This window comes from Pleurodeles waltl, chromosome 10 (assembly GCF_031143425.1).
Source record: "Pleurodeles waltl isolate 20211129_DDA chromosome 10, aPleWal1.hap1.20221129, whole genome shotgun sequence".
Taxonomy (NCBI): domain Eukaryota; kingdom Metazoa; phylum Chordata; class Amphibia; order Caudata; family Salamandridae; genus Pleurodeles; species Pleurodeles waltl.
The window spans coordinates 897,060,759-897,132,847 of NC_090449.1; the positions used below are offsets into that span (position 1 = coordinate 897,060,759).

General features: G+C 41.7%; 1 protein-coding gene across 1 annotated transcript; it reads left to right on the top strand.

Moving 5' to 3' along the window:
* Positions 1-2,749: 2,749 nt before the first annotated feature.
* LOC138260834 (ranaspumin-like) lies at positions 2,750-58,322 on the top strand. The gene is made up of 11 exons (XM_069209259.1): positions 2,750-2,909; positions 5,899-5,960; positions 6,694-6,759; positions 22,928-22,987; positions 23,284-23,337; positions 25,070-25,135; positions 37,290-37,340; positions 45,567-45,599; positions 45,875-45,904; positions 47,406-47,477; positions 58,134-58,322. Exons 1-10 carry the CDS (start codon positions 2,861-2,863, stop codon positions 47,469-47,471), a joined length of 537 nt encoding a protein of 178 aa, XP_069065360.1. The 5' UTR covers positions 2,750-2,860; the 3' UTR covers positions 47,472-47,477; positions 58,134-58,322.
* The last annotated feature ends 13,767 nt before the right edge of the window (positions 58,323-72,089 follow it).

Genomic DNA, 72,089 nt, shown 5'->3' on the forward strand with positions numbered 1-72,089 from the left:
TTTGTCTGAGCTGTAGTTCCTCACTGTGTAGCAGATGCAGTCAAGCAGAGTGAAGTGTTTTGTGGTTTAGACCAGGGCTCCTGCAGGGCAGTCCTTCTTCCCTTTGTAGTTGCAGACAGTGATCTGAGTTACTGGGCTACTCTCCCATACTTATTCAGTGTTATTGGGCTGACAAGCAGGGGGCACCCCTGGCCAATGGGGTGCCGGCTGTCACACTCTGGGGTAACGACTTCCTGTGAAGTGTGGCAAAAATCAATCCCGAAAGCACTATTCTTTCAAAATCCAAAATGGAGAAAGTCTTGCCTTGGCGTTAACCTATGGCTAAGCCAATCCACTGGTGTGGCCTAATTTCCGTAACGTTCCCCTTCCAGCCCCTCTGCTAATCTATTTACTGGGATCCCGTCCAGCTGGGGTGGCAGGACTTGAAAGTGATTCTGGGTCTTGTCCTAACTATGATCTCTACCCACCAGATGTATCTTTGTCTCAATGCAGGCCTCTTCACACCTCATTAAGGGACTGATTTAGGTCTTGTGAGAGAGAAATACTCAATCACAACCAGGACGGATATTCCGGCTGCCGTATTACAATCCCATTATCTCCTTTGAAGATCGTAATATGGTGGATGGCATATCTGTCATGTTTGTGACAGAGTATCACCTCTGCCAAGACCTAAACGAGACCTTAAGGCAGCTTGGCCCAGCCTGGCAGAGGATGGACAATCAAAGAAGAACTGCTGGAAGGCTGGATGTTGGTTCATCAGAAAAGCGAGTTCTATTGCTTCTTTTCTGTGGTAGTTGTAAGAAATTTAACAGTTACAAGTTGTTGGATGTATTCTATCATTTTAAGTCTAATAATGACAGTTATAGCTCTTTCCTAGCACTAATTATACTTTAATAATGTATTCCCATTTTAAACTATGGAGCTCATGTACTACAATGGGAAAACTAAATTGGTGTTTTTTCGTTCACCAAGGCATATAAAACACATTTCATAATGTTCCTGCTTATTGTTACAAGGCACCCTGCCCATGGGGCACCTAGAGGAGACCTTAGGGGTGACATATATGCTGAATGAAATAAGGTAGTTTGAAACTTTGGAAGTACTTTAATTCCAAAGTCGAATTTGTATATAAATTTACTTTAAAAGCAGCCTGCTAAGCAAGACTGGCTTTTAAAGTGACAGCAGGGCACACAGCAGTGCACACTAAGTGCATTAAATCTGCTGGGCCTCTAAACCTACACACTCTACTATATACTAGGAATGTACAGGTAGGTTGTCATGCCAGTTATAATTATGACTACTTTCCATACACCTTTAATCAGAGACCAGGCCCTGGGTCTGGTTAGCAGAGCCCAGTGCACCCTCAGAGTCAGGAAACCAGCATATAGTAGTCAAAAGTGGCGGCAAAAAGTGGGGGGACACAGCAAAAAGCTCTGGTTTCTCAAACATAGATTATGAGGTGGCCCTGGAAGAAGAGTCTAAGTGCTACCAAAAATATGTGGTCTCCCAAGTTGATGCTGGTCAGCAATCAAGCTTGTCCTGCATGCTTTAGTAAAATTCAGCAAACAAAGAGAGACGGTTGGAAAGACCCAGTGAAATGTCTCAAAAAAAGCCATGAAATATGACAGGGTGGGAGTGTGTTACTAGGACAGGTAAGAATGGATGGCAAGTATGAGAATGAAGCAGAGGTATCCCGACGTGGATGAAGAGGTTGTGCAAGTAAGTAGCAGTGCAAAATAAAGTTAAAAAACAAATATATTTAATCACTAAAAAGTGAAGGAAACAGGAGCTGCCATGTGAACGTAGTTAAATTGAGGTAAGGGAGTCTCTAAATGCCTGATCTAAGCATAAGTGCACAGGCAAATTACTTTCGTGAAATCTGTGCATTTTATATTGTCAAGTAGTCATGTTTTTCTTTTCTGGTATGATCAGAAATGCAATAATGCTTATTTCAGTTCTTGCCATAAAATCCCACATGGGAATCAATGATTTCTAAGTATGGGATTAAGCAAATGGTCAGAAGATATCCTCTTTTGTATTAATGAATGCAGTTGGTCTTTGAGGGGCACATGGTTTGCTGGTGCAGGAAATAACACTCTCATATCTTGTGACATACTATGATGTATTTAAATATGTATTGAGTAGCAGATCACAGCTATTGGGGCTTCCATTCTAGCCCTAAGGAAGGGGCAGTTTCTAAAGTAAATCCAACAAAACATATGTCACTACATCCGGCATAATTCAGACAGAATGATTGAAATAGTTTATCCAGAGAGAAGTCCTTGCTGCAAGAGACTTTTAGACACTAAGGCTGGTTAAGTGTGGTGGGTTTGGGGCAGCTAGTGAATCCTTTACAATGATTTTGCTGCAGAAAATGTATGCTTAATCACTAACAAATAACAATCCCGGAAAGTAGAAAAACACACACCATCCCACATACATTAGCTGCTAATGCAATTGATTACTTAAGAAAACAGGGGGGTAGAAAGAGAAAAATAATACCATGTCTGTTTGTTTTTAGATTTAATTCCTTCTTTGACGAATAATCTGTTATTCCTTATGCATAAGTGCTTTTTCCACAGGGAACAACAAATATAGACACGAAAGTCACACCTGAGGTTTCCCTAGTTGAAAAGGGAACAAAAGTGAGTGAAACAGGCACCTTTTAAGTTATCCTCACTTGAGCGCATTGGCAAGATTGAATCTGATAAAGTGGTCATTTGATCTATGGTGTGATGTTCTGGGAGGACTCAGAGGCGATGCTTCCAGTATAAATGTAGGTGCCCTGCATTGATGGATTCACCAAGAGTTGGAACAGAGTATTGCTGCCAAATACTCAATATCATCTCATCTCTCAGTCATGAAGATTGCTGTGGTGTTCCTGCTGGTGGGCGTTAGCACTTGCTATGGTAACTAACTTATATTTCACAGAGTGCTTTGTAATGGTAATTAAACGATGGTCTTCATTTAATTGTCTGTTAATGTGTTAACTGGCACCTTCTTTTACCTCCCACGCCTGCAGTTCCTAACAGAGTAGATTTATTGAACTTCCAAGGAAGTGGCATCATGCAAGTTGAATGATGGGAATTCGAAACATAGTAAGCGGGGGATACTGAGATTCACACCACCCATAGCATTACATGTTCACCAGTACAGCTCCCTGTAGTTCAGGCTTGCTGCCAGTGTCTGGTGCACTGGGGGTGAACTGTCAAGGGTTGCGCCCAGAGAGAAAGGGTTCCACATGCTGCAGGTATTTGGAGGAGAAGGTTTGCAGTTTATTTCCCATTTCCAGGAGTTACTTTCTAAATTTCAAACAGGCAGCAGATTTTCTTGAAACCTGTCAGAAAATGACGGCACGGTATAATTGTCATAACTGCATCCAGACCGGAACAGACCGTGTTAGTCCGTACTCTGCAGCGTTCTGTTTAGAGGTGACGCAATGCACCAAGAAACATATATCACAGCCTGGGAGAGTTATTCCAAGGAGACAGTTCTTTGGTGAAGTCTGTCCGAAGGTGGCAGTCAGGATTAGTATACATTTCTAAGCCCGTACAGACATTTTAAGCCTAGCTCCTTGCCCTGACGCCACCAATAGCAAATAAGAGGGAGATCAAGGGCAAAAGGTAGAATGAGAAGTCAAACGTCCGATGTCAGGGATTAGAAGGTGTGTGATGTCACTTTATATCTAGTATTTTGGTGAATTGATATCCACAAAAGGGTTGCATGTGTTCATGAAGAAAGTATGTAGTATTGAAAGGGCTAATGGCAGATTCATAACTAACTTGCATAGAAACCCAATAAACATAAGGCCCCAAAAAGGCACATATACCAATTTCTGAGCCAATAAATTTGAATCTGATTATATGACGAAAGGTCCACATGCTCTATAAAGCCATAACTTCCAATATATTGAATTGATTATTACTAATTCTATAAGGATGCTAAAGTGATCCTAGAACTGATAATGGATAGTATATCCAATGTGAACAGCTGCTTTTATCATTAGGCTTACTTCTTACCCCTCAAGCTTGTTATTAACTCTTGCAGCCCTTGTTACACAGGATTTTACTGAAAGTGGAGTTTCCAACTGAGTTCCATGTTGCCAATTTCAAACAAATTCAATGATATTTTATGGACAATAAACAGGAATAATTCCAAAAATGTTGTTGTACTTTATGGAATCAAAACGAATGATCTGCATGCACAGTGTCTATTCCCCAATAATTATGATATGAACTGTAGTTCAGAAGCAAATCACTCAAATGATCTCCTACAGAATATGTTATCACTACAGGCTCTATAGAAGTATCACTTCTATTCAATCATGCATCCTTTTTACATTTAGAATAGCTTTAGCAGCTAACTGTTACATACATTGTTTTCAAAATAATGTTTGTGTTATAAAGAATGTTTTAAGCCGACCAACTGATGTTATGACTTGACCTCTAATGCTTTTAGAAGGATAATGCTGTTTATATTCTGGACCAATGTGTGTATATAAAGATTGATACATCAATTCTAAAATTAAGTGAGTGAATGTGTGAAAAGAAAAATATATGTTGTTGACTACACAAATCTATTTGCGTTCGAGTATTTGAACAATACCAGTGGCAACACATTGTAGACTGAAGTCTTGTGTTTATATTTTTGTTCTAGGTTTTGTTCGCCAACATGGTGGTCATGATTATGTTAATCAAACCGAGGATAGTACAGTTCATAGCATAAGGGGAGCAGTTCGGCCGTGGTCAGATGCGGAAAACCGGGGGTCTCCCGCCGGTTTTCCGCTGCCCGTGTGAATCCTCCATGGCGGCGGAGTGCGCTCCGCCGCCATGGGGATTCTGACACCCCCTACCGCCATCCTGTTCCTGGCGGGTCTCCCGCCAGGAACAGGATGGCGGTAGGGGGTGCCGCGGGGCCCCGTGCAGTGCCCATGCCAATGGCATGGGCACTGCAGGGGCCCCCGTAAGAGGGCCCCACTATGTATTTCAGTGTCTGCTATGCAGACACTGAAATACGCGACGGGTGCCACTGCACCCGTCGCACATACCCACTCCGCCGTGGGGAGGGGTTTCCCGCTGGGCTGGCGGGCGGCCTTCTGGCAGTCGCCCGCCAGCCCAGCGGGAAAGCCTGAATGGCCTCCGCGGTCTTTTGACCGCGGAGCGGCCATATGGCGGTTCCCGCTACCGCCGCCCGCCTCACTCAGAATCAGGCCCAAAGTGTCTTATAATAATGACTGAGGTCCTCAAAGTAAATGCATGCACTAAAAATCAAAATCTAATCAAAATCATATTAGAGGAAATCACTGAAATGATCTCTTACAAGTTATTGTGTCACTGTTGGTAACACAGAAGTAGCTCTGTGATCCAGTTACACGTGCTTTGTGCACTTAGAACAATGTTTTCAGCTGAATGTTAAGTCTTTAGAATAGTACATTTGGTGTTCTGTCATTCCTAAACCCATAAAGTGGAAATGGAGAGATTGAAGAATAGTGTCAGAATCCCATATTTTTTTATGTAGTGTGGGATAGTTCATAGACTTTATGTCTGGCCAATGGAGATGCTCTGTTGTATAATTTAGGCTCATTCTATTTGGACATAACAATCTTATGGCTAATATGGCAATTACCCACTTGTCCTACTAAGTAATCTTTGGTCATTACTGGTAATGGCCAAAGATTACTTAGAGGTGTGGGACTTTTATAACTTTACTGCTTCAACGTGATCTTGAAATTGAACAATGTATTGTCTGTATTGTTTTAAAGTATATCCAAAGCAGTATCTGAGAGAGTGTAGGTGAAAGGAAAATATATAACGTGCTTACAAAAAATGTAATTGGCTTTATCCGACACTGCAGCATATTTCTGAGAGAGGCACTTACACGCTTTTATTATTGTTTCAGGTCATGTACGCCCACCCAGTGGTGGGAATGTCCCCAACACAAACTGTCTTGAAATAATTCTGGTAAGTTCCACCATTTAAAAGGTGTTGCTGAAAGCAATACTTGAAAAAAGTGAACATTTTAAATTAGTGTATTGTGTGTTAACTAATTTGTAGCTTCTATCGGGATACATTTTTGTGAGATTTTAAGTTCTGAACTGTTCGGGAGATCATTTTATAAGTAGCTCCATGCAAAGAGGGGAGTGTTCAGCGAAGCCTATTAAGTGCTATCACATTTGCTAAGAGTAACTTCAATGAATAACATTCACTGAAAATGAGGATATGTGTCCTAATACAACATTCTCAATAGTGAGATTTTGATGTAGATGTCCATATAAAGTGTAAACCCTTTAAGAGTTTTAGGAAGGATGTATTTTACCTAATGTGTCACATATGCTTGCTTCATATAGGAAATGTCACTGTTTAATTTCGAATTCTGTTGTATATTGAAATTCTAATAAAAAATGTTTATGAAAAAAGGTGTAGTCGGGATATGCTACAAAGATGCACACAGAGACTCTTAAGCATCATATTAACACGCATTGGCACATTAACTCCATCCCCAATAATGTTATTCAGACATTTATAATTTAGACATCAGAATGATGCATTAGTGATGATCCTTGGATTTGACATCAAAGACTACGTTATATAGTATGGCACTATGCATCCCTATGGGACCCAGTAGAGAAATCCAGATAGACTAATGCATGATAAATAAACTACTTTTACATTTTTTTTTTTTATTCTCTTTTAGAAAAAAGATGTGAAAAACCTTCTGGCTGCCCTACAAAACCTTTTCTGCTCATACAAAAACTGCAAGGTAAAGATATTCTCTTCTCACATTTTGATTCATAGTTACTGTTCACTATTTCCATGAACAGCTCCTCTGGAACTGTGCTGTCTCCACTCAGAGGTTTCAGTGTCTCTGTGGACATTTACATATTTTTATATTTATATATATATATATATATATATATATATATATATATATATATATATATATATATATATATATATATATATTTATATATATCACTGTCTCCCTGAGGAAATGCTTCCCACAGAGGAATCCACACTACATGTCATTACCTTTCTCTGTAGTGGTTGTTAGTCTTCTATGATAGCCCTGTCTGGAATACCTAACTAACAATGAAAGAACCACATCAGTGCCCACTTCCTGAGTGCTCCTTCCCACATCCGGTATTCTTTCAATATTGAATAATCAAGTGTTTCTTGGTGCCTAAGTAATTCCTCTGACAATAATAATCATTACCGCAAGCTCATTAATTAGTGATGTGTTACATCACTGAGTTGATTCCTTTTCATAAAAAAATGTTATGTGCATTTTAGTTCAACAGCTTGAATGATATCTTGTCTATTCAAACTTCTGTCATCCCAAGGTAAAAAAATGGAATACCCTTAGCACACTGGATTCTATTACTAATTGTTATTTCAGCCATATAAAATGCTAGACTGGCAGGATTATTAATTAGTAACAACCCTGATTAGTATAATTACCTCTGGCATTCTTTCAGCCAAAATTCCAAAATCACATCACTGCTTTCAGATGAGTTATCCTGATATCTATGCCTTATCACTTTCCACATGAACAAAATTCCACCTAGTATGCTCAAAAATGTCTTCAGTTCTATTCAATTCTACTCAATGGTGAATAATTGTCTTCACATAACTCTCCCTTGTAAAGTCTCCTTTCAAAGCACCAAGTGCTCCAAAACCATGGACTTTCATTTTAGGGGTTGGAGTCCACAAGTTTGACCTACACTGAATTGTGTGTCACTTTGTGTAACCTCTGCCAAATTAGTTTCCATGCTGTGTCCCCTATATCTCACTGTTTACCACCTGGAGTTCCTTTCACCACTCTTCATCCTCTGTTCCTTTTGTGTGCCCTGAAACTCACTGCATAGCTGGGTGTGCCAGACACCTTATCGCTAACCACATTTAGTGCTTTACATCTCAATTCTGGCCATTCTGTGTGTTCTACACTCCATTGCACACAATTCCAGTTTCCCCACAGTAGGGCGTCTCCCACTTTATGTACTCTAAAAACCAGTGCCTCAGAAATGATGTACCCTAGCAGTCAAAAACAATAATTGTTTGGGCCCTACAACTCAGTGGCTGTAACTCTGTGCCCCTCTACCAGAATGTGTTTCTTGCAACTAAACATACTGATCCATTAATCTGTTTACTCTGTTCACAATGTGAACTACATTATTTAACATATGTATAGTTATTCACAAATCTGTAAAACACTGATGTTAGTGTGAATCAGATAGTATACCCTGCATATCCGAGCGAACCAATGGATGCCTGACACTTCACCATTTTAAAATCAATTTATGAATCCAATAGCAAATGTTATTATTTTTAGCTCATTAATGATAACCAACAGTGAACCCTCCTCAGAACCCAGAACTGATTAAAAAACTCTTTAATTGTTTCTGTGGAGGGTTGGCAAGATTTTCCCTATTAATTCATAACAGTAAAACATGTTGATGGTCTTATATAAAATGAAATAATACAAACATATTCACAACTATGATCGCTTTAAAGAATTGATGTTCAGAATTTATTGTGAATAGCCACAAAAGAACCACAGGCGCTTTGCTTTGTAATTAAATTTGCAATACTTTTGCTACAGACAAAATTATTATTCTTTAATGCGAGAAACTGTACTAAGGGACCCCAATTCCCATCATTCTTTGGCAGGCACCTGAGGAGGTGAGCCCTCCAGCGCGATATAATACAATTGACATCTCTGCAACCCATGATGTGAGAAGCTGCACAGTTGGGCTCCAAGCCCCACCACCCTTTGCCAATGACTATAGTGCTACTGTGTAGGAAAGTTGCCTCGTTCTACCTTGGCTACCCCCACTTTTGGCCTGTTTGTCAGTGTGTTTTACTGTGTCTACTGGGATCCTGCTAACCAGGACCTCTGTAGTTATGCTCTCTCCCCTAAATGTAGTTGTTGGTAACTGGTATCACTGTATTTCACCCACAATTGGCACACTGGTGTCCCATTAGAATTCCCTAGTGCATGGTGCCTAGGTACCCAGGGCATTGGTGTTCCAGGGGATCCCAATGGGCTACTGCATATAGTTTGTCACCCATAAAGAGCCCAAGCAAAGGGTTCTGCAAGACTGCCACTGCAGCCTGCGGCCTGCGTGAAAAGGTGCAAACACCCTTTCACTGCCACTTTTCACTACACAAGTTTACTTATAAGTCACCCCTATGGCAGGCCTTCCAGCCCAGAGGGCAGGGTGCAAAGTACCTGTGTGTGAGGGTACCCCTACACTAGCAGAGATGCACCCACGAACTCCAGGTCCATTTTCCAGGACTTCATGAGTTCCAGGACGCCACTTTACACATGTACTGTTGGAATCATACCCCAAGGCTTTTGCAAGCTTTGGTTGTATGACTCCATGCACTCTGGGAGCACCTTAGAGGATCCCCAATATTGCCATTACAGCCTTCTGAGGGATTCCAGGCAGCCCAAGCTACTGCCGCCTCCCAGACAGGTTTCTCCCCTCCTGTTGCTTGAGAAGCTCGAGCCCAGGAAGGAAGAACAAAGGATTTCCTTTGGGAGAGGGGTGTTACACCCTTTCCCTTTGAAAATATGTGTTGCAGGCAGTGGAGGAATATCCTCCCAGGCCACTGGAAATGCTTTGAATGGCACACTTGGTGCCCTCCTTGCATAAACCAGTCTACACCGGTTCAGGGACACCGAGTCCCTGCTCTGGCGCGAAACTGGTCAAAGGAAAGGAGAGTGACCACTCCCCTGTCCATCACATCCCAGGATGGTGCTTAGACCTTCTCCAGAGGGTCCCTGGGTTTTGTCATCTTGGAATCAAGATTGACAGGGAACTCCTGGAGCATCTGATTGGCCAGTGCCAGCAGGTGACGTCAGAGCCCCATCCTGATAGGTGGTCACTCGGCTATGTGACCAATCCTCCTTTCAGGGCTATTTAGGGTCTGTCCTTTGGGTGTCTTCAGATTCGGATTGCAAGACTCCAGCAGGCATCCTTTGCACCCTCTACTTCTGACTGAAGAAACTGCATCTGGACTCTTCAGGACCCTACAAGCTGCAACAAAGAAGCAAGACGCCTTCTGCAACATTGGATCTCTGGGGTCTTCCAGCAACTGCAACATTTCCCTAGTCGTGCATCCTCTGAGGACAGTTTGTCTTCAGCCTGCATCAGAAGGAATCTCCCTTGGAGTGAAGGAGTCATTCCCCTGCTTCTGCAGGCACCAACTGCCATGACAACCGGCTTCCTGGATCCCCTCCCCTGCTGAGCTGCATGGATCCTGCATCACGGGTTGTAGACTGAATTGGTCCAGACCGTCCTCTATTCCAACTGTCCAACTTGGGTGAAGGTAAGCCCTTTCCTGACCACGTAGGACAGTACCCCCATGCACTATGTCATTTGCAGCTGCCAATGCTTCTTGGTATTCTTCCTTCAAGATCTTTGTACAACTTGAAGCTCCAGCCCCAGCAATCCTTCCTGTGACACACAGCTCCCTGAGTGTTTCTCTGGCGGCGTGGGAGCGTTTTTTGTGGTGCTGCATGGGCCTCATCTGTGACTTTCTTGTCCCAGTCCTGTGGGACTTCTGTGGGTGCTGCCTGGTCTTCTGTGGACTCTCTGTGTTGTTGAGGGCCCCCTCTGACTCCCTCTCCTGGGTGGAGTCCAACTGGTCCTTCCTGGTCCACTCACAGCAAGCTTTGAGTGTGCTAAAGCTTGTTTGGGGACTCCGATGACACAAACCTGACGGCAATCCTCCATCAGGCGTTGGACATCACCTGCAGCCTCCAGGAACCCAACTTCTTCTTCTTGGGTGCAGTGCTGACTCTTCTTTTCACCGGTGGTTCACCTTTTGCCACTTCATCCAGGTTGGTACAGTCTCCTGCCCTTCCTGGACTCTCCTGTGGTTCTTGGACTTGGTCCCCCTTTTCCACAGGTCCTTTGGTCCAGGAATCCACTATTGGTGGCTTGCAGTTTCTTCTGGGTTTTGCACTATTCTTCTTTACTTCTCTGTGTGTTCTGGGAAACTGTGATTTACTCCTGTTTTCCTGGTCGCTGGGGTGGGTCGTGGTACTTACCTTTGGCCTTTCCTAGTACTCCCAGCTCCCCTCTACACACTACACTTTCCTAGGTGGGGGACTGACTTGTGCATTCCACTTTCTTAGTATATGGTTTGTGCTACCCCCGGCCCATTTCTAACTATTGTGATTTTCACTATTTGCTTTGTTTTCTGACAGTTTTTTGGCCTATTTCTGCATACTAGTGTATATATTTGTGTATTACTTAGGAGAGTATAGACTCTATGGTATTTTTGGTATTTGTGCCACCAAAATAAAGTACCCCTATTTTTGTAACACTGGGGGGGTCATTCTGACCCTGGCGGTCCATGACCACCAGGGCAAGAATGACGGAAGCACCGCCAACAGGCTGGCGGTGCTTCCTACCCCATACCGCCGCGGTCGCACCGCCGGGGCCGGCGGTTTCCCGCCATTTTTCCCCCGGCGGTGATAATCCACCAGGGCAGCGCTGCAAGCAGTGCTGCCCTGGGGATTATGACCCCCTTACCACCAGCCCGTTTCTGGCGGTTTGCACCGCTAGGAAGAGGCTGGCGGTAAGGGGTGTCCTGGGGCCCCTGGGGGCCCCTGCACTGCCCATGCAACTTGCATGGGCAGTGCAGGGGCCTCCTAACAGGGCCCGGCCTGCTTTTCACTGTCTGCATGGCAGACAGTGAAAAGCGCGACGGGTGCAACTGCACCCGTCGCACGGCCGCAACACCACCGGCTCCATTAGGAGCCGGCTCCTGTGTTGCGGCCTCATTCCCGCTGGGCCGGCGGGCGCAAACTTAGTTAGCTTCCGCCGGCCCAGCGGGAATGTCGGAATGGGGGCCGCGTGAGTGCGGCCGCATGGCGGTTTCCGCCTGGCGGGCGGCTGTAGCCGCCCGCCAAGTTTGGAATGACCCCCTGAGTGTTCTCTTTCATGTGTGTAAGTACTAAGTGTTAAAACAGTGGTATTGCATGAGCTTTGCATGTCTCCTATATAAGGCTTGGCTGCTCATCCACAGCTACCTCTAGAGAGCCTGGTTTCTAGACACTGACTACACTACACCAATAAGGGATTTCTGGACCTGGTATAAGGTGTAAATACCATATGTACCCACTGCACACCGGGCCAGCCTCCTACACATTGATGTCCCTGCAGTGCCATTGCTACACCTGTACAAAAGGCAGGGTCAAGGGCCTGCCTGCCCCTGTCAAAGCCAGGATAAGGGAGCGCATGACTACTAGCTCCCTTGAATGTGTTATTACATCTACTTAACAATGGATGATATTTGCTCCATAAGGTACTGTTTGATTCCCCCACCTCTACTATAACAGGTTTCTTCCCCTAAATATTGTGTTCTTGGTGCAGTTTCTGTGATTGTGACTGTAACTGGTTCTCCAGCTACGGTAAAAAGCAAAACAACCTTCACCCTCAGGATCTTCAGGAGCAGGAAAAAGACAAATAAACACACTGCAGAACAATCTGTAGCGGAGGTTATAGATAATTTACTCAAGGAGGCAGAATGGTTGTTGAATGAGCATTGTGTGATGGCTGACAAAGATATTTGAAAATTAGAGTCCCCAAAGCCCTTCCATCTCAACCTCTAACTAAGCAAACCTTGACAGAACTAGCCAATGACAAATGATTACAACCAGTCTACAGAGGGCCCAAAGACACTTTAATCAGATGTGGAGGCTGCCTATCTCTAATCCCATACATTGTTTGTACTAACAGGTTTTCACCCTTGCAGAATGAAGAGTGCAAAAAACCCACAGTTTAGGATTCAGCCCCATGCCAAAACTACATACTCTAGTCCTCCATAGAAGCTGGAGAACTTGACAAGCCTTTAGAAAAAAAGAGCTGACTTAAAGCAAACTATGGTGATGTTAATTGATTTATTTTGTAGTCAGACCCCAGGCTTAATATTGAATGTCCACTCTACAATTGATACCAGTAATAGCAAATGCCTTAATACTTCTGTGCCTAGTATAGATAGAGCTTTACATAGCCAGAGAATTATGACTGAGAAAGCTAGCACAGCAGCACATGTGCTTTATACAAGTGAAAGAGGAATAGTGGGTAGCATCAATACCACACATGATACTTGAATTAGATGCTAACAATGAAAAGTCTCTGGTGATGGAAATGGTAGAAATGTATCAGATATTTATGACCCCTCGGGGCTCAACTGCATTACACACCTATAAACCCATTGAAATGGCCCATGATCGCTAAGACCCATTTTTTTATGCACTGATAATGAAAGGAGCTTGAGGAATGTTAACAGTTTTAATTGGTATTTATCTCCCCTCATTTGGATTCACACACCTAGAGCTAGCAATACCTCTGAGAGTGAGGTCTATATTATTAAAGCCCTTAAGCAAGTTTAGTTGAAGAATGAGGTTTTCTATCATTTAATCGGACATAATTGGTGTGAAAAACTATCCACACCCTAGTGGAGGTTGGGATTATATCAAGATGAACCTTGCCTGCCCTAGATTAGCTAAGGGATTAGTCACGCGTGGCCTGAGGACCGATCCTCCAATTTAAAATGGCCACCAAAAGTGACAAACTCCCTCACCAAAGAATGCTTTGAAACCCTCATGTCCAACTGCTGACACCGTAGAACAGGTCCCAGGTGGAGCACACTGACTTATAAGGAAGGGGATTACCACATCTAATAATGTCCATCTCTAATGTATTAGTTGTACCACAGTTGGGAAGTACGTACTATTGATGATTTATTTCAAGGAAATCAATCCTGTGACTCGAAAATGGTGTCTAAATTAATGGGTACCTCTTCTACACCCTTAGCCTCAGATTATTGCACCCCATGCTGACCATGTGGTATGTCCAAGTTTATATTTTGAGATTAAATATATTTATAACCCCTCAATCATTAACAGTACTCGTTTTGTTCAGTCTAGTGTGGGCAACGTTGATACTGTTGATATTATGCTGGATAATAAAGTGAGCAGATTAAAATCCATAGTGGTCTCTCAATGTGTAAAACCTAGAAACATCATTATGATAAACTGGAACGTTGTCAGCTTAAAATCAAAACGGTCACATTAAGATTGAGGACATTTTACATCACTATGATAAGATGGAACGTTGTCGGCTTACAATAAAAACTGTCACATAAAGATTGAGGACATTTTACAGGTAGCTTTGTTTTCTGTTTATTCTATGAACTATGAGCTACTGATAGTGCTTATAGGTTGGACTATGGAAACTTCCAAGTTGCAGATGAATATTCAAGTGCAGCCAGGTTTCTGGTGGTTTGGGCATGTGTCTGAGAAACTCCCTACATTGTGATATCTAGAAACGTTTACTGCTCTTCAGAGATACTGGGAAGAAGAGAATTAATAAAGACAGCTGGATTACACAAAGAAAAGCTCTGTGGGTGGCTAAGATACTTTGGGATATACTTCATGGACAAATTGGTGCAAGAAGCCAAGGATAAAAATTCTAAGAAGTTCTTGCATCTGGACACCCATGGAGGCAAGAGGGGCATAATAAGCAAGAGGCGTTTGTGCTAGCTGGTGAGCCGTTGGCTCACTTCAGAGCGCTTTACTCCAAGGAATATTAAGAATTTTCTTGCTCCATCTTCTGTGGGCAATCCTCTGATCAATCACCATCTAACACTAAACAAATACTTAATTTTTCCCTAGGCGACAATGCAGCAGCCCTCATGGCCCACAAAACATGGTCTCACAAAGATCTAGGAAACTATCAACCCATCAGCTTAATAGACAACGTGCAAAACATACTCTGCAAGCAGGTCTGGATAAGCCTATATCCTGAATGTCTGTGTACTCAATGATAAGCCACCTCCAAGCAGGCTTTAGATCAAAAACTAGCATGATAGACCAGGCCTTCTTAATTCAACTGATTAGGTGTAAGACCGTGAATATGGGGAAGGGTAGCCTATACATCACCTTTGTTGATTTGCAAGCGGTATTTGATACAGTCCAAATGGCCAAGCTTTGGCAGGTTTATAGTGATATGGAGATTCTGCTAGACATGGTAACTAGGCGCTTATACACTGGCAACTACGCATAGGCCTGTAGTGACCCTAATAGAGAACTTACAAAGAAAATAGAAATCAATCAAGGGGTCCAACAGGGTTGTGTTTTGGCACCAACAATATCCACCTCTCAAAATGACTCTACAATGATGGATGGACTGAAAATCCAAGCATTATTTTTTGTTGATGATAGAATTTTGATTTCAAAAACACAGAAAGGCCTCCTTACTTTGATTGAGAGATTTAGCCAGTTTTGTGGGACTAATGGCTCTGAATTAAATGCCTTAAAAATGAAACGAATGACTTTTAATGCTAAGGATGCACGCAAGTAGATAATATGAATGGGTACTAATTTAGGAAGATTCAACAACTTTGGTTAACCAGGTATAGGACTGTCTGTTAAGGACAGGTGGGGTGAGCAAATTGAGAAAACAGGTGTTGTTTAAAGCGTAGGGCAACCGCCATTGTCAAGTTCTTTAGGGATTGTAAAAATTACCCAGACCCCCCCATACTAAAGGTTTGTAGAGCTCAGGCTGTTAGTGCTGTGATTAATTGATCCGAAATGTGGGGCCATTGTGGAGTTGAAGCTCTTTTACCACCAGAGAGTTCCTTTATGCATTCCTTATTAAGGCTCCCACAGAGCTGTCCTCTCTTCCGCTTGCATTTAGACCTAGGTGTTCAGGAGATAAATGACCACACCAGATTGAAACCCGACTTGTACTGGATTTAAGTGTGGTCTATCAAAATACTAGCTCACCACAGAGCTAGACTTCGCAATGTGATCAGTAGAACCCAGGTGTTAAATATCCCCTGGCTAAAGTACACACAAGATTGGATAAATAATCTAGCCTTGAGAGAGCCATGGGAGATTCTAACCTCCATTACCCCTAGTACACGCCTAATTGTAAAAAAAATGTTTTAGAAGATGCCCTGAACAGAAAAGTGAACACTCCATCTTGGGGGAGTTTAACGGACACTTTTATAAATATGAAGGTTGATTTTTATTTTGAGGAATTCCCAGATTTGTTTCTATCACCTCTATCTAGGAAATTGCACATCCAGTTAAGGCAGGGTACACTTCCTCTGGCCTCTCTCACAAGATATTGGTTGAACCTAAAGTTTAGCCAAGGTACATGCTCTGCTTGTAATTTAGGTCAAGAAAATGTTGAACCCATTCTTTCTTTTTTTGACCTGCGTATAGCTATCTGCAGTTAAAATGTATTAAATGCTTATCGTTGTCATTTTGGCTTAAACAGTACTGGGAGTCCTAGAGGGTTGTAGAGCAAATACAATCCCAATGATTGTGATCCATGACTTCAGCTTTTTCTATACTGCATGGTTGGTAAGAATAAAGCCCTTGGAGGCACATATTTACAACCCCCTGCTCAACCATGGAGTCACCTTTTTGGACGCTCCGGCAGCACAGACTGTGATCCATATCTATGAAGCCATGCAAAACCACTTTGCTTGGCTTTGACTGGCCTCATAGATACTGGAGTAAGGCAAGGAAGCACAAGTCACTGCTTGCCTTAATCTGCACCAGGGGGGCGTTAAATGAGCGTTGCATTGTGTTTTCCCACACAACTTCCATGGGTTTTGACGCATTCCCTGATTTTACAAGGACATAAACCTGGGAATATGTCAAAATCTTCCACCTCCCCAGGGCAGGCGTAATGAGAAGATATATTTTATTTCTTCTTGTTGTTTCTTCTTTCTATGTGTGCTACATTCTGCAGCACAAAGAGAAGTGATGATTTCTTTTTGAAAAGCAAGGATGACCTGGCACTGTGATAGAGATTGGGAATGTCAGCATTGGATGTTTTTTTAATTCATTTTAATCTAGTATTTTCCACCTGTCTTTTATCTGTATTGAATTCTATGTTGCTGATGAATCTGTGAAATTCAAACTGGCAAATTAATAAATATACTGGGATCAAACTTACATTTGCTTTAAATAATATTAAACATTTTTCCTAATTAATATCTATTGCAGCGGTGTAGCATTAGTCCCTACAGCCTCTGCGGTTGCGGGGGAGGCAAGATCCAGCATGCCCAGGGTGTAACAAAAGCCGGTTAAGCCTGAATATTTCTAAGATATATAAGGCTAAGGGGCCCCTCATCACATTCTGCAGCGGGCTCTATCATTTTGTGTTACACCACTAATATACTGCAGAAGCATGAATAAGTATCCAGTCTCTACCTTTACGTTTGCTTGATAGATTTTTAACCTTTTTTTAGCAAGTATTGTCTTATAATTATTTGGGGAGACTTCAATATGTCATTTGAACCATGTGTGCTGGTAATAGATTTAGCAAAGGATGAGGATTCCTATTGGGGCATCCTGGAATTAACTTCACCTCTGAAGACAGAACTTAACAGGTCAGCACTACTACTTGTTGAGCTCACAATATTATATGGTCTATGGGCTTACAACGGCCATTTACCCTCAGAGAGGCACATATAGTAGCAATATTATTTTTTACTTCTTGATGTATGCCTAAGGCAAGAAATGGTTGACATGATGTTCACATGAAAGTGGCCATAACCCTGGGTCCTCCATTTAACTGTATCTTTGATTGATGATTTATCATACACTGGTAACTCTGGAGGCAATGAATAAGTTATCAATAACAATAGAAGGAATGTAAAGTGGGTGGATATAGATGGCACCCCAATGGTCATTATATCATTCTATGAACTTGTAATTTACATTGCTTCCCTCTACCATGCTTGTGTAGGCACAATAACCTGAAATAACGTTTTTGAAAGATATCAGAACAGGGACAGTAGTAGTTTGATTGTGACTGTTGGACAACTAAGAGCCTATTGGTTACTGCTATTAAGCAGGGGAGGGGCAAAGGTAAATAGGAACTAACAGGAAAGGCTTACAAAAACATTTCAAAGGAGCAATGTTCACATACATACAAAAATATGTTGAAACATTTTGGTTCACAATAAATGCAGTGGGGGGCATAAGAATGCTATGAGATAAGAAGTTCCTATCCCGTGAAAAGAATGGGTTGTGCATCTTAAAGCTCTTTATAGTGATTATTTAGAAGTGGACACTCATAATGCTCAAATAGAATTTCTTTATGGCCAGCAAAAGAACACTTTTACCTTTGCTATTACTTCGACATGTTCTGAAATGTTATCAGTTGTTACCTTATTTAAATGCCCTCTCAAATACCATAGGAACAGGCGGTCTGGTACTACACTCATGGAAGAGTGCAAAAATAGTACTACCAATTTTTATACAAGGATGTTGTAATATACCTGGCAACTAGCAATCAATCAGTTTGTTTGATAATATGCAGTAGATATTCTTCAAGCCTGTTCTTAATAGGCTCATAACCTGGATTATTGAAAACGAGATTTTGAATCCATACTAGGCCAGATTTAGACCAAAGACAAGTATGGTTGAATAGATCTTTTGCTTCATTTTGGACTAAATGAAGGACTGTGGACATTGGCCTGAGCACCTTATACGTTGCTTCTTCGATTTACAGGCAGCTTTTAACATGGTCATGGCCCCAGAGTTAAACTATGGAGGGTACCTGCAGAGACAGAAGTTTTTTCAGACTTGTTGGATTTTGTAAGAAGGATTTACACAGACAATTATGCTCTGGTCCGGCAAAATCAATCAATCAATGAATCAATCATGACATTTGTAAAGCACAGCGATATCACCCCTAAGGGTATTAGGGTGCTGAGGGTGCCATGCCTCTGTCAAAAATCCACGTCTCTAGTCTCCTTTTGAAGTCTGCCTGGGAGGGAAATTTTCAGAGGAGTGGGAGCAGGCTATTGCAGGACTTGGCTGCTGTGTAGGAGAAGGAGCTGCCTCTGCTGCAGCTGCAATGGATGCAGGGGGTTTGTGAGAGGTTTGGCAAGGTGGAGCTTAGTTGTCTTGCTAGGACGTCGAAGTGGTTGATGTGGGATGAATAGGTTGTGGAGATCTTTGTATGCAAGTGTAAGGATTTTAAATTGGCATCTCTTCTGGATGGGGAGCCAGTGGAGGTTCCTGAGGTGTGGGGTGATGCATGAGTGCTTGGGGAGGTTGAGGATGAGCCTGCCTGCAGTGCTCTGAAGAGTCTGGAGTTTTAAGCAGCTGGGAGGACACTTGAGTGTAGAGAGCATTGCCATACTTGAGGTGGCTGATGACCAGGGCATGCATGACTGCCTTTTTGGTATATGTAGGGATCCATATGAAGACTCAGCAGATCATATTGAAGATGTAGAAGAAGAAGGAGGCGACTTAGTTTACTTGTCGATTCATGGATAGTTGGCAGTCGAGGATGATGTTGAGGCTTCATGCGGGGTCTGATGGAGATCGCATTGGTTGGAATTCTGCTTCCCGCCAGTTGTGGTCCCATATGGAGGTGTTCTTTACAAAGATCAGGAATTCTGTTTTGTTGGTGTTTAGTTTGAGTGAACTGTTTTTGATCCATGTTTCTACGTTGGTCATGGCATTGAGGAAGTTGGATTTGGCGCTCTGGGGGGTCTTGGATGAGTGAGATTATTGGAGTGTTGTCATAGAAGGAGACTATGTTGAATCCTTAGGATCTGACTATGTCTGTGAAGGAGGTCATGTAGTTGTTGAAGAGGGTTGGGCTGAGAGAGGATCCCGGGGTATACCACAGGTGATTTATTTTGGGTGTAGAAGTGAAGGAAAGAAGGTGGATGCTCTGCATGAGGCCTGAGAGAAAAGAGGTGACCCACTTAAGGGAATTCCATTGAATGCCTATGTTGTGGAGTCTGTTGAGGAGAGTGTTGTTGGAGAGTGTATTGAACACTGCAGAGAGGTCAAGAAAGATCAGAGCTTCTGGCTCTCCTTGGTCAAGGAGGGTCCTGATATCGTCTGTGGTGTCAATCAGTGCAATCTTCGTGTTGTGGTTGGCCTTAAATCCTGATTGTGAGGTGTCGAGAAGGTGGTTTCATTCAAGGTAGTCGGTCAGCTGTAGGATGATGGCTTTCTCAAGCACATTGGCCGAGAAGTGAAATAGGGAGCTCAGTCTGTAGTTTTTGAGGTTGCTGGGGTCATCAGAGGGTTTCTTTAGGATGGGACTGACTTCTGCATGCTTCCATTCGTCCGGGAAGGTTGACGTGGAGATGGAGGTGTTGAGGATAGGGGTTAGTTCCTTGCTAATAGCAATGGCTCTGAGGTTGAAAATCCATTGTGCTCTTTTTGCTGTCTTGATATGGTGGTGGTAGTTGTTGAGGGTTGCCTTGTAGGTGACTCTGTTGGAGGGGACGTTGGTCACGTGCATTGTTTCTCAAGTTGGTGGAAGTCACATGTGGAGATTTGAAGTGTACCATCTCACTGGCTTGGCTGTATTGTTGGGTTTAGTTGGTTTAATTGGGGCGACTCTGTTGGAACAGTTGGTGGTCCGAGAGGAGAGTTTTTTGACAGCCTAGTTGGGATGGAGGTATTCCATGGGCTTGGGTTTAGTGGTGCCTATGGCCTGTGCCCATCGGGTCTTAGTTACCTTGTCACAGCTTCAGTGGGGGTGCTAAGGTGCTTTGAGGTGGTGTTCTGGGAAATGGAGATGTGAAGCAGATGATAACGTGGTCGGTCCTGGTGAGTTCAGTCACATGGGTGAAAATGATCTGTTGCTAGAAGTGAAGATGGCATCCAGTGTGTATCCGTCTTTGTGCCTGGGTTTGGTGACCAGTTGGGTGAGGTCGATGTTGCTGAGGTTCTTCATGAGGGAAGTGGAGTTGGTGTCGCTGGGATCGTTAAGCTGGAAATTCAGATCGTCCAATAGGAAGCACTGAAGGGAGTCAATGGTGAGGTAGGCAGTGAGGTTGGCAATGGAGTTGCCGAAGGCTGGGCGTGGTCCTGGTTGCATGTATGCGAGGCTGCCTCGCCCCCTGGTGTTAGTATCAGTCTGCAGTTAGATCGTCGTCAGTGATGGTGCATTGGATGGTTTCCTTGAAGATGATGGTGATGCTCCTGCCATGTTTGTTGGTGCGATCTCGGTGTACTATGTTATAGCCATCAGGGGTAGCAGAGGCAATGTCTGGGTCTGAGGAGAATGATTGCCATGTTTCATAGATGAAGGCGATGTTCGGGTCGTTGGTGGTGATGGTGTCCCAGATTTACATGGTGTGTTTACATAAGGAGCAGGCTTTCAGCAGGATGAAGTGGAGTTGTGCTTGGTTGTTTGTAGTCTTCTGTGTAGGTGCAGTGCAGGCGTTAGTGAGTACAGGTGGGTCCGTGTTCCAGAAGAAACAACAAACTGTCCAAAAGGATAGATGTTAGAAGGGCTGATTTTAGCTTTTACCCATATCCTCTTCATTAGTTTACTCTCTGATGATGATTCTTTATTAATATGTAGATCCCAGAAAGGGCTTCAAATTTTGGTACAGAGGTTTGCCACTTTTAGTAGCAATGATGTCTTGCAGATTAACACACCGAAGACTAAATTTAATCCCCATAGAAATTTCAGAACTAAAACGAGGCTGAGAGCGATCTTTTTGGAGAAAGTGATGGTGTTCGATTTTGTTGACATCACACTTTCCGAATCTCAAACATGGCCTGCGCAAATTTAGAAAAGCACATTGATACTGAAACATAGAGGATATGCAATAGTCAGGTTTGCAAAGCACACAGCAACTTTCACTGTTTTTTCGTCTCTCAACATCATAGAGGAAAGGCAGTTAATTCTGCCATGTATGGTTCATATTTATGGTGGCATAGTGCTGCAGAGTCCCTCAGGAAAACCCAAAAATTATTTTGTGAGATACTGGTTGAAACTTCCCCATAGCTCCCCGCTAACTCCCCGCTATTGCCATTGTTATTAGACTGGGACTTAAAAACAATAGATAGAGATGCTAAGTTAAGGCACATTTTATATTGGTTTCAAATCTTGTGAGTGAAGAGATAGAACCATATAGGCAGCGGCTGTATGACGTCATTTCAAAACCACAAGAGCTCAAGATACTTTGGCTGATGCACATTCAAATAGTTTAGAAAATCTTGGGTTGAGTGAGTCTTCGACTTCATCTATTACATCCAGAGCCTACAACATTGTGAAAGAGAGGTTCTGGTGCTTGGTCTCTGAGAAACAACAGACCTCCCTACCCCCAGGCAGATAGACTAATTGTTTTCTATCTCAGAAATGTGACTATATATTCAAAGCATTTTTGGATTATATGAATTCTTCCTCATCCAGAACTTGGTACATAAAGTTTAGATTTGGCATCCTTCTCATAGTATCCTTTATGTGTATGTTGATGCCCTCTGAATTTCAGTGTACCCTGTGTCCTGTTTTCTACCAATTTGAGAAAACAGAGGGACATGTTTTAAGGCTTTTTTGCGTGGACTATACAAGGCCAAGATCTAGATGGGTTAAGCCACTTTGCCTGGTGCTGGGATTTAGGAACTACCAAGATGCTATAAGAACATGTATGTGTGATCAAGTCTGTGTGCGGCTTTATTCCATCTCAAATATTCTACATGCGGCTTGGCAAACAAGAGCCAAAGTATTACAGTTATGATAATAATTAAATATTGAACTCAATGTATAGATACTAAATTGATAATTTTGAAAATGATTTTTCTCAGCAAATTGAATGTCATTTTATATTGAATGTAAATATGTGATTTTATATGTGTCATGTATGGATTATTCTTTGATGCTTTTCCTGTCACATATGTGTTTTACTACTGATATTATCCATTGAGTGTGTCACTGCTGGAGTCAGGGAATGATGCCCCTCTTGGAGATAGTGGAACGCCTCTACCTTTAGAGTAGAGATGCAAGCAGGCAGTCAGTATGGTGGCCCTTTATGAGTAAAATATCCTAACTGCAGCCTTCTCGTCTCACTCAGACATGAACTGTATATGCTATTTGTAACCAGTTTCTGAACATTTCCCCCAGACCAATGAATGCAGCCTGGAAGAATGGACACAACTTTTAGCTGAAGTCAAAGAAACCATGGTACAGTGTTGCTGAATTAATATTTTATTAACTGCTATATTTTTAGATGTGTTTGAGGGTAATCTTCCACTGCCAATAAAGGAACATAATTTCAGTGTATTGTAATATTGAAATCGTACATCAATGAAAGTTTTACAGTCTTTGATCTTTTAAAGTCAACTCAGTAATGACAGCTTTGTATTTATTGTTTTAGTTGTTCACAACATACAGCATATAACATATGCAATTTTCCAATACTGGCTTATTTTCAATGTTTATGGTTATAAGAATATTTTGCATTGTTTTATTATTTCCAGAAAGACACTGGATGTGTGGTTGATCACCTTCTGTTAGGCGGAAATCCAACAGTGGTAAGTTCTTAATTTTTAGCTTGTTCTGTTGTCTGATTCGAGAATTACCGTTCACATCTTATCCCTGATTCAGAGATATGTTCCTAATCCAAATTGTCTGTCTTCAGTAACATCTCCCCTGAGCACCTCAGGACAATACTTAGTGGCTATCTCTGGGGATGTCTCACATCAGTACAGTTCTTGTTGTCTGTCTCTGGTTATGTCTCCCCTGAGAGTCTCAGAACAATACTTGAATGTTTGTCTCTGTGATGTCTCCAACAAGGACCTTAGTTCAGGATTTAGTGGGCATATTTGAAGTGGGGTGGGATACTCTTGAAGATTTTATCATCACTCCAGTGTAGCTCTTTGATAACACTAATGAGGCAGTACCAGCTATGTGCAGATGAAAAGCCTATCTCCCTACCCCAAAAAGTTTAACCCCAGGGTTGGATCAGCTACAACATTACTCTAGCTTTACCTCCGGGCATAACCTGATGTAATGGAGTGGGTATGATATACCGAGCAAAGTAAATGTTTACTCACACATCCTGATGAAAATGGCACAACAATCAAGCACTTTGTGCAAATATTGACCTAATTTTAGATTTTGGTGGTTGGGTTATTCTGTCACAGCGGTGACGGATATCCCTTCAACCGAAATATAAATCCCATTTATGTCCTTGAGTTTTATCTTTCGGCAGATGGGATATCCGTCACCCTTGTGATGGAGTAACCCATCCTATGAAATCTAAACCAGGACCATTGTCTGATTTTTTTCTTTTGAGCCTAGTACTGGGTAAAGTGACTATAAGGAAACTGAACATGTGCTTGATGTTCCTGGAGGTTTTTCACCTGTACACCTGTATACCAAGATGGTTTCCAGTGAAAATAGCAATGTGTTGATTGTTATTAGACTTTCTTAAATCTTCTAAACTCTTTCAAATAGTTCAGCAGGATCAGTATGTCATATTGTTGTGGTCAGTGCTTAGGATCATTTAGATTTTTAGAGTGGAGGGTCTCTATGAAAGACGCCAGGCTGATACGTCTCCCTGTTTTTCATGTTAGTAAAAGCCAACATTTTGTCCATCATATTTTTTGCCATGGTCATAAGGTGAGCCCTAGCAGTGCTAAATGAAGATAGTTCTCTGCCACAGTTTATAGCTAACTGATCTGTTAAAAAGTTAAACCGCAGAAGTATTTTCCCACTTACACAGTGGTAAATGGGTGTTTGACACTGGAAATTTAAAAGAGTGTTCCGCCTTTCGCTGGAAATGTAGCAGAATGTGCTGGTGTAGCTAAGCTAAACAACAAAACATAGCACAGTGGCATAACCCAAATCCAAATTGGCAACACAACTGACACATAAAGGGATCAGAACAATACAACAGTTAAAGGTGAATACAAACAGTAAAACACATCAAAAATACAATGTCATGCTAGAGGAACAAAACACAGCAGCACAAACAACAAAATAAAATATCATCATCATTAGAACATGCAACACAACAGATATGTACAAATATTCTTCTCACACAGTACCAGCAATAGAAATGTGTTTTATAAGACAGGGATAAAAGGTGTTTGCACCAAGAACTTCCAGAAATATTTTCACGGACATGTAATAGACCAGGCCAGAAATGCTTTGTGATGCATCCCTATGTGTTTCATTTGTGAGTCTAATGCACTTTTAATCTTTTTGGATTTGAGGACAATCCAGGCTCAAATCATTAACAGTTTGTCTGTTTTCTTCTAGGAGAAAATTGCAGCCCAAGTTGGAAAGGCTCTGCAACAACTTCGTGACCTTGTCAGAAATCTTCTGGTAATGCTAATTCAGTTGGGGTGAATTTGTGTTATATGCCTTTTTCAATTTATTGTGTGACACACTCACATAAACACACCATTTCAGGACTCTTTGAAATACAAGGTCCATCTTAAGCAAACAATATACAAAGTTAAAGAGAAGGCAGGCCCCGTCCCTGGAAACCCATTGTAAAGGCACAGATTGTTGACTCATAATATAAAAGCACGCATGGGCTGTCTACAGGACCACCTCCCTCATCACTAACCTTTTAACTTCCTAATAAAGATATATCTCCACTAAATACCAGTGCAAACATGCTAGCATTCTCGACTGTACTGTGTAAGCGAAGAAAGGCTCCCTTAAAATACCATGGTGTTCCTTGAAAATGAAACCATAAGGGTTTTGAAGTCTCATTAGAAGTCACTCAAAAATATAATACCATTAACACATTTAAAATGGACGACATCCATAGCTCCATATTAAGGAATGCTATCAGTTCAAATACATGGCCAGATTTAGAGTTTGGCGGATGAGTTACTCTGCCACAAACCTGAGGGATATCCTGTCCACTGTGTTACAATGTCCATAGGACATAATGGAATCGTAATACAGAAGAATCTTTCACGTTTGTTACGGAGTAACCCCATCTGCCAAACTCTATACCCTATGTCCTTGTCCAGACATATGTCCATACAATTGCTCCTCATAATCTCTCTCAAGATGAAAATTCAACCCCACTGAAGTCTCTTTCACTCATCCATCAAGCCAGGTAATAACCCTTATCCTTCAAGTTTTCTTCATTTGGAGTCAGCACAATTATTGTTTTTGGGTGAAACCTTCTAAAACTGTACAATATTTTTCACACTGATAGATACATGGTGCACATGCATGACTTTGTCTTGAGGCCTTAGTGATATGCTGTGCCTCACAAATCAGCAAAAAATTTAAATGGAGTAAGTAAGCCAATGCAATTTTCCCAGAGGTGGCTGATCCTTGCAACTTTGTCCACACAAAAAAAATGGTTACTAATACAGGGTATTCTGAACCCGTTGACATGCTTGATACCATTCATGACCAAGAATCAGAACCTATGCTGATCTACATATGGTGTCTCTGTATTTAGAGTGGCATAGTGAACAATAATATGGTGAACTGGAATGAGCCCCAACATAATTACCAGTGGCTCAGTTTAAATCAAACATACTACTTCTTATTTTTTCATTTCTCCCATTTAAATGTCCGACCATTTTCAGTTTTTAAAAAGTGTTCATATTTTCTGCTTGAAATAGGGCTACACAAACTAAAAAGATTTATAAGATGGAATATGACCCACCCTGTGTGTGTGCAGAAATCCTTTCCATTTCTCAGAGTTAGACAATATTAATTTCAGTGTAATTGGAGAAGTAAATGGAGAACCACAAATGGAAGATAAAATGAGGTCTGCCTGAACTGATTTATGTGGAGGTGGCCACCAAGGTGATGTCAGTCTTTGCCAACCTCCCTCAGATTTCACTTTTAAGCTATGGTTGTTGTAAGAAATTGCCTCTTTCGACCTGGCAGACCCCCATTTTATGCGTGGAGAATGATGTGATTTCAAACTGTGAGTGCCCTGGGCACCTGCTAAACAGATTCCCAAGGCCAGATTTATTTTCCCAACATTGGACTATGCTTGACACTTCAGCCACCTTTGTTAGTCCCTTGTGAATGGTACCCCTAGTACCTAGTACATGGGTCCTGAAGAGGGCCCCCCACAGAGCTGCACCACCAATTGTGCCACTCTGAGAGGCCCCACACCAGTCTCATACAGACTGCAATTGCAAGTGTATTACAATGTGTAACCAAAGTTGCAGACTTGACGTGGCACTCACCAAGAGTGCCATGCCCAATAACAATGCATGCAATATAGGTAACTCACCCGTCTGGCAGGCCTTGCAGCTCTAAAGGCAGGGTGCACTATAAAGCATGTGAGGGATATGTGTGCATGAGCAAATATGTCCCTACTGTGTCTTTGCTAATTCTTAGACATAGTAAGTGTACAGGGAAGCCATAGCAAAAATCATGTGCAGGACACTGGTCATTACAAGTTCCCCAGCTACATGATGGCATCTCTGAACCCTGGGTTTTTTGGTATCAAACAACTCAGAATAATAAAGCCACACTGATGTCAGTGTTGGATTTATTATAAAATGTACCCTGAGGGCACCTTAGAGGTGCCTCCTGCAAAACCTAACAGCCCTGGCATGGTTGCTGACTGGCCCTATCTAGTTTGCCACAACCAGACATGATTTCGGACTGCTGGGATGAAAGGTTTTTGCTCTCAGGAACCAGAACACAAAGCCTTTCATGGGAGGAGGTGTTGCATCTCCTCTCCCAAGCAGGCACTCAGGCATTTTGCAGCAGCGGGCAGCTTTAAAGGCGATGCTGCATTTGAAATCTGATATCTGCCTCTGCTGCTAGTAGTAGGTGGCCACCCAATGGTTTTACCCCCACTTTAGCTTGGAAAATCAGCTGGGACCATAGCAAGAATATGAGGAGTAGCCATCCTCAGCCTGCACCACCCCTCAGGTGTGGCAGGTGAGGTGACCACTCCATTTCATTTTCCTCCATTTTGGATATCAGGAAAATATCAAATAAGGGTTAGGGATGTGACCCCCTCTCACAGGAAGCAGTCATTTAGTGGGTGTAGCAACCTTATGGTAGGTGGCCCATTGGCCACTACCAGGTACTCCCCCTAACACACCCTAAATACATTATTTAGAGTGCATCCTTGGAGCAAGACCTCATATTTGATGGACAGAATGAAGACCAGTACAATGAGGATCCAACGCACAAGAACTGAAGCCCTGCTGCACAAAAAAAGACACCAAACCCTGCTTGCTGCTCCAAGGACTCGACTATTGCCGCTGAGGTTTCGCCTGGAAAGCAGAGGGACTCTCCAAAACCCCAGAGCACCTCCAGCCTTCTAAAAATCACCAAGAACCTCGCACTGAGTGAAGGTTTCACTCCATGCACCCAGCAGGCAAGGAAACCACAAATTCAGGTTAAGTGGCCATCTTCTGACCAATGACTCAGAGCCAGCAGCCAAGCCAAATTCTGTACAACAGCCCTTGAGGGCAAGATCTGCCATTATGCCAAGTTTGGTGGCACTGTAACTATCCAGGGCTGTGGCATACCACTATCCGTGGTACCAGACCCCCACCATTGAACACCCAGAAGCAAAGTCCCCTCTAAACTCCCAAAAGCCCAGACGCAAGCACCCGTTGAGTGACTTCAGGACACCCAAGAACCAACCCCAAAGTGTCCCTGCTGACCTGCAGTCCACCCTCCAAGTGACCTGCTCCTGACTCCAAGGACTCCAAGATTCACGACTCATAGCTGACCTATCTGCGCTGCATCTGTCTTCCCTGGCCTTTGCATCAACAAACCAGCTGTGCTGTAGGGGTCCTTAACCCCTTGTGATCTCCAGCCTCCAAGGGGACCCACTAGACTTACCTTTAAGTCCACCTTTGCAGTGGCCGCCATCTCCTTTGGGCGCCATCTCTAAGACCGTTAGCCAGCTGCTGCTTCTGATTGAAACGGGAACTGCTGGATGTTCTCTGGCTGGCCCTTTGGACACTTTGATGACCTCGACCTAAAACTAGAAGGTGATTTTTGTGAGAGCATTGCCTGATTTTCTATGCATTTTTAAAGTTGTTCCCATTGATTCCTATTGAGCTTAATTGAGAACAGAAATGCAACATTTTCTAAACTTTGAAAAATCATAACTAAAAAAGTACTTACCTTATATTGGTGTCCTTGGTCTTGAAATATTTTTAAAAACCTATATCATTTTTTAAAATTGGCCTCAAGTTATTCTTCCGAGTGTGATACTGTACAACAAATGCTTAGCACATCTCCTAGATTATCCTAACTGCTCACCCATTCTACAACAAAAACAGAGCATTAGGTGGTCTGCTTTTTTGTCTCTGGATGCCAAAGTGGGGTTGCAAGGACTCTCTGCACATGTCACATCTTTTTTGTATGCTATATAGAGAGCATCCTCCTACAATTGTGATGTACTAGATGCCTTGATAAAGCAATGCATCTGAAGCCTGAGCAAGAACCTCTTGGAAGTTCTTGACAAGTTTTGACCAACCTGAATTGATACTATAAGGAAGTTTGAGTCCACAACTTCTTTTGGACCTTTGGTTGATGGACCAGCCTGAATAGGTGTGTGGAGTCCACAATAATGGTCAACTCAGTAGAGGTGGGACAATATGGCATGCTACACCTGGAGACTTAGAGTGGCGGGTAGGAGACTATAAAGGCTGAAGTGACTACTTTATACTTGCCGCATTCGTACAATCCAAGCATAGACTCCTGTCTTGTCCCAACATTTCTATTGTCTTTCTTATGCTCCTGCAAGATAACGGAAGAGTAAGCGCATGCCTTCCAAATGTGTCTTAATTGTTCACTCCACTATATTTTATCTTTTCACATTATGGCTTCTTATACATAGCTCTGGTGTGTTGCCGGACCACAGTTTAGTTATATGAGTGCACTTTTATGATTCTGAAGGGGAGAAAATGGGAGGCAACGTCATTGCTAACAGACATGCTAGCAGCGAGGTTGATGTGTTTGCATAGGTTATAAGTATAGCAATTTCATGGTATTCATGTTTTCCAGTCCTTTATAGATGTTCCCACTGACACAGCAATACATTTCCACAGTGATACACACCACCCACTCTAGTTACCAGCATCAGCATGCAAAGAGCTGTTCCATGGTTCTATGAAGGTGTAGATGGACCATGGCAGCACAAATTGCTGGAACAGCCCTTGTATTGAACTTCAGCAGCGATGGTTCTACTGACAAGCTTGTGCCTCATCTTTTAAGGCCTGGCATTAGCCAAAACCTTTCAAGTTTATCAAAATTATGTGCACATATAATGTAGCTTTTGTACAAAGTTGGAGTATAAATTGATGAGGGTGACTACCCACCTCAAACAAAAATTCACAATCCTTGCCAGGATGACCTGCTGGAGTCACTACATAAACCTAAGCCTAGCCCGGTGGGAACATTGTAATATGACCGGGGGGAGGTAGCCTGTATGATGGCTGCCTCCTCCCCACAGCTTTGGCGGTTGGGCTGTAATGAGGCCCTTAGTCTATCAAATGTAAGTCAGAAATCTTTAGTGGGGCAAGACAGCAGGATATGGCCAAAAGGGGCTCCACAATGTCAGATTGCTGTTGGACGAGGTCCCAGTGAAGTGTTGACTTTTGGCTGGAAAGTTCTGAGCAGTTGTTCAGACTTAGGGGGTTATTCGAACTTTGGAGGAGTGTTAATCCGTCGCAAAAGTGACGGTAAAGTGAGGGATATACCACCAGCCGTATTACGAGTTCCATAGGATATAATGGACTCGTAATACGGCTGGTGGTAAATCCGTCACTTTTCCGTCACTTTTGGGACGGATTAACACCTCCTCCAAAGTTAGAATAACCCCCTTAGTTTCTTTTCTTTGGACTTGGATTCCTCCAGCAGGGTAAGGCTGTAGGCTGTTGCCGAAGAGGGCCCCGCAAGGCCAGATACATTCCAATCGAGGTCCTGCTGAATCAGATTAGAGGTCAGCTTTATAACCCTAATAGACCACATATTTGTCCTGGGTACACAAGACAGCATGTCCAGCCCTTCATTGCCCTTCTCAGGTAACAGACAGCAGGTTTAGACCCTTTCTGATATTTCCACAGGTATAGTAGTGCCTGGCAACATCTTCGTCCAGCATTGCCTGGCAACAGTCTGTTGGTAGGGTGATTCCTGGCCCCGCCCCTAATGAATAGGGCAAACGTTCACATGGGTAAGCAACATTTCCTGTCTGCCCTCCTGCAGACAATCCCACAGTGCCCCTCTCTGCATAAATCCAAGATGGTGAAACCCTTTTCCCCTTGTGCAGAGCCTGTGTGCCCACCACATTGGTGTGGCAATGGCATTGAAAAAAACCTCCTCTGTTAGCACTCTAAACCAGTTCTGAGGACAGCTCCCCTCCCCATGTGATTGGAGCCTGCCTTGCTGGGGGAGCCAAGAAGCACCCTGCCCAGGTTCCAGCTATTCGTTGCCTGTGACAGAGTGGGTATTTTTAGAGTTTATCAAGTTCCTGGCCACAGCCTACTGGCTCTTCTGTTGAGGAAACAACATCTCCCACACCCAAGGCCTTTGCCTCTGCTCTGAGGACAGTTTCCCACATCATCAAAAGGGTATTCAACTGCTAGGTGACAGATGGAGCTCATGCAGACATACTCCCAGAGATATTAGGCAGGGTAAAATGTAACTTTCTAAAAGTACCTTTACCTTAATAATTAATCAAAAACAATTTTACCATTAAATTGCATTTTTCATAACTATTAAAATGAGTCCTTGAATTAGATTTCTGGCTGCTTCCTAACTGAAAGCATCATTTTTAAATGTAATGTAATAAGGTTAACCACTGTTTTCCTTTGGAGTAGTCAGCCTTGCCACAGTGAAAATAGCTTTTGGGACCTTTTTATCCTTGTTTAATATTTAACTTTTACATGTAATACTTTTAATACCACAACATCTGCCTTATAAGGCTTACTAAAGGGGACATGTAAGTATTTAAAAGAAAGGTTTTGACCTGACAAACGTGGTTATGTTGACAGGTCAAATTTGCAGTTTTAAAACTCTTTTTTGTACTATCACTGTAGTAGATGGCACAATAGTTACGGTAGCCCAGTAGTGACATTTAACTTACAAGATATTGGTACACTTTGTACCAAATACTACAGTCTTACGGGTAAGTTAAATGTGCCAATTACGAGCATACCAATTTAATCATGTTGAATGAGGGAGCACAGGCACTAAACCACTCATTTACACGGGGTAAAGTGCACAGAGTTCTACAGCCAGAAAACACAGATAAGGCAAAAATCTGGGAAAACATGATGCAAAAGATGGTCATGTAGGAAGTTTCAGTAATCTCTCATCATCTGTTCATTATTCACATTTTTAGGGTGCCCACCGGAAGGTCAGCCAACTTCAGCCATTGATTTGCCTCTCTGTGAGTGACAACATTCCAATCTTGCACAATGTACACATACCCAAAAAGTAGTCCACTTCTACAGTATTACAAAACCCTTCCTGAACATTAGCAACACCAAACATTTGGCATGTAGCACCAGATCTGCTGACTTTACCAATGCTTGCTCATTTTGTAAATTGGATGGTAGCAATGAAGCCTATAGCAGGCAACATAGAGATCCAGGGTCACCAGGTCAGTCAAAGGAAGCAGACAAAAAAACAACCATGATCATAACTAAACAAAATGTCCCAAAAACATTTTCCCTTACCTGTTGTTTGACTAATGAATATTCTTAAACTGGCTTCTCTGACTTTCACAGAATTTTACCTTATTCACTTTGTCTTGGTCATTAGTATCTCCTGCAGCCAGTATAGTTTTTTTGTGTACCTCTGTCCGTCTAAAAACATTGCTATTTTGAGTGTATGCTTTTTGAGCTGGCCTTATGACCCCTTGTAGGAAAGTACCATCTTGCCTGGCATGTTACCCCCATATTTCACTGTATATATGTGGTTTTAGTTGTATGTGTCACTGGGACCCTGCCAGCCAGGGCCCCAGTGCTCATAAGTGTACCCTGTATGTGTTCCCTGTGTGATGACTAACTGTCTCACTGAGGCTCTGCTAACCAGAACCTCAGTGGTTATGCTATCTCTTTGCTTTCCAAATTGTCACTAACAGGCTAGTGACCAATTTCACCAATTCACATTGGCATAATGGAACACACTTATAATTCCCTAGTATATGGTACTGAGATACCCAGGGTATTGGGGTTCCAGGAGATCCCTATGGGCTGCAGTATTTCTTTTGCCACCCATAGGAAGCTGTGACAATTCTTACACAGGCCTGCCATTGCAGTCTGAGTGAAATAACGTCCACGTTATTTCACAGCCATTTACCACTGCACTTAAGTAACTTATAATTCACCTATATGTCTAACCTTTACCTGGTAAAGGTTGGGTGCTAAGTTACATCCTGGCACTAGCCAAGGTGCCCCCACATAGTTCAGGGCAAATTCCCCGGACTTTGTGAGTGCGGGGACACCATTACACGTGTGCACTATACATAGGTCACTACCTATGTATAGCGTCACAATGGTAACTTCGAACATGGCCATGTAACATGTCTAAGATCATGGAATAGTCACCCCAATGCCATTCTGGCATTGGGAAGACAATTCCATGATCCCCTGAGTCTCTAGCACAGACCCGGGTACTGCCAAACTGCCTTTCCTGGGGTTTTACTGCAGGTGCTGCTGCTGCCAACCCCTCAGAGAGGTTTCTGCCCTCCTGGGGTCCAGCCAGGCTTGGCCCAGGAAGGAAGAACAAAGGACTTCCTCAGAGAGAGGGTGTTACACCCTCTCCCTTTGGAAAAAGGTGTCAGGGCTGGGGAGGAGTAGCCTCCCCCAGCCTCTGGAAATGCTTTGATGGGCACAGATGGTGCCAATCTTTGCATAAGCCAGTCTACACCGGTTCAGGGATCCCCCAGCCCTGCTCTGGCACGAAACTGGACAAAGGAAAGGGGAGTGACCACTCCCCTGACCTGCACCTCCCCTGGGAGGTTCCCAGAGCTCCTCCAGTGTGCTCCAGACCTTTGCCATCTTGGAAACAGAGGTGCTGCTGGCACACTGGACTGCTCTGAGTGACCAGTGCCATCAGGTGATGTCAGAAACTCCTTCTGATAGGCTCTTACCTGTGTTGCTAGCCTATCCTCCTTCCTAGGTAGCCAAACTTCCTTTTCTGGCTATTTAGGGTCTCTGCTTTGGGGAATTCTTTAGATAACGAATGCAAGAGCTCATCAGAGTTCCTCTGCATCTCTCTCTTCACCTTCTGCCAAGGAATCGACCGGTGACTGCTCTGGATCCCTGCAAAACTGCAACAAAGTAGCAAAGACGACTACTGCAACCTTGTATCGCTGATCCGGCCACCTTCTCGACTGTTTTCCTGGTGGTGCATGCTGTGGGGGTAGTCTGCCTCCTCTCTGCACTAGAAGCTCCGAAGAAATCTTCCCCCTGCAACCGCAGGCACCAAAAGACTGCATCACCGGTCCTCTGGGTGCCCTCTCAGCATGACGAGCGTGGTCCCTAGAACTCAGCAACTCTGTCCAAGTGACTCCCACAGTCCAGTGACTCTTCAGTCCAAGTTTGGTGGAGGTAAGTCCTTGCCTCCCCATGCTAGACTGCATTGCTAGGTGCAGCGTGATTTGCAGCTGCTCCGGCTCCTGTGCACTCTTCCAGGATTTCCTTTGTGCACAGCCAAGCCGGGGTCCCCGACACTCTAATCTGCAGTGCACGACCTCCTGAGTTGTCCTCCGGCGTCGTGGGATCTTCTTTTGTGACTTCGGGTGAGCTCCGGTTCACTCCTCTTTGTAGTGCCTGTTCTGGCACTTCTGCGGGTGCTGCCTGCTTCTGAGAGGGCTCCTTGTCTTGCTGGGCGCCCCCTCTGTCTCCTCACGCAATTGGCGACATCCTGGTCCCTCCTGGGCCACAGCAGCACCCAAAAACTCTAACAGCGACCCTTGCAGCTAGCAAGGCTTGTTTGCAGTTTTCTGCATGGGAATACCTCTGCAAGCTTCTTCACGATATGGGACATCCATCCTCCAAAGAGGAAGTTCCTAGTCCTCTTTGTTCTTGCAGAAACCACAGCTTCTACCATCCAGTGGCAGCTTCTTTGCAACCTCAGCTGGCATTTCATGGGCATCTGCCCACTCCCGACTTGATCGTGACTCTTGGACTTGGTCCCCTTGTTCCACAGGTACTCTCGTCCGGAAATCCATTGTTGTTGCATTGCTGGTGTTGGTCTTCCTTGCAGAATTCCCCTATCACGACTTCTGTGCTCTCTGGGGAACTTAGGTGCACTTTACACCTACTTTTCAGGGTTTTGGGATGGGCTATTTTTCTAACCCTCACTGTTTTCTTACAGTCCCAGAGACCCTCTACAAGCTCACATAGGTTTGGGGTCCATTTGTGGTTCGCATTCCACTTCTAGAGTATATGGTTTGTGTTGCACCTAAAGCAAAGTGCTCTCATTGCAATCTATTGTGACTGTACATTGCTTGCATTGCTTTCTATTGCTATTACTGCATATTTTTGGCATTGTGTACATATCTCTTGTGTATATTTGCTATCCTCATACTGAGGGTACTCACTGAGATACTTTTGGCATATTGTCATAAAAATAAAGTCCCTTTATTTTTAGTATATCTGTGTATTGTGTTTTCTTATGATATTGTGCATATGACACCAGTGGTATAGTGGGAGCTTTGCATGTCTCCTAGTTCAGCCTAAGCTGCTCTGCTAAGCTACCCTTTTCTATCAGCCAAAGCTGCTAGACACCTCTTCTACACTAATAAGGGATACCTGGACCTGGTGCAGAGTGTAAGTACCCCTTGGTACTCACTACAAACCAGGCCAGCTTCTTACACCCCTCCTCCCCACTAGCTCTTATTCAGTATATAAAGTTATGTAGGATTCTTAATGTGTTCCAACTTGAGATTTGGGATATTTCCCATTACTCACATTGAATATTTCACAAACTAGACTATTTTCAGGCTAAACCAGTTCTACCACTCACACACGCTGCTATGGAACTATGGAAAACTCCCAACTACTGATGAAACTTTGAATTGTATGCTGCCCAGTGCATTTTTTGGGCACCACATTTTCTACTCTTGTCCTTCTGTCTCCCTTGTACCTCCACCTGCATAGATCATGTGGCATATAGAGCGGTATCCTGTCTATGCCAGCAGTGGCACGTCATGTTTACAGCTCTGCAATTTATAGCTCATATGTTTTTTTTGCGTTAACATTCGACCGTCTGATATGTGATATTGCTTCCATCTTAATATCATCTTGCCATTTTCCAATAGTTCAAACTTAAACTGCTTTGGAATACTGACAAAAAGCAAGATGCATTATTTTGAAATAATTTCTTGAGAACTTTGAATTAAATGAAAGGTTTTCCAATTTTTTGTTAAAAATCATTTCTCCTATTTACAAAATGAAACATTATATGATCATTTATTATTAAAAAAATTAATTCCAGGGAAGAACTTAAAGACTGCAACCCCGTAGAAAACAGGGTACTCTTTGAAGGGATGGCCTCTAAGACTGTGCTGTATACTTACTGCACATTCAGAAATAATTGACCTGACAATCTCTACCCCCTCAGGTTCAAGATGGGGGCTGAACTGGGACCGATGAAAGACAAAGACCGGGAAGCAGTCCTAATGCGTCATCAGGAAGTGATAATAGAAAAAATCGTGAGACTTAGGCTACTGAGGTTCTGCACAGAGTCTATTATCACAAACACTGGTTGTGTAAGATGGGGAGGGCACAGGCTCCAAATTATTTATAATGTAAGAATGGAAGGGGTAATTTTATCTTACCGTTGGGGAATGCTGCCGTAATAAATCATACTGGAAGACATTAACCTCAATGTTGACCTGCGTTGTGGGGATACAGGTCCCTCACACCCCCCACTTCCTTATATTAGGTATACCCAATGCTGTGGACCTACCAAGGATACAGCATCTTTTCAGCACACTCGGTTTTTGCCCTGGCAAAATGAGACATAGCCAGAAGATGGGGCAGGACATCTCTTTCACTGACTTAGTGAGCAATGGGCATGAGACAATATACAACACACTATATAGAGATGGAGACAGCAGTCTATAGTGCATCAAGCTTCCAGAATAAAACAGTGTGGGGACCCCGGAGAGCTATTTTGATCTAGACTAGTATTCCAAAACATATCGAAATACCCTGATGGGGAGCGATATCCCCCTATGGGAGGAAGACCCCTCGGTGCCACTCGGACAATGACTTGAAGATTGCTGTGGATGGAGCAGGAGAAGAGGGCCTGTCGTCGGCTAGACCATATCCTTTTGTCACTGTCTATTGAGGCTATATATTACTTCAAAGCAGGATTGCTTCTGTACTTTTATCCAATGTGTGATGATTGTACAAGTCATGGTGTTTAAGTTTTTACTGTTGTAACAAGGCAAAAACCAAATAAAACAGATTAAAACAATAAATGGTTGGAAAGCAATGCATTTTGGTATTCTGTCAAAAACACATCTCACTGTGATTGCCTTTCTACTTTTCAGAAAAACCTTAAAATTGAGGAACCAGTTTTTGATCTGCTGTGTGAACTACTGGTAAGTCGCTCCTCTTTTGGTTTATCTGATGGTTTCTTAAAAGGAAAGAACATTGGCCTGTCACTTACTTTATATCAGATACCTAGGATGTCTGTTTCATCAGCGATAAGGGTTCTGAACTCCTCTGGCCTATTTATTGTAGTCCTTCTGGTTCAAAACGTTCTGCAGCAGCTAAAGCTTGTGTTTCTGTGCTGGGAAGCCACCTTAAAATAAATTACGGTTAAATTACTCACCTACTTGTCTGGCTTTGTATTACAAGTGAATGATGGAATGTCCTCTGACATATACTAAAGACAGTAGTACTTAACTATGAATATACTTTAGTAAATAATGCATTATCTTATGATAGCACCAAGTCTCATTGCACTCAAGACGGAAGAAAAACCAAGGGCTAGTAAGGCATGCCCTTCACCACAAAGAGCTCTATCCGAAGTCAAAACAAAGTAATTCCACTATATGTGTTTTGTATTATATGAACAACAGTAAATTTCGGCCGCCACAGGACTAATCACACTATATCATGTGCAGAAGGCTTACATCTTCTAGCCAATAAAGAAGGCATGTGTTAAGGTCTAGGTGAGAGATCTGATGCATCAGACAAATTAATTGTCTTCATGATAAATTATTATTTTGTTGTCAAGCTACGGATATGTTACCAAAAGGAGGTTTCTTGGAGTCATGACTGCAGAAATATTGGGTGAATATTTGTGCCAATGTTCCAAGACAATGAACAGCTCACTAGTTCTGATCTTCTTGTAGACAATGACCCTTATTGACAAAACATCCAACTTAGAAGCTGTAGCCATCATGTTGTCTTTTTGATCTATGACCTGGGATAATTTGTTGTATGCATTCCTCTCCTTTAGAACATTTTCTGCAACACATTTTCTCCCATCATTAATCACCCTTGCATGCTTTAGACATGTGGAGGTCTTTGCTGGATTTTGGACACATAGTACAATATAGTTTTTTTTGGGTGGGCATTCTGTACCTACAATACAGCATACATCATTTTAGTTGGCAATTACATTATTAATCAACATGTTATGGCAAGACCCAGAAGCTAACATTATGCAAGTTTAATGCTTTTCTAATAAACAACTTGCTACATTCACAACTGGTTTTAAGTAAAATGTCCTAAAAGTCACAAAATTTGACCAATTAACACCATGCAGAATATCTTGCAATGAAACTCCCATCATGAAAGCCATAGAAACAGCCTCTTCTCTCACTGAGTGTGCATCAAACACACTAATGGCCACGACTTGCTCTACTCATTATCTGTTTCACCGATTTTTCATGCATTGGAGAAGAAACTGCTTTAAGTAACTCATACACTCCATGCGGTCTCATCTGCGCCCTTCTCTTTCATACTTCTTTACACACTTAATCACATATAAAGTCTCTTCGTCTTCAAAAAAAGGATGTAATATTGAATATTAATTTATTTTTATTCTTTTAGTTAGATAGTAACACATACCCTCCGGTGAATAAATTCTACTTGTTATATCAAGCACTTTCACATCAGTAAGCCTTTTAAATGAAACCAAGCACAACAAAATTGTCAATTACGTGGATACATCTTTTAGGGGTAACAACTCATTTGACTCACAACCAATCAGAAATTCAAAATTTTTAGACACATCTCATACTGAGTTATACTGATAAACTGGAGGCTTTGCTAGTCTTATACTTCTCATCAACTTACGTACTACTATATCTTGTCCTACAGAAGATCCATTAACCAACTGATGCCCTGCAGCAATTGATGATCTAAACACATTCACTGTTCTATGAGACAAGCCATCCTCAAGCTTCTCAGCCAAACAGTTTAGCACCTCCACTGAAGACACTGAATTGGGATCACAGTCTCTCTCCATGCTCCTGCAAACCTATTTTGGTATGCCAATCTATATATCATTCTTGTACCAGGAGCCCATGATTCCTTAGTAAGTGATGAAACCTGGTCTGAAAGACATGGCACTACCCATACTCTCTGGAAATTCTCCATGACACTAACCTCAACTGATGTGAGATTACTAGCTCACAAAACCCTCCTGCAGGACACTTTAGGAGGGCTGGAAAGCACAGTAACATATTTAAAACATCCACTGACACCTCCAGCAGAATAGGGTACCATACCTGAGCTCTCCAGAGTGGAGTTATGTAAGCAATATTCTTCTAGTAGAAAAGAAAGGCAAAGCAAGATACCAGTTATAAATCTGAGATATCTGAATGATTGGGTAGAGTACCATCATTTCAAGATGGAAGGGATGCATATGCTGAGAGATGTTTTACAGACAGGAGATTGGCTGACTCATCTGGGTCTGAAGGATGCTTATCTGACAGTCCCAATTTGGAACCACATAAAAAATGCCTACCGTTCAAGTGGAATGGAAAGATTTGAAAGTTTGTCAGTCTTCCTTTTGGGCTATCTTCTACTCCATGGTCTTTTACAAAGGTGCTTTGCTCCCTGGTGACGTACTTAAGAGAATGAGGTGTGCATCTGCTGATTTATTTGGACAAAATTTTAATAATGGATCAGGACAGGTTAAACGTGGAAGTCAAGTGAGGATGGCTGTGCAGTTGTTGGAGGATCTAGGTTTGCAGTGAACAAACAGAAGGCGTGTCTGACCATGAACCAGGAATCACTGTTTTTATGATTTTTGGTGGGTACAGTGGAGGGTCAGTTGAACCTACCCAAGGAAAAATTAAAGAAAATAAGAAAAGAGATTCCAAAAGTATTCAGTTTGGATCCGATTTCATGAAAACTGTAAGTAAGAATGGTAGGTCTGTTGTCTTCCATGATTCAAGCTAATTTTCCTGGACCATATCTGTAGAGGCATCCTCTATCCCTGGAGAACTGAACTTTGGGTGTTTCTCCATGGATTGCAGTGGGCCGTATTCAGGTATGTTAGATCGTCAGCTATATTAGTGGGTGCACAAAGAGACCCTGTATTGTTTTTCAGACCATTTCCCCTCTGGTGAGTGAAGTCCAGTCCTGGACAATTTAACTATCAACTTAAGAACGTTAAGGGTTGAACATGCCTTGTTGGAGAATAAACATTGGGCAGGGAATGAAAAAGTAAATTTTTTGCCATGAGGAGTCATCTCTGTAAAGGCCATTACCAGCTCTGCGACCACTCTGAAAATTGCTCTACTGTTCCATGCCTCCATATTTTTCAACTACCATCTGAGCACATCCCTCACCTCTGATTTCATACCCTTTCTTAAATGTACCACTTCTAATTTCTTAAGAGCGCAGTTATTCAAAGGAGCAGGTTAAATAGCCTGAATTGTAGATAACAAAAGGTCATCCTCACAAGCCTACATCCTCAAAAAATCTGATCATGTTTTAAAACGTTCTGAATTTCTTTTCTTTTCCTTTTTTAGCTTTTCTTTTAGTAACTTCAAAACCCTTTCTACAACATTCATTGGAAATTCTGGAAACTGAGGTGGTCATTTTGAATTTTGTGGGCGGTGGAGGCAGCCCGCCAAACTCAACCCACCACCTGACTGCTAGTGCTGCCAGGACACCGCCTGCCCTATTCCAAGCTCACCACAGGGACGGCAGACGTGAAAACAGTGTTTCCGGCCACCGCCCCTGCGGTGAAGTGGGGTGGCACTAATGTGCAGTGCAGGGGGTGCAGCAGCACCCGTCGTGCATTTCACTGCCAGTAATTTGGGTATTGAAATGCACAATGGGGTTGTGGATGCGGGGCCCTGCACTGCCCATGCCAAGTGCATGGGCAGTGCAGGGACCCATAGGGGCCCCAGGCACTCCCATTCCACCAGCTTTTCCACTGCAATGTAAACCGCCATGGAAAGGCTGGTGGCTGGGGACTCGAAATTCAGAGCAGTGCTGCCCTGGGGGATTACAACCTTTGGAAACGCCAGACTGACTGCAATCTGTTGGTGTCGGCAGTTGAACAGCGGCAGCTCAGCCTCGGTCAGAATAGGGCAGAGTGGACCGCCATGGTCTCAGGTCCGCCAGACCCGGAATGACTCCCTGAGTCTCCTGTCATGGTACTAAACAAGATTGTTCCTGTTGACCACAAAATCTAATGATTCTCGAAACTGACAGCCATCTGTGCAGCCATCTGAGTATGTTCCTTCACATTGCTCTGATCCATGATCAAAATATCTTTTAGATACATAATCAATCAAATCCCTCTCTCAGATAAGATGCTTCAAGGCATAAAATCGTTATGAAACACCATGGGGCAGACAATAGACCAAACAAAGGCAAACTAATTTCCAAGTCTTTCCACCTGAACATAAGGTACTTCTGGTGAAGTTCCCAAATCAGAACCATCCAATAAGCATATTTCAGATCCAGTCGTGTCATCCAATCTGCTTGTAGCATGTCCCTTAACATATGCATACCTTCGATTGGTGATGCACCACTCAGTCGTTGGGACTGCTCAAGTTTATCACCAGTCTCATTCCCTTGTCTTTCTTTTCCACTAAGAAAATATTGCTTACAAAACCTCCTTGTTTCTGGCTCAGCTCAACCCTACCTGTTCTGGACTTAACTGAACTTCCTTGGGAACCCAACTTTGAACTGGTTCCTCTGAAAATCCATGCAATACCCTTGTACCATAAGTAACACCCTTGGGTCTTTGGTCACTCAAAATCAGTTGTGATAAAACTGGGCAGGTCTGCTGACCAATTTTACAGAGATAACAGTAAGGGCTAACCTTACCTGATCCTCTGTTCCGATGATAGCTATCCCCTCCACGTACTCTTGGATGCTGACATTGTGGGTAGAAGGGTGATTTCCAAGAACTATTTGTGGGTCCATATCCAGAGGTAAATGATGCTCTCATATTTCGCAATCCTCAGCTCAAAAACAACCCCTTGTTCTTCCAGCCCCACTAAAAAACATGATCCTGAAATACTTTCTTAATATCCCTCTGTGACTTTTGGATAGAGGAATAGGCTCCTACAAACTTAGACATAGCTTTAATGAATTTGTCTCCAAATAAAAGCCCCTTTGCTGAACGACCTGCCTCATTATTCACCAAACCTACCAATTTGGGTTCTATTAGCAGTATGCCTTTCCTCCATTCCATGGAGAGGGCAGTATTTTCGTTTCCTAAAAAACATACCACCCCCTAAGACCGATTGAGGAAGATCCTCAATGTCCACCATTTGATTATTAATATATGCCTCTTCAACAATATCAAAAATCTTTGTCAGTGGTCCAACAACATCTGAAAGGCAGTGCTGGCACATTTTCAGTCCTTTATCTTAACCCCAAATGCAGGTTACGCCCCTCTTTGCCAAAAAAGCCAAGATTTTAGGATCCAATATAGGAGTCACCAAAACTTTATCCTCTAAACAAGGTCTAGGACGTTCCAAACTTAACCTGACCTCATTAGGATTATTTTTTCTCATTCAAGCATGCAGATAGTTTCCAACATGTTCCAGAGAGGACCACTCTGGTGAAGGAGGATGCCTTATAAGGAAAGGAACAAAGATTGAATCAAACATGAGATTGAATAAACCGTCACTAGAAGCATCTTTCCCCGTTTTCATTTGCCTCCTTAATTGTAACTACATATCACTCTCTGACTCAACTGATTCAAAATTAGAAGAGCAGCTTATTTCAACTTCGGCACTACCCGAAGATTTGTCACAATGTACCATCTTATGTTTATGACCTTTCTTCTTATTTTTAGTTTCTCTGCTTGGGCCTTTATATTGCCTCCTGTGTGTGTCCTCAACACTCTCTTGGCTCATGTAAGCACAACTTCCATGTTCTGCCAATATAGTTTTCCTTTTTTAAGATTATGAAAACTCCTAAAACAGGTGCTTTCTCTTTCTTGACACCTTTCCTTGCTTAATACTGTGGGTGGTCTTACCCGCAGACCAACATTTTTCCACTTGAGGGGTGACTTTATAACATGACATCATAGCCTCAATTTGTTTCTTCATTTCTGAACTTAAGTCTAAGGAGACTTTCTCTAAAGCAATCTTTAACTTGTCTTTCAGCATTGTCTCCTCATCTGCGTAAAACCTGTCCTCACTCATAATGCCAAATTCAAATTTTTCTAATAATAACTTTAATCTAATATCTAAATATCTCTGCAAGCATAATACCAGCTTTTCTCAAATCTATTGAGTTAAAATCCTGAACACCCACTGGCGGTTCTACTAGATGCAACAGATCTCATTCCATTAGCAGTAACTTCCATTTATAAATGTCATCTTAAAACTCCATGTTTTTCCAGAAAGACATCCAGAGTTTCCTAATCTTTAAATATGGCTGCCCTAAATGATCTTCAGCCAATGAAATGGAATCTAATCTAATAGATTTCGCTTTCAGAATCTAAACATTTAGTTTGAGTGCATTAAAGAAAAAGTGTGGGATGCAACTCAAAATGGCTTTTGAAATCTACTCACTAACATCCTAGCGGCAAAACTCTCACTCAACATCCAAGCGGCAAGAGAAGGAAAATGCCAACTGCACTTTCTTCCCAGTCATAACCAACCATGAGGAATAGTGCATATAAATATTTCCGGCGAGATACAAGAGCCACAGAAACCTACGTGGCTTGCAGGAGGATAGAATTCAAGAGACATTGTCATAAGTCAAGAGTCCCCTCCGCAAGCTCTCAACATGGAAAAGACAGCACAGTCAGCACGTATTTATCATAACACTGGTCTGCGTGAGGTCACTCCACAATGAACAGTCCCAACGGATAAAACATGAAACACAGTAAATATCAGAAAACGTCAGCACTTTAGAAACATAGAAACAAATAAAACATCCTAAATGTCCATGCCTATATAAATCGAGAAACATTTATAAAACATACAATGAACCATTTAAAAGGATTAAATGAATTCTGTGATGAAATGACTGCACCTTGAACATAATACTAATAAAACATAACATATAGATAGAAAATATTAATTAAGTAATCACTCAATCTATTTACCATTCACAACCCACTCATAATACTTAACTGCAGGAGCAGCAGCAAAAAAGAAAACTGAGGATTGGGGGGTTCTCTGGCTTTGTTATATTGGAATTCTAAGTTCTATATTCTCTGAAGGAGCTGCTGTGAGTGGTGGCAATAGAGAAATATGCATAATGTTAGCCTCCGGGTCTTGCCATAAAATTGTCATTCAAATGTTGCTTCTGTCCACCACAGAATAACGCTTGGGGTAAGAGATCATCCCAATTGAGTAACTGGCTTTACTTTATGCAAGCGATGACAATTTACTTGTGAACCATGGGCATATCTGCCATACAAATAGCACCTTTCAGTTCTAGGGCCAGGTGGAAAATGTGTACTTTACTTTTTAAAATATTTTTTCTTTTAAAATATTTACTTCTTTTATTTATTTTTGTGATGACCTGGAAGCTCCACAGACATTCCTAACAGGCTCTCCCTGCCTCTTTCAGTGCACACACCCATTTACTACTTCTGGATGTGAGCATCAAAGCACATACCTTTCTGCTATTTCTTGAAAGTAAAGTATTTAAAAATTAAAGTCAGAAATCTTTGAATGTTTTTTTCCATATAGTACAGTAAAAACCATTCCAAGAAGTGTTCTCCTAAGAGCAGATGCAACAAACATTTGCTGCCTTCTTTCAATGTTTTTGTCATACTTTATTATTTTATACGATTCCACGATGGCCAATGCCGTGCTTCCAATGCATCGGACATCTTCAAACAATGAAGTAATAATAAAGTAATGACATGGAACAAGTATCTGAACAGGACTTCTCCATGATGCTTAACAATAAAAAGTGGCCTGTGTGAAATTAATGTTAATGTTAATGTGACATATTCAAAGCATCTTGAACATACTCTGTAGTACGCTGCAGTAAGTCCATCTAGCATGTAACAAACATGTTTAGCTGTTTTAATCAATCACTTTCCATTTAAGTTAATGGTCTCCTGGACTTTCTCTCACAATTATATGAGTGTCTTTCCATTAATGATGTTATTTATACAGTGGTTTTAACATTTCCACAGCAAAGCTCAAAACCAAAGTTTTAAAACATTCCATTACTCATAGAAAGCCTACATAATGTATTTCTGCTATAGATGTTTTTCCATCTTAGTGATGTCTAGTTGAGCCATATATAGGGGGGAGTTTAGAATTATTCATATTTGATGTGTTCATCAGAATTCGAATGCTGAGTGGTTACCTTAATCATTACAATTTACATTTCTAACTATATTGTAACTGCATTTTCCTCTCCAGGGTGATCTTTTGTTAAAGGTTGGAGAGCTTCTGGTAAGGCCAAGTGAACTGTAATTTTGGTACATGCACAATATCTTGGATAATATGTATTCTGTACAAGTGAAGAATTTGCAAAGTTACCTCCTGAATACAATGTACAACAAAAATATCAGAGTTGCTTTTTTTTTCCAAAGCAAGACGTCATATGATTCTGTAAGATATACTTTTACAAATACAGTGGCATTACATAAACAATACATGTGATCATTGGATGCTACAGAACATTTTTCTTCTTTTCAGTACAGTCACAATGTAATTGTTTTTTTTAGACCAACCTCACTGACGAGCTAAATCTCGGGGTAAGTCATTTAACTTGTTTCTCATGTTGCATGGTTACCTCAAATAAAAATAAAATACAGGCTTTCATTGTAATCAAAATATCAGCTCATTTACTTATAATGAGCTTTCCAGACTGACAACAGTCTGGAAAGATAGGGGTGACACACACAGTGGGTCCTCTGACTTGAGACAGTGCTAAATACATCTCATTGCCTCTCTCCCTCTGTCATCTTGCATTCTCCAGTCTCATCTTCCCTCCATCACAGTTTCTATATCTCTCCCCCATGAACCTCCCCTTCCTCTAGTGTTTAATACTTTCTCACTCAGTGTGCTCGTTCTCTACAGTCTCATCTTCCCAGCTAGACAAACTCACATACATTTTATCTGGCCTTTATTTCAATTCTCAAATATCTTTACAAGGTAGAAGTGATATTTAAGTGACTGAATGTCTTATTTTTATGAAGTAACTAGCCTCACATATAAAATTATATTACCCATGTTTACCTTTTGTGCTATCAATCTCAATAGTAGGTCACCTTTTTGATGTTAAACTAAAATCTATAGGATTTGTACATATTTTCCTTAAATAATAACATTGATTATCATAATGAAGATGAGGATGATGCTATAATTATTCATATTTTCTGACTTCATATTTAATGATTGACTTTCTCCTTGTCAACACGATGGACCCAGTATTTTAGGGACTATTGTGAAACATTCTTAAGCAAGACATATTTCCTTGCTGCAAAAAGTCCTATAACTCTTTTAAGCTTATAAAAAACTTTATAAACCCTTTTTCCTTCTTCTAAAACGTGATATTCTAAAGAGGTCTTCATGGGATCTGAATCTGACTGTGTTGCTAAGGTTATATTTACACGTTAATGGTGAGGAAGTGCCTCAGGTGGTAGAACACTCTAATGATGAGTGTATATACAACAATACTTGATTAATGACCAACTTCTCCGATGACAGATCTCTAACTCTTCTCCATACAGATTGTAAGTGTTGTTTGAAGGCAGTGGACAAGTGTTGTATTTGATGAGGAGTACAACACTATCCACCATCGATTCTATCATCTCTACAATGAGGTACTCGCTCTGTAAATAATTAGTCAGATTCTCACACTAACATAGCCAGGATTAGTAACACTCAATACAAAAACAATTCAAACCCCTTCAGCACTGAATCATTCTTTCATTTTTTCAAGCTCATTACTATTGAGCTGGATACTTACCAAATCTAATATTCAAACACATTAAGACATTTCACAATGGAGGTGTCTTTATCATCATTATTATACTGAATTTCACCTCTATTTGAGTAGTCAGTCACACACACTACACCATAGTATTCAACTAAAACACACAGCTGCATCTCAGCTTTCACGTTGTGAATTAATATGAATGAGAACTAGAATGATTTCACCCTCAGCTGGTTGATAATGTTTTGTTTTCATGTATTGCATTTTGCTGAAAAATACTTCTCTTTAATAATAAGGCATTTTCTTTTCAATACAAGGGCATCACTGGTGGCCTTCTCGGTAGTGGTGGCATTCTCAGTGGCGGTGGCCTTCTTGGCAAATGAATCAAGGTAACGCCAACCTCTGGTTTCTATACATTCATCCTTCATGATGATGTCAACCCTGCACTGCAGCTCTTACCACAGGGGCTGTCACAGTTCAACTCCTTTGTGTGATGAACAGGTGGTACAAAAAAAGGCATCAGCTTAAGCCATGGACCTAATATAAATGCAAATCTTCAGGAAATACTGTACTTTTCTTCAGTAATTCCAAAGACAATGATAGGAATGTCTTCACATCACCACCTTCAAATAAGGAGACTCAGAGACTAAAAACAAATACAAGGGTTTTAAAAAGTGGGTCTCTAGTTGGCAGAGGTATGCACCCTGTCTGCGTAGGGAACACAATCCTAGTCTGGGTAAGTCACAACACAACCTAAATTATCCTGTGCTTACCCTCTGATAGCTTGGCACAGAGCAGGCATGCTTAACTTAGAAGGCATTGTGTGAAGTATTTGTGGAATAACTCATTCAGTAACACAGTGAAAACACCTCAAAAAGTACTCCAAACAATAGATAATATTTATCTAAATAAAATAAGACCAGAACGACAATAATTCAATATGCATAAGTCAAGATATCACTTTCTGAAGGTTTAGATGAGCCTCAGTTCTTAAGAATCAGTGGTTGTATCCTTTTAACACAAAGTACCTGGAATGCATCTAAAACTATGACGCGGAGGGCTACAGAGGAGGAGATGTGTTGGAAAGTTAATAGATGCATTTGTTCTTCCGGCACTGTGAAGGTGATGCGTCATTTCTATTCACGCAGCGAGATAATGCGCTGATTTCTGGGAGGTCAGCCTGGGTTCCTCACTGCAATAACTGGATATTTTGACCCACAGTGGCGATGCCTGGAAAATCCAACATGTGCTGTGGATGAGTAACAGGTGCTGCATCGATCTGGCAGGCGATGCAGCGATTTTTCAGCTGCAAGACAGACGCTGTGCCAATTCTGCAGGTGTTGCCTTAAATTTTGCTGGTGTTGCATCAGTTTTTCCGCCACTGTGAAATTTCTCCTTCAGATGAAGTATTTGATGGTCCTGGGACTTTAGAAAAATGGGGCAAGCTCAGTCCAGGCCCTTGTGGAACACTTGTGGGAGGAAGGCAGAGTCAGGGGCCAGCAGGCAGCAGGGCAACAAGCAGCAGAGTAATCCTTCCAGAAAAGCAGTCCAGATAAGGCCTTTGGGCAGCACGGCAGTCCCTATGACAGAGACAAGTTGCAAGTCCAGAAGTGGGTGATTTTAGGGGGTCACAGACCCTGTATATATACCCAAAGGTGCCTTTGAAGTGGAGGAGATTTCAAAGAGTGGTTCTGAAGTGCACAAGTTCCCCTTTCAACCCAGTCCTGTCTGCCAGGTTATCTGTGGGGGGTTATTAGTCCTTTGTGTGTTGTCAGGCCACTAGAGTTTAAAGTGCAATTGAGAGCCCCTCCACCCTTCCTGCCTTAGAAGACCCATCCGTATGCAGTTAAGAGCAGATGCAGATGAGTGGCTGCGTTTATGGCTGACTGAGTGGAATGCACAACGGGGGCTGTCAACCAGCACTGACCAGGCATGGATTGAAGATAGGCAGTAAGGCACATAGAGCAGTATGTGCAGAGAAATGCCTACTTCGTAAAAGTGGCATTTCTAAAACAGTAATGTTAAATCCACCATCACCAGTCCGCAGGATTTCTGACTGCCATTCCAACCATACCAAACATGACAATGCCACTCCTTTCAAATCAGAAATTACAACTTAAAAGTATATAAGGAAATTTACAAGCTGTCCCATGAGAGGAGCAGGTTTCACAGTAGTGAAATCTGATTTTTGTAGCATTTCACTACCTGGACAAGTAAAACTTCCAAGTACATGTTCTGCCTTTACTTAAATAACACTCTGCCATTTGGGCTTCCTAGGGCCTAACGTAGGTGTGATTTGTATGTAATAAAAAGGGAGTTTCAGGCTTGGAAAGTAGTTTTAAAAACCAAATCAAAGAGACAGTGAAACTGCACACATTTGCCTTATAATGGCAGGCCTGTGGCATGGTTAAGGGGCTACTTAAGTAGGCTGGCACAATCAGTGCTGTAGGCCCACTAGCAGCATTTAATTTACAGGCCCTGGGCACATGTAGTACACTGTACTAGGGACTTACAAGTAAAGTAAATATGCCAACTGCATATGAGTCATTGTGACCAAGTTTTAGGGAGAGAGCACATCCACTTTAGCACTGGATAGCAGTGGTAAAGTCCCCTGAGTTATGAAGCCAACAAAAATGATGTCAGAAAAAGAGGAGGAGGAAGGCAAAAATGTTGGGGTGACCCTTCAGAGAGGGCCATTTTCTGACAAAAGGCACCCCACATAATTGCTCCATCTACAAATGCACGTGATATCTTCATGAACCCTTTATAAACCCAGGTAATGGTGCCAGGGCCACATGTAGAAACAATGGTGTACTCCCTGAGTACTCACTGCCTAATTAGCAGAGCAGTTTACAACAAAACATAATTTATGCAATATGTAAATCTGTGCAGTAATTCTAAAACATTTAATTTGGCACCTAACCTATGCTTGTGGCACTTATGCAGTGCGTCAATACCTACCTTTGGCTTGAACATAGACAGTTGACAAACTAATTTCTGTAATCCTCCAAGCATTTGACTCACAAAATGTTTTAATTAGCACTGTGTTGAATTATAATATTTATAACATATAACACAGAGAACAACACAATTCTTTCAAATTTCTAATCAGTCAGTATGTGCATTTCTTTAACAACTCTCTTTCCCAGGCATAAAAGTTACTTTCACTTGGACAAAGCGTTGTTCATTAGCCCTCTCGCTAGTACTGCTATACCTGGTTAGCCTTTCCTTCAATACAGATTAGGATCATGCTGTTTAGGGGTTCTTAGCATGTGCCTGCACCACACCTTATAGCTTCAGCATGTACAGGCTCGAAGGTTGCAAGTCACAGTGTTGCATCACCATACCGTGGCTTGGAGGGAAGTGAAGTTGTTTTCTCCTCAGTGAAAGATTAGTTAGTGGTCTCTAGATAGGCAGACCCAAATGACAGTCCTTGGAAAACATTAAGCCCATATTTAAGAAAAAGTGGTGCATCAGATCAGATACACCACGTTTACCGCGCCCCCCTATCAGCACCTAATGACACCATGGTTGAGCAGTATTTAATATATGCTGCACCATGGAGATCATTAGCGCAATAGCATCAACATTTTTGACACTATTGTGGCGCTTTGCTACATTAGCGTCAATTTTTTTTAATCTAGTTTGACAAAGTGCAAGGAGGCCCGTAAGTTTCTATGGGAGCATCATTTTAACACCTGCTCTGAGCAGGTGTTAAAAATGACGTTAAAAGTGACGCAGTGAAGTCCATAAAATGTTGCTGTGCCATTTTTACGTGCCTTCTAGCTCAGGAAGGCCCCTTAAATTCTATGAGGTGCTGGTTGCAAAATACATGTTGGGATTAACCAAGCCATGAAAATCAAGATGAGTAAGGATATGCATGTTATTTTAGTAGTGCTGTCTTGCGTTACCCAGCATCGGGGAGGCTTTACATCGGTACAGCATGGACATTCCTGTCCATCTGCCCATGTATTCTGATGGACACCTATGTTTACTTAGCTCAGTAAACATGGGTTTGAAGCAATATAATGCACCTGCCTGTGGCTGCCGTAATGAGGAGAAACATCTTTATTTGCACTTATTACTTCCTCTTTGAATATGTGCAAATGTGTTCTGGCACATAAGCCTCCAACAATAGCTTTTATGCAATAAGGTATACCTTGTTACATACAACTACACTGACTACAACTCAGGTACTCTTGCTTCATTGCACTAAGCAGTGCACCAGCATCATAGAAAAGCAGAAATATACTATATCTTAGTAGACATTGCACATTCCTGCTCTCTTTCTCTTGTGACAGGCCTCTTTGAAGTTAATAAAGTTCCTGAGCGTCCCCTAACTGTCTTCCTGCAGGGAAAAGAAAAGCACTGCTAGGCACCCATGCCAGTGTCTCTCCTCTATGAGAAGTTTTCACACCACATTCAGGCCAAGTACAATCTGTACAATTGAACATATGTAATGACATTTTACTTCGCCATTAGATTGGATTTTTATTAAATATACAAAATAATCTTTGAACGTCTTTGAATGTAGTTTATAGCTGGTGCAGATCAACAGGTACATATAAAAGTGTATCCTATATAGTTTGACTATCCCAAGTGCTTGTAACAGTCTCACCAGGGACAATGTCAGTTTAGGCCAAACAAAGGGGGACAAGGAGGTTTTAAGGAGGAGGGTCTATCCTCCTTGAAGCTACAGTAAACATATTTAGAGATCTAAACTAGAAGGGTAAACTTCCAATGAAAAAAGTTTTTTTGTTAGAAAAACCCTCACCCACCAAGGTTACCCCATGGTGGCATGCATCATCATTGGGTTTCCTCCCCTTCTGCTGCAGAAAGAGGTGCGCTGTGAGCGATGGAATATGTGGGAGCACTGTTGGTATCAACAAGGTGAAATGCTAGGAAAGGAAAGAGTGGTGGGGCCTTGGCAAGTTAAAAATACTACCATCTGGATGATACTACTAATTTAATATGTCTCACAGTATTGTTAGGAGGGTGGGTATATTATGATCCTGTCCTCCTTAGTGGTCTACATGTTTCGGAGTTTACCCCTAAACTCCTCATCAGGACCAAAGTGATCTCCCCAGTATCACTCCTTGTGAGCCTACCACTAATGGAAGTACTATTACTATTCACTGTAGTAAGGTGATATATACAATTAAATTAAGTACTACCTATCAGCGTCAATGTTCTGCTGGGCAAATCTGTGGAAGAAAGAGGGAAAAATAAAATACGTAAATGCATCTCTCAGGGGTGTGGTGCCCTTGTCACCATCATCCAGCCAAATGGCACCAGTAAATATACATAAAAACGAATAACAAGACGTACTATATAACACTACAAAACACTTAAAACATGTGAGGCACATCTAAGAAAACACACGTGCATGTGTGACCTACTTTCAATGTTTATGGTAATGGCATCATAGGTCCTCCGGGAGAGGGGATGTGCTTGTAGTCACACATAGGAAAATATATATAAATAAAAATAAATTAATATGCGGTGAAAGTCAGACCCAACAAGCGTGTTGCTACCACTGTAGGTGTTCTAGAGCATAGTACACACTTACTTCTTCAAAGCGATACTACCGCCAATAACTTACTTCTCACCTCACTGCGGCCTGAATTCTACCGCAATCCCTGTAGGGATCCAGTATTTGTAATGGAGAACTACTTGCGCGTCCAGGCTTGTCGGCGTGTAAAAGACTAGACCGACGACCTTCAAAGATGGCGGTCGTCTGTGGCCTAAGGAAGGACTGCGAGGGCCCCGAAATATGGGTGCCCCTCCAGATGCCTGCATTGATATGGCATCAGTTAACTTAAAAAAGGTCACACAACAAGGCCAGAAAAAAGGGGGGGTGGGGGCAGGGGAGTGGGTATGTGGGAAAGGAAAGAAAAATGAAGGAAAATTACAGAAAGTGAAAGGGAGAAAAAAGGGAAAAAAGAGGAGAGAGGGAAAAAAGAGAAAGGGGAAGGGAGAAAAGAGTGAGGGAGAAAGAGGGAGGATTATACAACATAAGAAAAATTTACATGCAAGAAAAGCATTTCTCTAGTTAGGGCTGAATAAAAGGGTCGAGAAGTGTCTTAATGGTAATTGAGGAATCCAAATGAGTTAAGTCCACATATGATGTTGGACATCTAGGTGTCTTGCTCAAGTAGGGGGAACAGTTATTAATGTTGCATTAGTTGTCCCCATGGGATGTTTTCATTGAGACCATGTTAATGAGTGCGCGTAGTTTGAAGACCCAGCGTTGTTCCATTTTAAGAAGGAAGGACTTACACTTATACATCTATCCTCTTTCTTGAGTATTTTGGTATTTAGTCTGTTATAAATATACATCATACTCATTGATGGATTGATTGAGCTCCTCTAAGGGTTATTTGAGAGCCCCCGTTGACATAGATGCTTTCAGGCGAACCTCAATGGTGAGGATTTCGCTTTTTAGCTCCTCTGCAAGACGCGTGGATGTTTTTATAATCAAAATCAACCAATTGCGAGTGCAATGCCATGATATAAGTGACCAATCACCAAACGGGGTTGATGATGCTAGGATCCTCTCAACCGGAAATTCACCCTAACGAAGAGCAAAGAACAACTGGCAATGAATGGCACTCTAAAAACCACTAACCATGAGAAACCAACAGCCAAGAACTATTTGCTACTATTTGACAGTGCATACCCACGCCATCTGAGAGAGAATGTCCCATTTGGCCAGTTCATCAGACTCAGAGAAACTGTTCCAAGGTATCCGATTACAAACAGCAAGCTCAGAACCTGGCATCCAAATTGGAGTCTAGGAGCTACCCCCCAAGAATCATCAGCCATGCTATGAAACAAGCATGCAACAACAACAAGCAGGCCCTTTTGAACACCCCACCTCCGAAAGAGAAAGGAGAAATGCCCATATGTATCACCACATTTAATCTAGCCTCCAATCTGGTACATAAGATTATTAACAAACATTGGCGCATTCTGAACAGCGGCCGCCTGAACCTTCCCAAACCTATGTTTTCCCAAAGACATGGCAAAATCATAAAGGACATTCTGGTACACACCCAACTATGCCAACCCAAGAGAGGGTTGAATACCACCAACCTCCTACTACCACCCACAGGACATTATCCATGTGGCAACTGCAGTGTATGCCGTTTGACACGTGCAACCAAGAGGGTCACTTTCAATAAAGACTCCACATGGGATATCAGAGGTTTTAACAATTGATGCACCCAAGGAGTAGTTTCTATGATTACATGCCCATGCAATCTGCATTACATTGGAATGACTACCTGCAAAGCAAAGATTCGCATAGGGGAACATCGCAGTAACTTAAGGTGTGGCCGCGCTATGACAAAAATGTCCTCCCATTACATCGCTAGCGCCCACACAGTAGATGATTACCAATGGGTCATCCTCGACATCACAAGGAGGTTACGTCTGAGTCCTTCCTCTTGAAAGGGAACAACGCTGGGTCTTCAAATGACGCACTCATCAACATGGTCTCAACAAAAACATCCCATGGGGACAACTAATGCAACATTAATAACTGTTCCCCCTACTTGAGGAAGACAACTAAATGTCGAACACCATATTTGGACTTAACTCATTTGGACTCCTCAATCACCATTAAGACACTTCTCTACCCTTTTTTTCAGCCCTAACTATAGCCATTTTTTTCTTGCATATATATTTTTCGTATGTTGGGTAATCCTCCCTCTTTATCCTCACTCTTTTTCCCCCTTCCCCCTTCTCTTTTTTTGACCTCTCCTTTTTTTCTCCCTTTATTTATTCTTCTGTAATGTTCCTTCATTTTTCTTTCCTTTCCCACATACCCTCTCCCCTGCCCCCCCTTTTTTTCCTGCCTCGGTGAGGAGTAGGTTACTGGCGGGAGTGTCGCTTTGAAGAAGTAAGAGTGCACTATGCTCTAGACCACTTGCAGTGGTAACAATCTGCTCGTTGGGTCTGACTTCCATTGCATATTTATTTATTTTTATTGATATATATTTTCCAGTGTGTGACTACAAGCACCCCCCCCTCCGGAGGACCTATGATGCCATTAGCATAAACACTGAAAGTAGGTCACGCATGCACAACGTGTGTTTTATTAGAGGGGCCTCATGTTTTTTAAGTGTTTGTAGTGTTTCTTATATGTAGTACGTCTTGTATTCGTTTTTATGTATAGTTACTGGTGGCATTCGGCTGGGTGATGGTGACAACGGCACCACACCCCAGAGAGATGCAATTATGTCTTTTATTTTTCCCTCTTTCACCACAGATTTGCCCAGCAGAACATTGACACTGATGGGTAGTATTTAATTTAATTGCATATGTCACCTTACCATAGTGAATAGTAATAGTACTTCCATTAGTGGTAGGCGCACAAGGAGTGATACTAGGGAGATCACTTTGGTTCTGATGAGGAGTTTAGGGGTAAACTCTGAAACATGTAGACCACTAAGGAGGACAGGTACATAATATACCCACTCTCTTAACACCCCTTTTTAATCATACCGCCCCTGTGAGACATATTAAATTAATAGTATCATCCAGAGGGTAGTATTTTTGACTTACCAAGGACCCACCACTCCTATCTTTTTCTAGCATTTCACATCGTTCATACCAACAGTGCTCCCACGTATTCTGTCGCTCGCAGCATCCCTCGTTCTGCAGCAGAATGGGAGGAAACCCAATGATGAAGCATGCCACCAAGGGTAACTCTGGTGGGTCAGGTTTTTTCTAACAAAAAACCTTTTTTTGTATGGAAATTTACCCTTCTGGGTTGGGTCTCTAAATATGTTTAATGTCAGTTTTAGGCCTAGTCAGTGGTAGAACATGCCATTTCTACTTTGTCAGAATTTTCGCCATTAACTATTATGCACCCTACCTTGTGAGCAGCAAGGTTTGTTCAGGAGTAATTTGTTTAATATTTGATATCAGGTTTTCCTAACCTGTCAAAATGGTTATTTATTTCACAGACTAGACTCCCCTACACTACTCCAGTTGCTTCCAGATTTCTAGAAAAGCTTTACATATTTGTCAATCAAGATATGGACAGATAACCAGTGCTTCTTTGAAAATAATTGGGCATGGGCATTTGTACAATTTAAGGGTGATTATAAACACATTTTCAAAAGCTCCTCTTTTTCAACACTTGACAAACAGAATTACACAAAATAATATTGTTTTTACATTTTCTATATATACTTCAGAATACATTGTCTGGAATGTTTTTTTGCTTGAGCCCAACCACAATTCTCTGTACTCTGTGGGGTAGAGGTCCATATGGGATCTCCTTTGTGATGCTGAGTAGAAGAACGTAAGATTGCGGCAGGGCCTTACCAGTTAGGCACGCTTAGTAGTGTGCATCCAAGTTGATGGTAGTGAACAATAGTCATTCTCAACACAACATGAACCCTCTCTCTTGTTCAACTGACACTCATTAGGTGACAACGGATATTTAAATGCCATATGTGGTAAAAAGATGGTGGTCCATAATCACTGCCCACACACCAGTGGTTTGGATTGGGAAATGGAAATGGTCAAATTAGAATGAACAATATTCCAACTAGTAACTAGTTCAGCCTATTCAACCTTAAAGACATGGAAGCATGTGGGAAGTGGGACATGTATAGGATCTCCAAACTCAAAGATGTTTGTGCTAGTCATCTATGATTTTATTTAATCAACTATGCAATTTATTAGTGCTACTCAAGTCCCCAGCAATTAGGTAACTGCAGCTAGGACATGCTTTGAGAAAGTGTACTCATTGAAATAGCAACATCCCAAATACGTTCTTAACGCAAATATGGTGTTGGCTGACAACAAAGGAAATGTCCTAGATATACAAACTGCTAGTTCATAACTCACCCCACAAAATAAGTCTCCTGAGGACTCAGTGACAGAAAGGCCTGACCAATTTAAATATGCAAAGGGGAGTGGCACAATTTTACCCAAGTGATGTAGCAATCGAACGTGGACTCAGACAGGTGCAACAGAAAATTGTTCATAGGGATTTACTGCACACTCACACATATATGTTTGGGAAGACAAATGATGATCTATGCTCTAAGGTTAGGTGAGCATTTTTTTGTCAAAATTTGGTAGTACTATAGGAGTAAGGTGTTTTGTGGTAAAGTGAAAAAAACACCTTCCAATCAAACCCCACAAAAATATATTCAACTGTTGTGTGATAGGACCGTTGGTTGCATATTGAGGCATTGTCAAGATAACAACTAGAATTGAATTAAAATGTTTTGATAAAACATGGCTGCTACGGAACAAATACAATTGATTAGCATATAGAGGTATTACTGATGTTTGGGTGAACTCTCACAGCTGTAATTGGAATTAATGTGAGAGATGCTTTATCACTGTTGCACTTGATACTGTATGCTGTTCTCTGATTGCCTACATTGATAGGACTTAATGTAACTTATTGGTATATGCCTGACCTTATATTGAATACTTACTTGATCATTATTGTATTCATAACAACAGAAACCAATAACAATAAAAAATCATTCCTAGGTACTAGGTAATGTACAAGGTATATCAGACAGGTTCAAGCAAATAGATTATACTAAAAAACTGTCAACTACTTAACTTTACTACAAGCACCTATATCTGATGGCTGTGTAGACCTTCACTACCTGTCATTTCGATGACTGGAAAGGGTAAGCAATTCTCTAGTAAAGTGAGAGCCTAATAGGATTGTTCATAAGAATGGCCTAAGGATCAACTATTTAACTCAGCATCATACTAACTCAGATGATTCCTTGATTAACTACTCAATTCTTTATCATAAACATAGATCCTTCATTTATTGTAACCTGGTTAAATTCCAAAACTCCAACTCATTTAGCAACACAACCACACGCATGCAGTTTGTACAATTATACAAACTATAAAGCAGTTACTTTAATACATGAGTGAAGGTTTGTGAACTCTCATCTTCAGCCTCAGTTCAACTTCATTTTCACTCAGTAACTGAACTATCTTCACTATCCTCAGTGAACTGCTCAGTATTTATGGTTGTTTTCTCTTTCCAGGGAGCACAGTCTCTGGTCTGTGCACCAGTAGAAGGATTCTGATGATGGCTGCCTGATCCTTCTCTCTTCTACATTTCTATTCAAGAGATTGCCTTCTATTCAAGTGCACATCATGCATATTGTTCACTTTGAATTTTGTATTATCCTGCTGTGTTTTGTGCCAATACTTCAATAAAGTAGCAAAAGCATACTAAATACTGTCTCATCCAAGTTACTGTGCCCCCTCTACAAAGGTTACAATGTTCATTAATTAGGTCAGAAGAATACTGTCTTAAGTAGAAAAGAGTTTTGGAGTGCATTGGTAACACTTCTATTTACAGCACATATAAAATGAATGTGTGGTATGAAGATCTACAGGAAGAACAATTTTTATTACATTATTATTTTTATTGCTGATTGCTGTAGGCTGTAATATTCTGACTCACTTCAAACCTTCCCTTAATGAGTTGTTTTGGCCGTAAGATGACATCTTTATCATAGGATTGGAGATCCTTCTTGGCAAGTATGACACTTTTAATTTCAGTAGGTAAATGCCAAATCTGTTAATTGTGTGTGTATTTTTGCAAGTACATCACACATAAGGCCTGATGTCTGATACTCTTTTGCTGTCTGAAGACATGGAACCCACAAACTCATAGGCTCTGTGAGCAGAAAACAAAAGTATGGAAGGTATCTTAGAGCTCGTTCATTCAGTTTTGCTTCTCATTTTGAATTATAAAGAGGTGGGGATACAAAAGAATACCAATCCTCCTTTGGAATCCCAGTGAAATGTATCAATAGTTTCTAACAGGGAGGAAGCAACAGTAGGGGAAGTAGGTAGTGGTTGGGATGACTACAGCCTGCTCCCCCTAAAGTGTTCCCAAATGGGAAACAGTTTTTTTAAAATCAATACATGTCATTTTAGTAGACAAATGTCACATTAAAAATGTTTCATATGTTAAAGAAGTCTCTTGCAGGCCACCATCCCTACATTCACATGGCTTTACAGGTGGCTGAAATTGTGATCTTCCTGGTTAATATGGAGTTTGCAATGTGACTTCTTTGTTCATTGGTCACTTGTCAAATTGCTTTGCAGTTCACAAACCAGCTGGCTTACAATTTGGACATCCTGGTTCGCAAATAGGGATTAGCACATTAGGCACGTAGGGACAAACAAAGAAGCATCTCTGACAGTGATTTCTTTTGACAGCGAAGCAAAATCGAATATTAGGTCCAATGTTAAACAAGTCATTCAGAAATACTTGGGAGGACCCACCTTAAAAAAGCATAAATGGACTGATGGGTTTTGAGGACTGCCTCAATTATACTAAACCAACAGACAACATGTACCTAGGAAATGGGTGCCATCCACTGAGTAGCTGGATCCTTTTTCTATGAAAACGGAGATAAGAGAAATTTTAAAACCCTAAAGATAGGAAACAAAACAATGCGTATTAGTAACTTAGCGAACTATTTTGTTTCTCACACAGACTGTAAGAAAACTAGGAAGGCATTTAAAGTTGAAATAAAATACCTTTGACACTACCCTGGGAAAATATTAGATAAGGCACAAATGGAATCTTCAGAAGAGCTTAAATTGCAATAACAATACACAAGAACCTTACATATAGTTCCATGAACTGTCACACTTTAAAGGAAGGAATGATTGATGCCTTCTGACATTAAAACACATCCCTGTGTTGTACTTTAATTTCCTTTACCTATTTCTTTCTCTCTTTGTCTTTCTTGCACTCTCTCTTTCTTTCTCTCTTTCTCTCACATGTGCTCTTCTAAACCTCACAAATATGTTCTCTATATCATAGAGAGTGAATATGTTGTGGCAATTTGACATCAAAGGACCAGATTCATTAGATCTAGATGTGGGGCCACTCATGACAAAATTCAATCCGGATAACAGTAGAGCACAAAACAACAACTGTACGTCTGAGTAGGAGAAAATGGCTTTGAAGCAGCAACTATCATCGTACATGTCTAAACAACTGTCAGCATCCACTGTTCAAATGTTTTGTTGGGATAGTTAGATAAAGCTATGAAATATGAGGTTGTAGCCATTAAGATGACCTATATGTACTGAGGGGTGTAGGCCCTGGCCCTACTTTCCTCAACAGAGGTGTAGCACAGCTAATGTGACTCATGGTGATGAACTAAAACCTAATCACCAGTAATACAATGACAAACAATTGAGACACTTATTAGAGCATTGTCACTAAGATACTTAGATCATACTTTACATCAATCTATCAAGTCAATTCCTGCACATATTTATCTCAGGTTTTGACTAGTCTGCAGCCACAAGTGGGGGACAAACCTAGTACCATTTCAGAGCAATATACTTTTGTAATAGCTGTAGGCTCCACCAAGTAGGTATCACTCACTTTCTTACTTAATCATAGCACTGCCCACATTTATTTATGTATTTAGACATTATAGGGGTCATTACAAGTGTGGTGGTCAGACCGACAGGGAACTGCCAGCACCACAAGGATCTTGGATCCCGGCAGTCTGGAGGTGGCAGAGATTCAAAACCTCTAGGGCAGCGCTGCCCTGGGGATTATGACCTTGTTCTCTGCCAGCCTTTCCATGGCAGTAACACCGCCATGAAAAGGCTGATGGGGAGCAGGTACAGGGGGCCCCCTGCCAAGCACCATTGCAGTGTTCACTGTCTGCTGTATAGACAGTTAACATAGTGAGGGTACTGGTGCACCTGGCTTGGTACAGTATTGCCGCTGGCTTGATCATGAGCCAGTGACAATGCTGTTGTCTGTGCCCCACTAGGCCAGTGGGTGGATACGTAGGTTTCTGCCCTCCGACCTAGCAGGAATCTCTTAATGACTACGACGGAGAGGTTACCGCGTAGGTGGCAGCCACTCCGTTGGGAGTTTGGTGGACTGGCTTTTCCGTCCGTCAAACTCGTAATGACCCCCATATGTTAATGATATATGAGTAATTAATTTGAATATTTATATCACAACTTAATAACTGACTCCTCATCTAAGTAAGCCTAGCTAATTAAAGTAGAAATATATTAATTTACTATTGTAGGGAGAGATTGCAATTAACTACTAAGTCCAAATTGTGGGTAAAGAGGACATTGCTTATAATGGCCACACACTAGAAAGGCATATGAATAATCTTCATTTGTCGTAATGTTTGTCTGCTGAAATTGGCCATCGAAGTAGAAAGGGATTTGGCACCCCACATTGGTCAGCTATCATTGAATATGATCTGGATATTACTCAAAACTGGTTTTGTATGAAGAACATGAACACGTAGAGCTCACCTTCCATTGATGATATACCACATTCTTCTGAATCAACATGGCACAAGGTTTCTTGTTGAAATCCTCTGATGCTGTAAGTGATGCAGAACACTGAGAAATGTGAATTTGACAAGCATGAGCTTAGGTTTGTTTGCCATTTCCTTTCCTAGCAAGGAATACAGGTGGAGCCATGAGACACGTGGAAATACCTCTTCATCAGTAGATGAGTTAGACCTCAGATCATTTCTGGGTATGGCAAGCTATTTTTCTCACCACAAGAACTCTGTTCACACCCTAAACAAGACATAGCATTCAACAGGTCATGCAAATGTTAACTGGCATCAGAATACCTGAGATGGTCTTCTCGCAGGCTATGTATTAAAATTTGACTCTCATCTTTGCACAGAACTCATAGAAAATGTCAGTGCAGTGGGTTTAGTTACCAACGGTTTTCAACGCATGCCCAGTGAGGAGTGAGTAAGGAAAGTGATGTTGTATCCGGTCAGTTAAAATGTTTATTCGTGGTCATCCCCATTAAACAATCACATAATACATAATTTGTACATTTTTATATAAAATTAAAGTACTATTGATGTTACACAATTCCCTATTAACTGCTGCTTTGTTTAAACAATCAGAGGCAGACAACTGGTGATGCTTCCACAGACGCACATCTCTGCATTCAGGTTGAGAAATTATATAGAACATTTTTATCTTTCTAGCATATGCTAGAATAATGAAATCCATTATGAACTAATAAATACTACTAAACAAATAGAATGTAATTGATAAAACGGTTATGCTGTGACATAGACATAAGAAATTTGGGCAAGCCAACAACAATGGTTTCACTAGAATCTCAAAATTCTAAAGCAGGTGCATATTGTAGCACCTCAATCTGACTTCATAGAGGGACAACTGATTTTCTGCTCTAGATTTTAAACTGTACAGAAAAACAATACATGTTCTACAGCCCCAATTATATTTCTTCACACTAGATTTTAATCGATGATAGAGTCTTCTGTAGGCTCTTTGCTATGAAATCCATTTAAGGAAAGAATTCCATCCCTAAATTTAGCATATAGCTATTTAGCCAAGGGTGGGTGGTGGTACAAAGTCCAGGTATTGTGGATTTAAACTCTGAGAATGTAAAAGTAAAACTTCCTGACTAGGAGAAACACAGCACAAACCGTTCTCCAAAACATGAAGGCAATATTTATATTTTATGAGATCATTTGCTATCTGTGTAGCTTCCATTGGGGTTGTATATAAGGCTGCCAGACCTAAAATGCTTATCCGTGCTTTGACAAATTTCTACCCAGGAACTTTGTAAGTGGAATTCACAGCAATGACCTCCTCTAATGCCATTCCATAAGAAAAAATAATTCTGTGTACCAGATTCACCTCCAGTAGAGCTGAGGTCTCCCATATCCATCTGAAGAGGTATGAGGTACTCTGGTCAAATCAACCATAGACCTGAGAAATGTTTTTTCTATTTTTACCAGATTATGCACCTTAGAGTGCCCCCTGAGCTCTACATCATATAAGGTCTACCCCCAATGCTTGTACATCCTATAGCTGTAGTAGAACTGAGTCTGATTTTGCTAGGGTAATTTTAGGAGGTCTTACAGTCCGCCAGCTATGTTGTTGCAATATAGGCATGATCTCGCTAATCCAAGACATTGTATCACTAACTCTTTCGAACTATACCCCTTCATGTTTAAGTTTGAGGGTGTCCCAAGATTTTCTTCTGTGTGTGGAAGACCATGAATTTGGTCTTAGCTGTGTTCACTTCAAACCCTCAATGCCTGCAGAAGTCTTTATATCAATGTAAAAAGACCTGTAAAACCAATACTTGGAGATCAATAGTGTATCATCTGCAAATAGGAATGCACGAGTATTATGAAGGGTACAATTTTGTCAGAGAAACCTATCTCCTTTAAAACTAGCCAAAATGTTTCTTGCTGTATCAGGTCAAAAGCAAACCTAAGGCGTCCTTTGCCATGTACCACAGTTTTACAGTATAACAGCATAAATCTAAACATTAGATCAAACATGTTTTTTTCTAAAACCAGTTCGTTGGAGACTATTTATAAACCTGGGAAGTCAATATTTGCCTGGACTGTTCCTCTGTCCCTTTTCATAATTAGAATAATCTCTGCACCTAGACCATGTGGTAGGAAGTTTAGTACTATTTAATGTTCTATTAGACAATGTGTTCACCTAAGTGCTTCATATTTATATGTCTGAAGGAAAGAAATATCCTGGTATCTTATCAAGACCAGGTGCCAATGCCTTTGATTGCTTGTAGGATATCTGCTAGGGTTATTTCCAAAGGTTTTCTTTGTTTAGAGACATAAGATCAACTTGAGTCATTTGTCACTACCTGGGTGATCATTTGAAAGATATAGACTAGTAAAATGGTCAAGGCTCTTTCAGTCACTATGTGCTACTTAGTGCAAAGATAGCTTGTTTTTGTGTCCTTGGCTGCATTTACCCTATTATTATGATCCGATTCCCTTTTTGCTGTCATCAAAGTGTTTTCATTTAGATAACTTGCATTTATGAAACAGTCACCATTTGTTATCCAAATTGCAGCCGTCTTATATATCATCATATCCAGATCTGCATTCCTTACCTTTCTAAGAGATTATTTTAGAAAAGGTAGTATTCTACTTCATCTCACTATAAGAAAAGTTCCGTAAGGAGAAGAAGATTTCTTCATGAACCTTAATAACCATATCATGACCAGACTGTTTTTGCCACAATTTGTCTAGGCCCTCCTTTTGTACATCCTAGATATTGTTTCTGGATAAAGGCCCCCCAATTGATTTCTAATCTGTTATTTGAGATACAGAGTGCCCTTTCTAGCATTATAGTGTCTGAGATTTTGCTGTGCAGAAGAGTGCCTTTAATAGTCAGACTAAGGACATTCTGGTCGCTATCATGTGGCTCGATAATAGCCATATCATTATGGCCAGCAAAAGGTAGTCTAACTCACTAGTATGGCTAGATCTATTATAAGTATGTTTTCCAACAGTGTCAGAGCAGCTTTGACTATTGAAAGGCCTAAGTCCCTACAAAAGTGTTAGGGCATTTAGCTGAATGGCAGGTGGTGACCATTGTTTATTAAAAGGGATTTGTAGTTCGGGAATCCTCCTCTGCAGTGTTTGAGAAGTCTCCAGTTTCCAGTGGATTATAAGCTTTATTGAAATCTCCGGCTACAATCAGTAAGTCCTAGCGTTAATATTATCAGCGCGTGTTTCTTGCTGACTGATTGTTACAAAGCTTTTGTTACCCCTAGCCGAGCGACTATATAAACTAGAAATGTAGTATATTTGGACATCACATGTATTGGTACTGATGCCCAGGATGTCATATGAATCAAAGTCTGAAGATCTGATTAATTCTAGCAATGCAACGCTAGCTAATATATTTTGGTCCCAATAAGACGCATCCCTTAAAAAGGGTGTTTCTGCTATAGTTCCTAAATGCAGAGCGAAAAATCACTTTGAGATACCAGGAAAATGCATAAATCAAATTTGTCAATAAAATGAGATCATTCAGCGTTAGACAGATCCAATTGTAATCCTGCTAAATTCCAAGATAATATCTACCCTTGGTGTAATTCACTAGAAAAAAAATCAAGCAGTTCAGCTACATAACTAGAACCTAACTTATTACATTCTGGACCTAGATCAACAATCAAATAGATATTATCTTCAGCACTACAGCTAATTGTAGAAACTTTACTTGTGCTTCTAGGCACCTCTTTATCTGTCATTTTCAATTGATGTCCTACATTTTCCATGGCTTCTCAAGCAAGTCAATCGACATCCTTAAAAACAGAGTCCTAACTTAATGAATAATTTTCTGTAGAGCCACAGACGTTTGTCAAGGGGAGCACATACTACTCCAAGGGTGGATAACTTTACTTAAATTGGCGGGCGGTGTCCATTACAGGGAGCGTGAAAGGTCTAGGACACCAGATCATCAATTGTTTCTCATCTGTTGACAACAAATCAATGTAATGGTACTCACCTTGTAAAATATGTTGATTTCTTTTCAAAATATTAAACCACACCTCCGAGTGACAGTGACCAACATTCCTTTTGCTAGCTTAGGGACATTAATCATGCACAATGGTCTACTGCTGGCACCACCATTCTTTTGATAAAGTCAGTTATAAATGCCTGGGTTTTCCCTTGGTACTTTTGCACCCCTCCGCACTCCCTCCTGTAGGGAAGTACCATCTTTCTTGGCATGTTACCCCCATTTGTACCTGTATTTCAGTATATTTTTTGCCTGTCTCACTCGGATCCTGCTAGTCAGGATCCCAATGCGCATAGTTTATGGCCTAATGCGTGTGTCTGTATAGTGCGTAACTGTATCACTAAGGCTCTGCTAATCCGAAACTCAGTGCTTATGCTCTCTCTGCTTTTAAATGTGTCAGTGTAGGCTAGTGACTTCATCTACCAATTTCAATTGGCACACTGGACCCCCTTATAAGTCCCTAGTATATGGTACCTTTATACCCAGGGCATTGGGGTTCCAGGAGATCCTCATGGGCTGCAGCATTTCTTTTGCCACCCATAAGGAGCTCAGACAAACCCTTTCACAGGACTGCCACTGCATCCTGTGTGAAATAACACACACGTTATTTCACAACCATTTTCACTGCACTAATGTAACTTATAAGTCACCTATATGTCTAACCGTCACTTGCTGAAGGTTAGGTGCAAAGTTATTAAGTGTGAGGGCACCCATGCACTAGCAGAGGTACTCCCACATAGTTCAGGGCCATTTCCCGGGACTTTGTGAGTGCGGGAAGCCATTACACGCGTGCACTACATATAGGTCAATACCTATATGTAGCTTCACAACGGTAACGCCGAATATGGCCATGTAAGGTGTCTAAGATCATGGAATTTTCCCACAATTCCAAATCCGGTATCGGGGAGCCAATTCCATGCATCCTGGGAGTTCCACTATGGACCCCCAGTACTGCCATTCCAGCTCTCTGAGGCTTGCACTGCAGCTACAGCTGCTGCCACCTCACAGACAGGGTTCTGCCCTCCTGGGGTCTGAGCAGCTCAGTCTCTGGAAGGCAGAACAAAGCATTTCCTTTGGGAGCAGGGTGTTACACCCTCTCCCTTTGGAAATAGGTATTACAGGCTGGGGAGGGGTAGCCTCCCCCAGCCTCTGGAAATGCTTTGAAGGGCACAGATGGTACCCTCCTTGCATAAGCCAGTCTACACCGGTTCAGGGACCCCTTGTCCCCTGCTCTGGCGTGAAGCTGGACAAAGGAAAGGGGAGTGACCACTCCCCTGTCCATCACCACCCTAGGTGTGGTGCCCAGAGCTCCTCCAGTGTGTACCAGACTTCAATCATCTTGCTTTGCAAGGTGTGGGGGCACTCTAGTGGGCTCTGAGTGGTCAGTAGCCAATCCCCCTCTCAGGGCTATTTAGGGTCTCTCCTGTGGGTTCTCCTCAGATTCTACTTTCCAGCAGGAATCCTCTGCAACCACTACTTCAACCTCTGACCTCGGATTGACTGCAAACTGCTCCAGGAACCGCTGTAACAGCAATAAAGTATCCACAAGGGATACTTTTCTTCTTCAACTTCAGCTCCAGTCAGCAACTGCAACAGTTTCCATGGTGTGCACGCTCTGAGGATTCCCTGTCTTAACTCTGCACCAGAAGGACCGAAGAAATCTCCGGTGGGGTGACGGAGTCACTCCCCTACTCACACAGGCACCTTCTAAGTCGACGACTGGTTCTCTTGGACTCCTCTCACAGTGACGAGCATTCTCCTTGGAACACAGTGGGTAGACCCCATCGACACAGACTGTCCTGAGGTCCTGCTGACATAATTTGGAGGCGGTAAGACCTTGCCTTCCTTGAGAGCGACAGTACCCCATGCACTGTGTCTTCTTCACCTCCTGAGGCCTCTGTGCACTATTTGCAAAATTCCTTCATGCACAGCCTGGTCCAGGTCCCCGGCACTCTATCCTGTGACACTCAACTCGCTGAGTGGTCTCAGGCGGCATGGGACCCTTCTTTGCAGTGCTGCACCACCCGCGTTTTGTACCTCCTTTGTCCCCGTGTCCTGAGACTCCTGTGGTCTCCGCTGCCGGGTGTCCGAAGGGCTCTCTAATGTGGTGAGAGCCCCCTCTTCCTCCTCACAGAGTTGAGGCCCCCAGGTCCCTCCTGGGTCCAGCAAGTGCCATTTTGATGCAAAACACAACTTTGTCATAACAAAGGCTTGTTGGTGACTTCCAACTCAAAATCACATCTGCAACAATCTTCACGTCGTGGGACATCCATTGCATCATGCAGGAATCCGCTGGTATCTTCCTAGGGTGCATTTCTGCAGTCTTTATCAAACCGGGGACTCTTCTTTTGTACCCTCTTCTGGGTTCAAAGGGGCTCCTGCCCTTCCTGGAACTTCTTTCGACTTCTGGACTTGGTCCCCTTCTTTTGCATGTCTTCAGGTCCAGGAATCCAGCAGTTGTTGTTTGCAGACTTGGTTGGTTATTGCAATAATTCCAATCACGAGGGGTAGTGTGTCCTAAGGAAACTTGCAGTATTTTACTCCTGCTTTTTGGGCTCTGGGGTGGGGTAATTTAATTACCTTTACTGTCTTCTTACTCTCCCAGTGAGTCTGCACACACTACACTTGTCTAGGGGGGAATTCGTGGTTCGCATTCCATTTTATTAGTATATGGTTTGTGTTGCCCCTAGACATATTTTCTCCCTTTGCATTCTATAGCATTTCCTATTCTTATGTCTCATTACTTACCTTATTTTTGGTATCTAGTGTATATATTGTGTATAATACTTACCGCCAGAAGGAGTATTGCCTCTAAGGTATTTGTGGTACTGTGTCACCCAAATAAACTACCTTTATTTCTGGTAACACTGAGTATTGTCTTCACTTGTGTATCAGTACTGTGTAACTATAATAGTATTGCATGAGCTTTGCATGTCTCCTAGTTCAGCCTAAGCTGCTCTGCTACAGCTACCTCTATCAGCCTAAACTGCTAGAACCCTACTACTTCAATAATAGGGGATAACTGGACCTGGTATAAGTTGTAAGTACCCAAGGTACCCACTACAAACCTTGCGAGGTTCCTACACCTCCCCCCCACACACACACAAACATACACAGGTTAGATTATACCATTTTCAGGGGCATACATTATACGAGAAGCAGGGAGCATGAGAGGGGCCTAGGGGCAGTGTAAAAGAAGAGGAATGCGGATTGAGTTCTAACAGAAAAACACAATATTTTGTTAAATAACCAATATATTTGAGGACTTTCAATACAGAGAGGAAGGCATGTGTGCGTTTTTGTCTGTGTGTATGTACAAATTTGTGGTGAACTTCGACAAACATCTCACTATACCCAACTGAAAGCACTTGTACCCAACTATTCAGAAAATACATTTATTAGGGAGGTGTAACAACCCAAATGCCCCCCTGATCATTTGTAGCTATTTCTATTATTCCGCATGGAGTCTTCTTGGCCCGGTCTTGCTAACGTCTTCATGGGGGTGTTTTGCCTCGGGTTGGCTGATTCCGTACTGTCAACATACCTTTATTGCATCTCTCCCACAAACTCCTACCTTGATTGTTTTTGGTCATCTGAAATCTCCATTTGTTATCCGGAGCTTAATGAAGGGAGAGAGAGCCTACTCTAACCCCATCGCCTGCTTCCATGCAGTAGGTTTTTCACAATTATACTTTACAATCAAGCTCTACTAGTGATTTACAATCTCTCCAAAGCCGAAATGCCGCCACCAATAAAAGGAAGGAAATATTACTGTAAGAGTATGGTTTCAATTGTTTTTACAAATTGTGATGGGACATATTCATGCTGATTGCATACTCTGATACTCCTTGCATCTGAAAACCTTACATTCTTGATTATCAGAGGAATACCTTAATATTGTGGCACAACTGGGGATCCCAGCAAAAATATTGACAGCAAAAATTATAGTACAGACAAAAAAAAGATCACACATTCCAGAAGGTTTGCCAAGTAACGAGTTAAAGAGACAAAGATGTGCCATTGAAGTCAAATGATCAAGTGTTCATTCAAAAGAACTGAAATCATTCAGATTACTGACATACTGTTATCAATATTTGATGGGGTCAGTCTTACTATGGATGACATCGGCAGCAAGTCATTTTCATTTAGCACAGAAGAGTGATTGCTACTCAATCAATCAATCAGAGAATTTGTAAAGCGCACTACCCACCCATGAGGGTCTCAAGGCACTAAAAAACAAAAACAAAATAAAGACATGCTTGATTTCCCACAGGTCTAGCAAGCACCAGTATCCGAAGCCACTGAAAATGTCCCTACGTTAATGTACTGCTTAAATGTCTCTGGCAACAGACTCCCATGGACCTCTCCACTCAGAAAATTACTTTCTTGTAATTTCTTTGATCCTTATAGTGCTATTTCCAGGTTATTTCTTTCACAAACATTTTTTCTCCTATCATCTTAAACTCCCTACTCTAAAATAACAAATCTGAGGAATAATTTCCAACATTCCAGTCACCCTTCTCTCAATTGGCACGCTGAGAAGAAAGAGATATTACAACAACAGCAATGTTTCTCTAGAAAGTATTACTAGCAAGAAAAAAGTGATGACGAACAGTGGTGGACATAACTCATGTCGTTTTTCTGTGGCATAACTGCTGAATAAAGTACTGCAAAGACTATGGAAGATTACTCAGAATTATGCAAGGAGCATAACCCAGCATTTAGAGCTATTGTTAGTGCAAAATGCATTGTTGCATCCAAAATTGACTCAGGGATACATTTTGCACCAAGAAAATAGAGCTAAATGCAACAAAACATGAACAGCGGCAGCCCGAGGTTGCTGGTGATCTATTTCTGCACTCTTGTGTTAGGCAATTATGCCCCAAATTACCCTGAATGACAAGAACGGATGTAATCATGTCAGAGTAATGCAAAATCACCCAAATTACTAAATACTCTGACATAATTAAAAATCGTCCAGGCCTCAAGACGACTTTTAGAATGCAGACGCCAAAAATGTAACCCTATACTTCGCTCTATATCCCCTGGTATCTATCTATTTTATCACCACTTCAACAACAATACCCCACAACCTACCCTGACAACACAGCCATATCCAGACACTGTCACTCATATTGTGTTCTATCCCTCCCGCCATACTAACCTTCCACTTAATTCTGCAACTAAAATGATCATATCTAAAACTGGATCCCTGTTTCAAATATATACTCCAATATCCAAGACTCTAAACCAATATCTACCATTTCAATTGTTTACATGAAATAATCCATATTTTCCACCTTAAGCCTGCTTGCAAATGAATTGTCCCTGTCATAGAATGCGAATCTTCTTCCCACATCTCAAGAGAGCCACAAAATAGATTAGACCTTTGCTCCTGCTATTGACCACGATTCTAGATTATTTTGCTTCCTAGCATTCACCCCTACCTCTTAGTTATCACTTTTTCTTAAGGATGGGCAATGACTCTGAGGCAAAGCTTCCCATCATCCAAGGAAACACCCAGCCACCTGGTTAGGATATGGAGGAAAGCCTGCATCCCAGGAAAAAGAGGGAATAGACAAAACATGTCAAGTACCATGTTTAAGTCTGGTGATGCAGCTTCTCGGGAAAGAATAGGCAGGCAGTAACAAAGAATGACTCACACACAACTCTTGATTAGGAAAAAATCACACATTGTACTAAAAGAGTGTATAAACAGACACAATTTATGCTCATTGGTGAATTACCGAAGAAAATGGTAAACCTATGGCGATAACTTCAATAAGGGTGAAGGAGGCTACATGATGTAGAATGAATGCCACATGTAAATAGTGGCAGGACTGGAGGTTTTAGCCAAAACAATCTAAACATTTAAAATCTGAAACTAAAGTATAAGTAAACGCAATATCAAGAATAAACTAAGAGACATGACCAAGCAATGTAAACACAAATTTCATTAACAAAAATATTGCTACCCATCATTTAAAACAAATTTTGAAAAAATAGCAGCTTCTTTCTTACTCTAAACAATATATAGATATATAGATATATTAATGTATATATATATATATATATATATATATCCGGAAGTAATATGACTCGGGATTATTGAAATGTATGTTACCAATAAGGATGGATGCAAAACTTTTGCAATATTGTAAATTGTATGTTCATCTAATTAATTATTGCTAGAAAGTCACCACAGGCTCTCTCTTTCGTGCAAGTACCAAAATGTATACCATGTTAATAGAATCCAGTTTGGTCCTTTCGTGTTGTTGTTCACTATGATGCAGAGGACGAAATGTGAAAAGGAAGAGGCAATATGGAGCCACTATCGTGATCAATGTTCCAGAGGGACCGAAACGCGTAGATGCAGAATGACTAAATAAATAAAGATTTTTTGCAGACCTCTGGTGTACTGTGAGTGCCGCTTCATTTACCCGTACGAAGTAACACGCATTCACATTGAAAACAATAATCTTGCCTTGCGCGTTTCGGGCTACCAAGCCCTTGATCACAGGCTAGTTGAAAGGAATTGTGACCACCATGGCGGAGTACTGATTTTATCTGCCATTTGCCTTTATTGCCCTCCAGTGGGCCTCCCAGATGAGTTTATTTTACAGCATGATGGGATCAGTAGTTCT

What these genes read in the sequence shown, in the direction of transcription:
- LOC138260834 (XM_069209259.1), top strand. Translation starts at nt 2,861, where the DNA reads ATGAAGATTGCTGTGGTGTTCCTGCTGGTGGGCGTTAGCACTTGCTAT. An exon ending in CTGAAGTCAAAGAAACCATG is followed by an intron (nt 22,988 to 23,283) that starts GTACAGTGTTGC and finishes TATTATTTCCAG; the next exon opens with AAAGACACTGGATGTGTGGT. An exon ending in TAGGCGGAAATCCAACAGTG is followed by an intron (nt 23,338 to 25,069) that starts GTAAGTTCTTAA and finishes GTTTTCTTCTAG; the next exon opens with GAGAAAATTGCAGCCCAAGT.